Consider the following 72089-nt stretch of genomic DNA (forward strand, 5'->3'; position numbering starts at 1 on the left):
TTTCACAGTTTAAAAGGATGTTTGTATGTGTCTGAAAATACATGGAAGATACCTGTATCCCAACACTGACCCAATACTCTCTATTGCTGTCTTATCCCATAAAAACCTTTTTGAGAGTATATCAAGCTATGTTGAAAAATATGCCAATGATTCTTCAACCAATAAATGTAATAAAAACAGCTGTCTATTTTTCTTTCCAATGATTCTGTGTGTTCATATAAGAAAATGGAACTATTATTTCAATTGCATTTCTTTAAAAACATGAAATACTACAGTCTGCTGACCCTTGCCTTTCATATATAACAAAGATTCTTGAATCTTTTAAGTTAAACCAGCATCTAGAAGCTCTCTCATTTCTTTGAGGTAAGCCTCCTGCTCCTTTCTCACTCATTTCCTTCTTTTCTTATTGGAAATTGTTTGTATTTACATTTCAAATGTTATACCCTTTCCTGTTTCCCCTCTCTCCCATCGACCCTTTCCATGTTTCTGTGAGTTTTGTACGATTACTGCCTGCCTACTCACACCTCAACACTCTGGCATTCCCTACACTAGAGAAACCAGACTTCATAGGACCAAGTCCTTTCATCCTATTCATTCCAGAAAATGCCATGCTCTTCTATATATGAGGCTGAAGCCATGGATACCTCCATGTGTACTCTTTGATTGGTATTTAATCCCTCACTTCCTTCTTCATTCACTGGACAAAAGCTTATTATGATTCACTGCTGTCAGTGCTGTCCTTGCAGTAGGGAAAACAATGGTCAGTGATCCTGGACCTCAGTAAGCTGAATGTTCAGACAAATGCATGAACACATGTAACCAGAGCTTGGTTCCCACTAAAAAAAAACATGCAAATATTTTCCCAATGTTGTGTAATGAACACTTGCCGTGGGGTTCAATGCTGTTTCAAAATACTATTGCCAGTATTACTTGGTGGCCATCTCCATGAGTGAGTGGGTCATCATTTATTTGAGATTATTTATTTAGTGTTGAATATTGAGAGTCTCAGACAAATTTCTTCCAGCAGATCTTTACACACACACATGGTTCTTTATTTGTTTTTTGTTTTCTTTGGTTTGGTTTTATATCAATATATATAGAGCACAAACTTAGCACGCTATCATTTTTGTACAGTACTCAGCATCTCTGGTGTGTGCCTGTCACACCCTCTCTGACCCAGATCTTTTTGAATTTATGGAGCTGAGATGCCATGCATTTTACACATAGTAACCATCTTCCTTCTCTCTCCTCCCAGACCCCAAATCTCCTGCTTCTTACCACTGTTGATAAATACTTTATATACACTGATATATGCAGGACCAGAAAATACCTGTCTTTTTTGCTATTAACTTGGCATCCTCAGGCTCCTTCCATGCAGCATATGTCAAATGCCTGAGTGATATTACACCCCAAGGAGAGCCTAAAGCTGATAACTCTACAAACTAAAACTTTATTTTTTCCAAATATCACTATTTGTTGATGACTCTTAAAAACTTTAACCTCCCTGTAGCCCTCCAGGCACCAGCGGTAAAAGAAAGGATGGGGGCATTGTGGAGTAGGGGTGGTGTCCCTCTTTAGAAAGGTTCATTGGAGCAACTCCCATCTGTGTTCTCTGGAAACCAGAATTTCAGTTCTCAAGTTGGAATAGGCAGCTTGTTCCATTAGCAAACATTTCATGAATACACTAGTAGTTCTGGTCTGTAGACTTGTCATAACAAACAGGAAACAGCAGCAGTGGCACAATCTAGTATAACAGCCAGGCTTCTGTCAGTCACCTGGACAGAGAGACATTCTATGTTGTGGTTCTCTCAGGGAACTGAAGATCAACAGAGACTCAAGATGCAAAAACATTGTTCCTGCTGCTTTATTTGTTTGTCATAGTCTGTATTGCCAGATTTCCCTTGGAAATATATAAGGTGTTTGAAACGTTTGCTGCTACAAATATATTACTGTTGCTGAGTAATCCTGTACATCATTTTCTCCTCAGAGGGATAGAGACTATTCCAATCCTTTATAGCTATTTCCGCTAATGGTGAAATGGGTAATCCAATATGTGATCAGAGGAGATGCTTTGACCATGTTTCCAAAATAAGAAGTTTAAAAACCTGTGAGCTTTAATGGTACTGCAAACTCTTAAAACCACCTCAATAGCAGTTACTTATTCTTACTCTTGTATGTAATAAAATAAAGTTAGTTAAAAAAGGTGAAAACAAGGTGTTTTTGAATGTGTAAGCCTGATGGTGCCTTTGATCAAAATGATAATTATCAAAACTATGATTTCAAGCAAGTTTATAAACTAATGTTTGCAAGATGTGAAGCTCCTATTTTATTATTCCTATTATGTTTGGCTAAAGGCACATGGCATCTAGTTGTAGGGATAAGGAATCACTTATTTTTGGAGAAAGTGTATGAGTGAGTTAGAGAAGTAAAGGACATCATTTCAATCCCCAAGTACATAGAAGTCGGATTGGTAGAACCATCATCATGTTAAACAAGCAGAAATGAGTACTAAGACAGAGCCATTTAGCAATAACATCATTTTTCTCTTATTTGGCTAAACCATATATATCATGCCTAGGGAAATTCTTTTAAAGCAAGGATTTTGCTTTTTAAAAGCATGTATGTATGTATGTATGCATGTATGTATGTATGTATGTATGTATGTATGTATGTATGTGTATGTCTATATGTGTATGAGTACATAAGGACATATGTTTATATATTGTACATATATTTATATTTGTATATTATATATGTATATATTTGTATATATGTGTATGTGGCCACATGTAAATATGTGTGTGTGTGTATATATGTTTATATATGTTTGTACATATATATATATATATATGTGTCTGTACGTGTATATATGTAACATACAAGTGCACTCTATTTTCTAATTTTATGAAACAATTCTGATGTATACATTAGTACTCAAAATTTTAAAAGCTGCTTTATAAATTTTGATTCAGGTTAAATTTCAGTTCAGAAAACAGATTCAATAAAGATAATTAATATTTATGCTATCAAATTTCTCAACTATTTCATAAAAACACAAATATTTACTTTAGTTATGTGACTGTATACGTTTTAGCATGAAACATAACTAATTAGCTTTTCCAGCATGTGATATAATTAGAGGATAATACTAGACCTATGTGAGGGAGAAAATATATCAAAGTACTGCAATATGTGATAGATCAGAGTGATAGATAGATACATACATACATACATACATTCATACATACATACATACATACATGCATATTTACACTGATTAAAGATAACAGATGATATTGTCTACTTTCCTGTCCATCACCGCTAACCACTACCCCTAAGATAAAAAACTGATGCAGTAGCAGAGTAAGCTAGGATGTAGACAAATGGAACACTCCCTCACTGCTGGTGTTATTAGTACCTGTAGAGCCACTTTGGATAGCAATATGGACGTTCAGAGAAAATTGCAAATAGCTTTACCTGAAGACCCAGCTTTACCACTCACTTCAACACATATACTCAACCTTGATCCACATACAAAAAGGACATGAGGTTGAACAGGTTCACAACAGCCTTACTTACAATAGTCGAATGCTGGGCGCAAGCGTGATTTACCTCAACTCCACTGAGGAATAAATAGAGAAAGTGTGCTATATTTAAACAAAGGAACACTACTAAGGTATTAAAAATGAGGACACCAAGAACTTTGTAGGCAAAGGGATGGTGCTGGAAATTAGTGAAGTAACAGAGATCAAAAAGGACATAACATGGGATGAACTTAGTGACAAATGGATGTTAGCCATAAAGCTCAGAACTCCCATTATTGAGAGCATTTATCACATGAAAGGTAACATGTTAGGAGGCCAGATTGCGAATCCTTGCAAACAACTTAGAAGGGAGAACAAAATAATCATGGAAGGCAGAGGGACGGAGGGACATATTTAGAGGTAGAGAATGATGGACAAAGTGGGGGGAGTTGCAACAATGAAAAGAGACAGGAGAGAATTCCAGAGGAAAAGTGTAATAAATGACAATAAACATCAGTGGTTGGTGGTGAACTTGGGTTTCCCCAGGAAAGTCCCAGGTGCCAGGGATGCAAGAGGTTCTGATAAACCTAATGGGATGATGGCAGTTGAAATACCAAGCAGCAAAGAGATAGAACCATTAGAGACTGCCTCCTGTAGCTAGACATGCCCACCAGTGAAGGAATGGTGCTTCCCACACAATTCAAAATCTTTATCCTATATACATCCAAGGTCTAAAAAAAGACAAATACAAAAACAGAGCAAAAACTGAAGGAAAGGCCCTTCAGAGACACACCACCATAAGAAACATTTCTTCCACAGACTCTAAATCCTGGCCCTATTCCTGATTTCAAATGTGCTTACAGATAAGACCCTAATATGTTTGCCCTCTGAGGGGCTCTGCCATCACCTGACTGTGACAGATGCAGAAACACCTAAGCATTTGAGAGCACCTGACAGCAACAAAAGAAGAGTTAGGGGAATGCCTTAAGTATCTGGAGGGGATTGCAACCCAATTTGAAGAATAACAGTATCAACTAAATATAACCTTCAGAGCCTCAGGAAATTTTCCACATGCTAGAGTATGCTTTGCCCAGTCGAAGACTTCTGCTACACAAATAGCAGAGTATATGGTGAAGACAACTGCCTCATCTGCCATATGTGTGAAGGGAGGCAATTGGTCCTGTGGAGACATCATATCCCAGAGAAGGGGGATGTTAGAGGACTAAAGTGGAAGTGCGCATGTAGATGGGGGAGCACCATATTAGAAAAATGAGGAACAGAATAGCTTAGGGGATTCAAGAAAGAAAGACCAGTTTGGGAAATGACATTTGAAATGTAAGCAAATAAATAGATTATTTTACATATATAATGTATATAATTAATATTTTTAAACAGCAGAGATATTCCCATCTGTCTCCTTAAGGACTGTATATTTCATTATCTGTACTATAGCTTTATTGAAAGTTGAAATCCATAAGTACTGTGAGTTTCTTATTATTGAAATTTCACATAGAAACACCCAATCAATGTTTTATCTTCTGTCCTTATAGCTTTAAATCTTTAGTTTGACAAAAAACATAATTAAATAAAAAAATAGTTTTTATTTCTGTTGCATATGGTTTTCATTCAATGCCTCAAACGTCTCCCAATTTAACTGTACATCTCTGCATTCCCTCCATTGTCATACTCTTCCCACTCTCTTCACATTTGACATTCCTGTTCCTGACAGTGTTCCTCTGCAATCCATAAGTACATTTGTACATCACAAAGTGAGGATAGTCTGGACCACATCCCTTGACTTTTACACTAAACTAATCAAACTGATACAGTGTGGAGAATTAATATTCAGATTAAAGTGAAAATATATCCCATTTTTCTCTTAGGTCCGGATTATCTCATCTATGATGACTTTCACATGATCCATTCATTATCCTGAAAATTACATTTTCCAATCTGTAAAAGCACCACATTTTCTTTATGCATTCATTTGTTAAAAAACAACGTGAATATTTCTAAATATTCAAGAGTCTCTATACTAGCATGAATCAACATTTGGATATATTTTCCTCGCGTTATATCTTTAGGTGCATACATTTCCATGTTCCTGAAGAAACATCATACTGATTTCCAAAGTTGCTGTTGAAGTTTGCATTCCTACCAGAAGAATATCATTGTTCCCCTCTCCCCATAACACAGCAAACATAAGTTGACTCATGTGTTATAAAACTAAAATTTCTGAAAGGGAGGAAAAAAAATATCAGAATAATTTTGATTTGCATTTCTGTATTGTATAAGGATGATAAATATTTCACTTTCGATTCTTAGTCACTTGAGTTTCTTCACTTTTGAATATTTTGCTTAGACATGTAGCCAAATTTAATTATGTTTTCTTGATATATAGTGTTTTAGTTTTTTTTATTATTATTTATAGAAGCCCGATTTTGAACATGTACATGGAAATAATGCTTACTATTTTTGAAAATAGCCACTTTAAACTTATTAAGATCAAATTACATAATGCACATATTCAACTCACAGAATTGTCAGATCTGTTTTAACCAAGCGAAATCATAAGGTCGCTTCATGAAGTATCCCTATATAATAAAATATTTTCTATGTACATAACATTGAGGAATAGAGTTCATATATTTTATTCTTTGAGAATTTCCGCCAATGAATTTTGATGATAATCTTTTCATTTATTTTACCCACTCACTCTATTTCTTTGAATCCTAAATTTGTATATCTTCTACATTAAAGTACTGTTTAATAACTCTATTATAAACCCTTACAAATAATTTTTTTATGTACAGCAGTTTTTAGGCCTTTTCACTGCATTCTTGACTGTTGACTGGCTTGAAGCTTTGCAGGAAACCACAGCTGCTATGTGACATGAGGGCAGCACCTCTTGTATCAAGAAGACGCTTTATGTCTGATCCCATCCACAATTTTGGGGACCTATAGTCTCTTTGCATCTTGTTTCAGGATGGCTTTTTAGCCTTGGGGAAGGGGTATAGCATGTATATCCAACTCATCATGGCTGAAATCAATAAAATGTAGACAAATGTAGACAATATAATGAATGAAAGGAAGGGGTCACACTTGGAAAGTATTAACAGGATCGTCATAACCTCTGGCCATGTTAGGTAATGAAAGGTTTGAATTAATAAAATGAAAGAGAAAATCGGAAACATGGAGAAAACACAGATTATTTATATTTACAGTCCAAAATCTAGAATTTTTTTAAAGCATTCGGATTTACTGTGGGGAGCGGGTATAGCGGCAATCCCAAAATGGAGCCCGGGACTGCTGCCGCGTCTCATTAATAGCACCTGAAATTAAGCCATTCCCCATCGTGAGAGCTGCGCAGGCGCACCATGACGATATATCAGACCATGTGACGTGGACCTAGGAATGGAGGTCACGCAGACAGGACGGTTGAGGTGCTTGAGGGAGGATATAAGGGAGTGGGCTCGGGGGCTGGATGGAGGCATTGTTCCTGCTTGCAGACAAAAGGGTTCCTGAAAAAACTGCTTTGAGAAGAATGTGTGGTGTCTCTCCTTTCCTGCTGGTCGGGGTTGGAAGTGACAGTAAATACTAGATGTATTTATATACCAATATTAAATCAGCTCATTTTGCATAATTTAAAAAGCTATATACTAAACAATTACAAAGAATCAGGTTTTTAATTTCTCCTACCTGAAATATCATAGGACCACATGTATTCAGTTGAAAAGAAATGAATATACATTTAAATAGCATTTAAAGTGTCTAAGACTATTCAATAAAGTAGACAAAAGGATTGAATACATTAAAATTGTATTTTGAATCTGGTATTATCTAACAATGACAGACAAAATAAGGAGAGAGAATGAGACATGGGGACAATGAGGCAAAAGTGAAGGTAATGAGAGAGGGAGAAAGAGTTACAAACGACTGACACAAAGAGAGGAAGAGAGAGAATTACACACTAATTTACACATATACACACATATTCTCAATAAAATACTTGTGAACAGATTCAAGTCAACATTAAAAATAATCTTCTACCAGATAAGCTTTCTTCAAATCCCAACATAAAAGTTTGATTCGTCCTGGGGAAGCTGTAGATATGGAGGATATAGTTCAACATAATAAAGGCAAGGTACAAGAAGCCCAGCACAAGCATCGTGCTAAAGAGAGAAAAATTCAAAGCAGTTCCACTACAAGCAGGAAGAAGACAAGAATATACACTGGTTTCACAACTATGTATTACAGTATGTGTAATTTTAGCTAGAGCAATATGACAACCGAAGAAGATCCAGGGAATACAAATGAAAAATGAAGAAATGAAAGTGTTCTCATTTGCAGATGTCATGATACCATTTTAAAAACTCTAAAAATATGTCAGTCTCTTAAGACTGAAAAATACAGTCATAATATCAGAATATCATACGAACACACAACATTCCTTAGCCTCCTTTATGCCAATCCAAACCATACTGTGAGGAAATATGGGTGAAATTCCCCTCACAATACTCTGAAAATATAAAACGAAATATTGTGGACGAAAGTATTTAAAATGCAAAGACCACTATGAATTAGCTAGACGTGATCCTGAATAGAGACAATTTTTCTTTAAAAGATTAAGTTTCTTAAAGCTGAAAATGCATTCATGAAATAGTAGAATTCAAAGTGAACACTCAAAACACGTTATCTTTTTGTTTTCCAATTTCAAACTATGGGCGAGTCATCAGGGAAATATTCCACTTAAACACTCTTAAAATATATATCAAATACCCTAAATTCGCATTGTTAGAAAGAACACTGTGAGTTAGAAGACATATGAAGTAACCATGATACATCCAGATTATACATAAGAACGTTCCACCTGATGTTCTGAAGGACCTTAAAGCCTTGAATGAATCAAATCTTTTATAGTTTTAAGGATAACTAGATAGTATAATAATGTCAATTTTTGATTAATTAATAAAGTTAAGGCAATAAATATTGATTAGAATATTTTACTACAACAAATCACCCACTTTTATGAAAATCAAAAATTTGACTATACTATTTCTATGGGACATAAGATAATTTAAAACGACAAAGTGCTAACATGTTTAGGGAGATAATTTTAAAGAGAAAAAATGTGGGAGGAAAAATATGAGATTAAAAAAGTAAGTTACATACACAGTGTGATTTTGTTGGCAGAGTGAATATGTCAAAAGTTTGGAGTGACTTGGATTTATTTATTAATTTAAAAGGGTAGGTTACATGCCAGCAGGAGGATGGACTATCGGATCAGATCTCAAGAAAGTGCCAAATGTTCCAGTTAGTATGACTATGTTATAGTAAACATAAAAATGCCAGTGTGGGAAATTGAAGGTTTAATTCACCTCACAAGTTCCAGTTCATAATCAATGGAATCCAAGAAAAGAACACAAGGCAGCAGCATGAAAATAAAGAGGAACTCTGCTTACTAATCTGCTCAGCTACCTTTTCTCTGTAACCTCCTCAGCTTACTAGTGCTGTTACCATCCACAGTGGGCTAAGTCACCTTACATAAACTAACCATCAAGAAAATGCAAAATACTGATGCCCGCAAGCCATTCTTATGGAGTCAGTTGCTCAATAATGCATCATTTAGACAGTCACAATAAGCAATCACAGCAAGCCATAAAAGCAAAATAGAAAACTTAGCCAACGAAAGATAAGAGTACCCCTTCATGAATGGAATTTGAGGTCAAAAGTGAAGTTCTATGTGAGGAAGAAATTAGAAGGAATTATGCCAGAAATCACACTTTATTTAAAATAAAAAGTGAAAAAAAGACAAAGCGACAATTAAAATATTGTTATGTTTGACACATTGAAACCTCTTCTGGATTGCAGGGTAGAGTCAGGACTTGGTTTTTGGCTGGCAGCACAATTGATAGTCCAGTATTTTGGTGGAGGATTTTCCATCAGAAGCCTTAGCTTTACCACAGAGGCTAGATCCCAGTTAAAAATCATAGTCAGTCAACAGTTTGCCAGATCTTGTGCTCCAAAGAAAGGAGCAGTTCATTTAGTGATGATTTGGTGATGACTCTAATTCATTTCAGAGTCATAGATATTACCAGCATATAGAAAACCACAAAACCCATTGTCAAACACCAATATTCTCTGCATTGCCCACAGTCACCATAGTAATATCAGTGTTGAGCTCTACAGTATGATTTTTTTCTCTTTCCTGTTGTTGCAGCTTATAAACCTTGTTTCTTTGACCCACAGAGAAGTTTCAAATAAAATAATGACAAACTTTTGCATTGAAAGCTATTGGTGACTTGTAGTTGTAGTTAAAAATGAGGACCTCAAGCAATCTTCACTCAGTCCTCTTCTTTTAGGATTGGGTTGATTAGCTATTGCTTTTGCTTTTGGTTTCATTTTGGTGATTTTTTGTTTTCTTTTGTTTTCTTTTTCTTTTTGTTCTTTTCTACATGCAGTGATCAAGAGTGGTTAGAAGAATTTCAAGTACAAATTCAGATGGCTGGAAAGAGACCAGTCTTTCTAACAGGTCCACATTGTTTGCTGTACTAGGGATTTTTCTCTTGCCTTTAATGTTGCCCATTTCCACTTTTTGGATCCTTTTATCCTGGCATAATTAATACTACATATATATTATAATTATTTAAATTTCAACTCTGAATCTAAGTGCTCTATCTCCCTCCCAAAACCAGAGACATGGATTGAGTCTTGTTTGCTATCGTTTTGATTCTTAGATCGGGAATCATCCTGCGAACACTGAAGGTCCTATTCCCAAATTGATTCTGTATAGTTCAATAAAGATGCTCTTGGCCAATCAGTTGTGTGGATTTCTACCAACAGGCTAGTAGACACAAGGGTGGAGAAAAGATTTAGGGTGGAGCAAGAGTTACCAGTCATGTGAGATCTAGTATGGAGTGGCCATTGGTGTAGCAGGCAGGATGTTAAAAACACAGTAAGATGAGTGCATATTTGGGGTGCTGAGCTATGACTAATGTCAATTGAGAAATTGAGTTAGGGCAGTTTTAGAGGTGTTGAGAAGGGGGTAAAAAGGACAGCTTGCTATTTGGTAGAGGCTTAAAAAAACATGACAATAGAGCTAAAGCACATCAAAAGTTCCTAAGCATATGTGGCTTTCAAGTGCATTGTAAGGGAACTTGAACAGCTCTGGTAGCTTGGAATTCCTGGAGCTTAAAGTGAGGCAGTAGGAACAACCTTCTGCAGAGTATTATGAGAGCAATCCATGACCATAAGGAGCATGTGCAAAGTCATCTTGACCATGAGAGTTAGACTGTCCCACATGTATCTTTTGATTATAACCATTTCTTCTTTGTGATCTTTTAGTGTTCCATTTGCTTAAAACTATTACTGAAAAGGGTAAAATGATTCTAAAGGCTACTCTTCATTGTCAACTATTCATTGGAGATTAATTAAACCCCAACGATAGAGGGAATATGTGAAGAATTTCTGCATAATATAAGGTCAATGTCAAATGAACTTCTTATATGTATCTTTGTGGTAAGATGTTTCAACTTTAACCTAGATCTTTATCAAGAAATGTTCTTTCTATTATTTTTTCAGGCATCTGCAGATACATCCTTTTGAGGAATGAATTCTTCTTACTGGAGATTATAGAGGGGACCTGCATTTCAGTGATAATTAAACGTCACTTCAAGACATCAAAGCAAAATATCAAAGTGAGAATGGAATAAATTTATTAAGACAGTGTTTTGCAAACAACTTCTTTCACAAACATCTTTGGCAGGAGAATTCTGAAATTTTGCATTTCCTATTTGACTTTGCTGGTACTCTGACAGAATCAACTCTCAATTGTTTGGGACTTTACGGGGAATTAAACACTACAAACAGAGATGAATGCATCATATGCTCTGCCGTCTGTGTTAATATGGCTTCAGTGAAGAACAACTATGCTACAGCTATTCTTCTGTTTTTTCAAATATTATCCTCATACAAAGTGTGGAATCTAAGGGTTGCTGGATGGATAGGTCGAGAACACTGGCTGAGAGCTACAAACGCAGAAGTGGGATGGTACATGCTTGGGGCGTAAAAAGCCTGTGTGTAGATCATAAACAACTTCAAAATATTCATTGCTTTAATAATTACTTGGAAGTGGACTTCTGTAAAATGACTTCAGCAGACCAGCATGGTAGAGAAACAGTAACTGATTCCCTGGAGATTTAAATGCACTGGATTGTGAAACATGGACTTAGAGGTAGAGACAAGTCAGTGAATGAAGACTGGATTATCAATCCTCTGTTGTCTCTTAAGTTTCCCTGCCCCATGGTTTGAGGCCTACAGCAAAAGATTTTTTGGAATGAGGAATAGAATGAAAGCCAATTTGTTGAAAATCCCAGTCATAAGAAAATACTGACATCATCAGTGACAAACATCAAGTCTCAGCATGGCTTCAGCATGTCTGAATGTCTGCTGTCAGCATGGGCTTTTACTGCCATCCCTTTAATAAATGCAGAGCTCCAATCTGCTTCAGCCACATCATCATCTCTTCATTCTGTTGCAGGTAGATTAGATCACTGTGTCTGCCTATGCAGTCTTTCTCTACATATAAGGACCCAAGGAACAATTCTCACTCCAGGGAGCTGTTGAAAGTAATCTTGAATTGCATTGGTGTTGTTAGTAGATGTAATGCCTTCAAATCCCAGAAGACCATGTTTGCAAAGGAGTTGATTGAGGAAGTCTTGGGTATTTCAGTATTAGGGGCAGGTTGGATCGATGAACAGGACCGCCTTCCAGACTAGATCTTGCAGTTCACATACACGTGAGCCATGCTGACAGGGTGCAGCTTCCAAGAAAAGAATGTTCAGTTGAAGATATTGGTCTGTTTGAGAATGGCAAACCCAATGTATTCTAAACCATGCATTCTATTTGAATCCCCGTAGAAAACATGGAAGAAAGAAGCCTTTACTTTTTCATTTTTGCACTCACAGTGATACCAAATCCTCATAGACATTAGAACCTGCATACTGAATATTTATCCATATGTCAATGACCAGATAAGACATCTTGCCTTTTGGACTAATAAACTAATGGATTCTAGGACTTTAAAAATAGTCAGTCATTGTTAAATTATGTGTTCCATAGTCTGTGATCATTGTGACTAGTCCGATTTCTCTGTACAGAGAGATTCATCCTTTACTGTCTGTTGGGGAACACCAACTACTACACCAGATATCTAGAGAAGACCTTTTATGGCATTTTGTCTCTAGTAAGAGTTTCAGGTCAGTTACAAATTTCCAATGGCCACATTACCTTAGTCGGATTTTCATATGATGCTTTGATACAGTCCTTCTTTTTTTCTATAGTTCTTGGCAACATAATTAAAATAGCAATTGTAAACTATTAAAGAAATGCACAGTAATCTATTTGCATGAATGCAGCAGAGAGGATTATAGGATAAACAAGAATTGGAAAGCAAGATATCCTTCCTTCCTAGGACCAAGACCAGGAAATCTTAACTATATAAAAATCTGAGACAAGTTGTCTGAAGTTTGTTCTTTTCTTCAATCATGGGGATCCTAGTGAAGGAGCTCAAGTCTGAAGAGTTGGCAAAAATTACCTTCATTTCTGATCCAGGTCAACTGCTGAATACCTCATTCATGGACCTGAAGAAACTCTGTATCCATCCTTCTATAATGTGTATATATCAATGTATCATTCATAGAATGGACACTTTACTGTTGGTTTGAAAGCAACAATTTGTCCCTGGAGAGACACAGATTTCTTCTTTCGCACATTATTTGACAGGCTGATGGTGGGTCTCATAAGTTCATTCCGGGATTTGCTTTACAATAATCATTCAGTTGTCTGGAAGAAACACTTTTTAATGTAGTGAGATCTACTAGAACAATATCAACCATCATCTTCCATTCCCAGTTTAATGCTGAATCATTCTCCACTAATTGTCTGTGGTCTCTGATGACAGCAGCATCTCCACAGACTAGTCTGAATATTGCTCTTAGCACTGCATTTAGGATACATCAATGTGATTTCCTTACCACTTTCATTCCCAGGAGAGTTTTTCAATTCATTTCATCTGATGCGTCTAATCTACATTGTCAGCCAGGATGAGTTTTGAGAGTTTTTCTAAAAAAATAAAGAAAAAATGGAAGAAATGAAAGAAAGGAATCCGGCAAGTATATCTCACCAATTGACTCAGAAATCTAAAGTGTTAGTCAGTGGAAATACTAGTGGAAAGTCTGAGATCATGAAGTCTCAACTAGAAGCACTTCTCTCTCCAAGATATTAGTGTAAGAGAGAAACTGCACTATTGGTATCCAAAGAATGGAGAAGTTTACTCTGAGCAGAGGACACAATACTTGCCTTTTATTTCTTACTTAGGACCTTTTTATAATTGACAAAAAGAATAAATGCAATGAGCTCTCAGTAAAACATCTGTTACCTTCAAAATTCTTGGCATTTTGAATAAAGAAATGAATGATATAAAAACTCTGACTTCCAGGAGCCATAAGAACTGCAAAGTCCAGATGTTTCTGAGAGGCTCGCAGCTCTAGATTCCCATATGCAGAAGGCTCAGAACAAGTCTATCTCTTCAGTGATCCTACTCAACTCCTACAAGGACTCACTGAGCTTTCCGAAGTACCATGTATTTCATCCTTTTTTTATAACAAGACAGAAGACCACCTTCCTTCTTCCCATCTCTGATCTCATCATCCTCTTCCTTCTCACTCCACAATGACTGTTTACTCTCGATTAGAGTTAAATTAGTAAACACTAGAGGTACTGAAGGGATATCTGAAGGGAGTTGCAGTCACGACAACACTTGTGACATCACAGAAGAAGCTAGTCCTCTCCAGGTTTCAATAGATGTTTCAGGGAGGGCCTACTGATTATGTCATTGTGATGTGCCATGGCTTACCTGTTAAACATCTTTCCTTACATTGACCAGATTCAAGGGTGCCCATTCCACGTATGTCTCATGTGCCACAGTAGAAACCTTTATGTACTCCATCTCTCTAAAGGTAGAGACTTCTCCTTGCTTTATTAGCAGTTACAAACTTGGGATGGAGAAAGGTAGTCAGTGGCTTGGCATGGGTAGAAAAGATTTTGGAACATCTAGTGTAGAAGATTCTTCTAGATAATATTTTTATTCTCAGGTTCATTCCTGAGATATAGAGTTCAATTTTCTTGGTTATCTATGTATCACAAAGGCCAGTATTTTCCCTACAGACCTTTAATTAAATGAATATTGTATATCACTTTCTTATTGTACTTTCCTTGACAGGGGACTTCATAAATATTCCTGAATGTGTACTGAAAAATTCTTTTTTCCTATTCCATTATCTGCAACAAAGTGATTTTGGCAACAAAGTGTGCCCAGCTATAGAGTGAGAATAACAGTGTGAGTACTGTGTACTCACTTCAATTAATAAACTCCTAAAAGCTTCTTTTATGTAAAAATTACCAGGCATCAGAAAAGCAAAGGGCAACATGGACTACAGAATTCGGTTCTCTAGTCCCATTTGATATCAAACCTGCACTACCTATCTTCCTGTGTTCCCATGGCCAGAATTAAGGGTTTTGGATGTTTTATCATTATTCGTCCTTAAGTAGCAACCTTAGATACAGGAGGATAGGCAGGGAGAAGAATGACATGTTTATCAGTCAAACCTCAAACTCAATATGTTCATAATACAGGAGGGAGTCTATTTGACATTGTCATTTCTGAATTCTACATTCTTGACCTAGTTTGGCAGATTCTATGTTAATATTCCACTGAACCACCTAGCTGTAGGAGCCACCAAAAGTGTGTATATATAAATACACACAAACACACACATCTGACACCAAAATGATATAAAATTGATGAACCTAAGAACTGCAATCGGCCAGGAATCATATATAGACATTTCCTGAGAGACACTGCTAGAGTATATGAAATACAGAGGTAAATGATAGTGGCAAACCCATGAACTGAAAATGGACTTCTTGTTGGTAAATGTTGAGAAAGGATTACAAGATCTGAATGGGGCTTTAATCCCCACAAGGACAATGCCAATACACGAAACCATTCTGGTACTAAATCAATATTCAAAGACTGCTCATGGGCAGACCAATGTCTCCAACTACAAATGTAGCAGAAGATGGCCTTCGTGACACCAATGAAAAAAGAGGCCCTTGGTCCTCCCTAGATTTGATTCCCAGTTCAATAGACTGTCAAGAGGCAGTAAGGGGGGTTATTGAAAAAGGGGAGGGGGGCAGGTTAGGGCTCTTATGGACAGGAAACTGAGAAAGGAAATTACATTTGAAATGTAAATATAGAAGTATCCAATTAGAAACGCAATAAAAATTCCTAAAGAAATGATAGAGTTAAAAGAAAAGAAAACTGTCAATGAATCACACATATTGACACAGAAATCTAACTGTCAGGGAATGGTAATCAGAGAAATACTAGTGAAAAGACTGAGATGATGATGTCTGAACTAGATGCACATCTCTGTCCCAGATATCTGCGTCAGAAACAAAGTGCACTATAGGAATCCAAATCAAGGAGGAGTTTACCTTGAGATGACATGACGATACAATACTTGTTGTCCCTCCTTCCTCAGGACTATTTTTCCTGGGGAAAAAGAATGAAAGCCATTAGCTCTCAGAAAAACAACTGTAAACTTCCGAATACCTGACTTTTGGAATAAAGAAATTAATGATAAACAACCTCTGACTTCCAGGAACCATAACAAGCAATGAAATCCAGATGCTACCGAGAGGCTCCCACCTCCTGAATCCCATATGGGGAAGGCTCAGATCAAGGCTATGTGTTCAGTGAACCCTCACAACCCCTACACAGCACTCCTTGTGCTTTCCCATGTACCACATATTTCTTCGTTTTTTAAACTAAAACTTCCTAGGCCAACTTCCTTCTCCCCATCTCTGATATCTACATCTTCTTTGATCTTCCTCACAAATAGCTGTTTACACTGAAATAAAGGCCAATTAATAAACCCTAGAGGTACTGAATGAATGTCTGAGAGGCAGTTGCAGTCTGGAAAACACTGTGAAATCACAGGAGAAGCTAGGGATCTCCAGTATACAAGAGATTTTTCAGGGCCAGCCTAATGATGATGTCACTGAGAACTGCCATGGCCTACCTGCTAAAGAGCTTTCTTTATATTGACCAGATTCTAAGGTGACCTTTCCAGGTGTGTCTCCTTTGACACAGTGGACACATTTATGTAGAACATCACTCTAAAGCTAGACAGTTCTCTTTGCTTTATTAGTGGTTACATGCTCTAAATGGAGAAAGTTATTACGGGTTTCGCATGTGTAGAAAAGATCTAGGAACATGGGATGTAGGACAATCTTCTGGATTATAATTTTATTCCCAGTTCCATTCCTGTGACAAACAGTTCAATTTCCTAAGTTCTATCTGTTTCCCAAAGGCCATTGTTTCCCTACAGATATTTAATTGAGTGGATTTTGTATTTCATTTTCTAATTGTTCATTCCTTGATAGGGCACATTATAGATATTCCTGAATATGTACTCAAAAATTCTGTTTTGCAATTCTAGTTTTTTGCAATGATTTTCGCAACAAAGTTGCTCAAGCTAAAGAGTGAATGTAATAGTGTAAATATTGTGTTCCTACTTCAAGTGATAAACTCCCAAATTTTTATTTTATGCAAAAATTACCTGACATCAGTAAATCAAAGGACAGCATGGACTCTAGCATGCGGTTCTGTTGTCCCATTAGGTATCATTTCTGGAATATCTACCTTCCTGTGTTCCAAGGGTGAGACTTCAGGCTTTTGGATATTTTACCATGATTCTTTATTCAGGCCATACAAAAGTTACAGGATGATGGGAAGGGAGAGGAATGCCTTGAGGCCCAGTAAAAGCTCAACTTCGATAGGCGCATAAGAACAGGAGGGAGTATATTTGGTATTGGCATTTGTGGATTCTCCATTCTTGACCTAGGACCTCTGAATCCATGTTAAAATTTCAACTAACTTCATAGATGTATAAGCCATCAAATATATGTACATATATATATAAATAGATATAGATAAATAGATATAGATATATAGAGATAGAGAAGAGATGGAGCTAGAGACAGAGGCAAAGATAGATAGATAAATATATGCATAGATAGATAGATAGATAGATAGATAGATAGATAGATAGATAGATAGATAGTTAGATAGATGGATAGATAGATAAATAGATCAGACACCAAAACTAGATATGATTCAGATTAATAAAGCTAAGAAGTGCATGCTGCCAGTAACAGGTTATAGATCTTCCCTGAGAGACACAACTAGAGCATGTCAGTTACCGAATTGAATGCTAGTGGCAAACCAGAGAATTGTAAACGGACCTCTTGTTGATAAATTTTCAGAAAGGATTACAAGAGCTGAAGAGGCTATCAACCCCATCAGAACAATGAACAAGAACTTTCTGGTACTATACAGATAATCAAAGACTGTACATGGACAGACCTATTGCTCCAACTGCATATGTAGCAGAGGATGGCATTGGTGGACACCAAAGGAAGGAGAGGACCTTGGTCCTCCCTAGGTTTGACTCCCAGTTCAAGGATATGTCAAGGGAGAGTAATGGTGGTTTAAATGTCAAGGAATGGAAACATTTAGGTCTCTTATGGAGAGGAAACTGGGAAAGGAAATAACATTTAAATGTAGATATAGAAATATCCAAAAAATATTAAAATTAGCTTAAATTAAAAAAAATTATGAAAGAGATAAAAGTAAATAAAACTGCAAGGTAATCAGACATATTGATTCAGAAATCTAGAGGGACACTGTTAGGGAATGGTAGTCAGCATAACACTAGTGGAAAGACTGATATGATTAAGTCTGAACTAGAAGCATTTCTCCCTCCCAGATATCAGTGTCAGACACAAACTACAGTGTAGAAATCATGTACACGAAGGAGTTTACTCTGAGCTGAGGATACAATACTTGTCTTTCCCTTCCTCCTCAGGACTTTTTCCTTCTGGAAGAAAAAATAGAAGCCATGTGCTCTCAAAAAAAAAAAAAAATAAAAAAAGCTGTACCCATCCCAACACCTGACTTTTGGAATAATGAAATTAATGATAAAAAAAAACCTCTGACTTTCAGGAACCATAACAAGCAAGGAAATCCAGTTGCTACTAAGAGGCTCCCACTTCCTGAATCCCATATGTGGAAGGCTCATGTGTTCAGTGAACCCTCACAAACCCTACACGGCACTCACTGCACTTTCCCATGTACCACATATTTTTTTCATTTTTTTCAAACTAAAACAGAGAGCCAACTTTCTTCTACTCATTTTTGTTATATACATCCTCTTTGTTCTCTTTCCCAAATGGCTGTTTGCACTGAAATAGAGGCCACTTAGTAATTCCTAGAGGTACTGCAGGAATATATGTGATGCAGTTTTTTGTGACATCACAAAATAAGGGCTCTCCAGGGTACAAGAAATTTTTCAGGGAGGGTCAAATGATGATGTCAGTGAGAACTGCCATGGCCTACCTCCTAAATAGCTTTCCTTACATTGACCAGATTCGAGTTTGCCTTTTCCAGGAATGTCTACTCTGACACATTGGTAACATTTATGTACTACATCTCTCTACAGCTGGAAACTTCTCTTTGCTTCATCAGTGGTTACAGGCTCTACATGGAGAAACTCAGTTAGGGGCTTGTATTGAGTAGAAAAGATCTAGGAACATGGGATGTAGGAGATTCTTTTGGATAATAATTCTATTCCCAGTTCCATTCCTCTGACAAACAGATCAATTTCCTATTTTTTCCCTGTTTCCCACAGGCCATTTTTTCTTTACAGATGTTTAATTGAGTGAATATTGTATTTCATTTTCTAATTGTTCATTCCTTGAAAGGGGTCTTTATAGATATTCCTGAATGTGTACTCAAGTATTCTGTTTTCAAATTCCAGTTTTTTGGCAATGATTTTGGCAACAAACGTGGCTAAGCTATGAAGTGAATTTAACAGTGTAAATATTGTGTACCTACTTAAAATGATAAACTCCCAAATTTGTATTTTATGCAAAGAAATAACTGCCTGAGTAAATCAAAGGACATCGTGGACTATGTAGTCCCATTAAATATGATCTCTGTAATATCAACCTTGTCGTGTTCCAAGGGTGAGATTTCAGGGTTTTGGATGTTTTAAAATGATTCTTTCTTCACGCCAAAGATAAGATACAGGAGGATTGGCAGGGAGGGAAGAACTAGAGGTCCAATGAAACCTCAACTTCATTAGGGTCATAAGAATAGGAGCGAGTCTATTTGGCATTGCCGTTTGTGGATTCTACCTTCTTGACATACCTGCTCAGAATCCATGTTAAAATTGCACGTAATCTCATAGTTGTAGGAACCACCGATATATATATATATATATATATATTTCAGCCACCAAAACTAGATAACTAGATAAGATTGATGAAGCTAAGAAGCACATTCTGTCAGGAACCAGATATAGATCTTCCCTAAGTGACACAAAAAGAGCATGTCAAATACAGAAGTGAATGTGTTGTTGCAAAAATATAAAAATAAAAAAGTTGTCTTATATCCCGCTATCTCTGGCACTGTAGTTTCCCAAGTCTCTGCTAGATATCTTGGTTGAATACATCACCACTCCTCAGCTGCCCAGTGTCTCTTATTGCCACACATGTTTTTACACTCAAAGCCTCACATGAAAGAACACACAACACAATAATCTTTGACCCAATTGATAAGATATAGTAGCCCACATAAGCATACAAAGCCTGGTACGATCCATACCTTAGGGACAATAATAACAACCAGTAAATACACAGAGCAGTATCTTAAATTCACCTGCCATGGCTTCTCACCCTCTCCTCTTCCTGTCTCTCCTTTTTCCTCTAGTCTCTTCTACTTCCTTCAAACTTCATTCCTGCCCATACTTCCTTCTCTTCCAATAATAGGCCTGCTTCTATCCTGTACCTGCCCCTCACCTGTACTTCACAAATTTAATGTGAAAGCTGTTCTGTAGAATTCACCTGAGTTCTGAGTACAGGACAAGGCAGCTGTCCTTGGAGCAGTGGATTAGCATCAAAATACAGATAACTTTAGTGTAAACAACGTTTCACCCTTTTTGTCCAGTTAAACAGACTTTTCATTTATATATATATATCAATTGAGTAAGATTATTACTATTCTACAATTTATAAAGCATTTGATATACTCAAAACCCAGTCTGTCACTATATCAGTTAGAAAGAGCATTTAGTTCTTCATTCCAGCTTCAGAAAGGCTTAAAATCTATATTATGTCTTGGCTAGCTTGTATACTATCTGATAACTATCCAGTAAAATATGTATATTCAGAGTTATACAGCCTGATAAGCAATGAGGCTATAATCAGTCTCCTACCCCGTCAGAAATCTGAGAGTGACCAAATATCTATACACATAGGATGTCTTAGAGGGCTTCTAGAACTGAGAGGTTGTAGAGACAAATCTCCAATAGCACAATCCCCTGTTAGCAACATGTGAGCTTAAGTCTTCAGCCTTCTGACACAAGATCAACTGACAGCCTATTGAAAGGCAGACTTGGAAGGGCTGATTACCCTGTATTGGCAGGGTTTATCCCTCAAATCCTCTGCATAATTTGTCCTTTTCTGGATAGTATTAATCTGCATATGAAACAGGCATTTTTTTCCAGTGACTACCTAGCCCCAAAGTATTGCCTCATTTGGAGGTAGAGATGTTCAAATTCTTCATTAAATTTGCCAAAGGGGAACAGTTAGGAGAAGATATGACTCAACAAAAGATACGTAATAACTTTAAATCTCAAATTTTGTGGATTTCTTACATTTTTGAAAAGCATCTATCTATCTAAGACAATCTGGACTGTTGTCTTTATATCTTAATTTTTTCTTGATAGTACTCTTACAAAGTCAGATGCATGACTTTAATATTTCAATATTAACTCACAGGTTTAATCAACTCAGAAGTGTGTAATGACAAAAATAATAGAACTGGCTCTTGTAATTTTAATTTTATTCCAATTATTTCTATACCCAAACAAAGATAAGATTAAGCTTAGTTACCAAATACGATTATGACTGTATAACTAAATCTAGCTTATTCTTCCCTGCTAAATTTCAACCAATTTTCAATTCTTTATAAAAACATCTTTAGAATAACCACTTCCAGCCCCACCCCACAAATTCCAGGTAATTGAGAAAACGGATCCACCATAACTTCTTCAAGTTCTACATGGGCGTTGAGATATCCTTAGGTGTAGAGGGTAGGAAAAATGAAACAATTGCGATAGCCGATATGTCCTGACTGGACCCAGCTGAAATTCACTGAAACCAGGATTCCAAGTAGGTACACTCTACAAAATACAACTCTCAGGAAAAAGTTTAAGAATCGATATATCTTTTGTTTGATTCTCCTGAATATATATTTGATAGCCGTCTACTGATATCAAACCTGATCAGTATGACTCTGTGAGGTTTCCAGAATCCTAATCACAATTTTTAAAAACACAAGGACAAAATCTTTCTTCCAAAATACTCTGTTTCTTAATCTGAAACCAGAGAAGCTTGTATCTTGCACTCTCTCCCAGAGTAATAATATAAGCATAAAACTCAAAGTCACACCCATCCTGAAGATTAAACAATTTTTAAAAAAGGAATTTAAGTATAAAATGAGCCTGATATAACTCAGTACTTGGTGATATCAGGAAATAAACCCAAAGTTCCCATGGAGCCCATGTTAAGAGAATTTGAACTTGCTATTGTCGTAAATATCAAAAGTAACCACAAATCATCGCTAAGCGTCATCAACGAGCCATATAGTGGGATAATTCATAAAACTAATCGAATACCTTCTATCAATTCTAATATCAATAAGAAAACTTCAAACCAGGACTTTTGCCCAAAATATCTCAGTCTGTTAAGCTCTCTACCTGAAGCCACAGATTTTTCTTTATCGTTAATAACTTCTACAATATATGTCTGCATTCACTTTCCCTGTTGTTACAGACATTTCATCAAAACTCTCTACTTGGTAGTACCTAATTTTTCCCTAAGTTCTGAGCAGTAGATGAAAATCCCCACCTGATTCAGGTAATCTCTCTACTCTCTTCTTTCTTAAATAAAACTTAATCACTTGTTAATAATACCTTAATAGAAGAAGTATCTTGTGTAACTAGGATTTCTACACCAAATTCCCCTGTGGAGCCTATGTTAAAAAGAAAATATGTATCCTGAAAGACTTACTAAACAACTCTCATTAAAAAGCAGCTTTAATCTCTTAACTCTCTGTCACACAGCAGGGGACCAACAGCCTGTCAGCCCTTGCTTCTTCCCCATATTTGTTTTATATTCTGCTCTTAAGTTATCAAGAATTAATATGGCACAGGTGTCCTCTTACTTAGAAAATAAAAAGGTTCTCTCAACTTTTTGATTACTAGTGGATTCTTGCCCATCACCTTGTTTTGCCATCTGTTGTTGTTAAAAAAAAAGAAAACTTGTCTTTTACCATGCTATCACTAGCACCGTAGTGTCCTAATATAATAGGTAGATATCTTGGTGAAAACACATCCCTACTCCCTGTCAGCCCAGTGTCCCTTGCCGCCACACACTTTCCTATACTCAATCCCTCACATAGAAAACACACATCACAAAAATTTTGACCTAATTGCTAAGATATAATTGCGCACTTAAATATACAAAGCCCTTTACCATCCATCCCTTAGGAACATTATAATAACCCGTAAATACACAGACCATAATTGTAACCTCACCTGCCATGACTTCTCACCCTCTCCTCTTCCTATCTCCCCTTTTTCCTCCAGTCTCCTCCTCTTTCTTCAAACATCTCTCTCACCCATTCTTCCTTCTCCTCCAATGACCTCCTTCTTTACATGGTAAAGAAAAGTTCTTTACATAGTACAAGTAAAGAAAACAAATTACTCCCAAAGCCTCCTTCTATCATGTACCTGCCCCACACCTGTACTTTACAAATTCAATGGGGAGGTGGTTTTGGTGAAGTCACCTGAGTTCTGAGTACATGAGTAGGCAGCTGTCCTTGGGGCAGTGGAATTAGCATCAAAATACAGATAACTTCAGGGCAAACCACAGCAAATAGCTTTGATATCCTAGTGAAATCTTTCAAGCCAAGTAAAACTGCAAATGTGATAATGTTCTAGTTTCTTCTCATGCTTGATGCTGAAAAGAGTGATAGTGTATGAGAAGAATTATTACATAGTACACGTAAAATAAACAAATTACTCCCAAGGCCAACAAGGCTCATAAGTAAGCAATTTGTTATAGAGTAACAAAGAGTAAGCAAAGTAGTTTTCTCATTCGGTTTCCATTCACTGTAGGCAGCATTTTGAATTTACAGAGAAATGGTTGATATTGTATCATTTATCTTTAAAAGTACTCTAATAAGAATCTTTTAAAAAGCACAAATCTAAATATGTGTATAAAAATGTCATATCTACTTTAAATGATCAGAATGCACACCTGTGATTGTCAATCCTTATTAAATCCTATCAGAGAGCTGAGGGTACAACTGAGACAGAAATCAGTCCTCAACAGTCCAGCATGTGTGACAGTCACACCATTAGCCTGTGCCACCATTGTTCTTGATCCCTGGCCTTAAAAAGTCCCTGTCTTTTCGAACTTCAAATTGTTCCCTAATTTTTTTTTTACATCAGAGGCAGTAGTTAAAACATGTTAGCCAGCTTAACAAACAATTTTATTTTTCCAAATTCTTTTTAAGGGTGCTGGTCGTCACTAATTATTCTACATTTCCTTTGGTGATGGTGGAAGCATTGGTCTTCCACAGAGGAAACTCCTCAAAGACCTCGACCACTATTATTGCAAATGCCAATGATGTTGCTCCCTGAGTGGTGGTAAGCTCCAGGAGGATTTTTATGTACTTCTGAGAATTAGAGAGATATGAGGGGAACAACCGAGCGAAACGCTGCATGAAGTTCTCAGTACAGTTGGTCCTTGGGGCTATGACTCACCAAAGAGCAATGAGGCTGTTCTAAAGAGTGGGCCATACCCCAGGATTTTTAAAATGTTGTGCCATTCCTCCTTCACAGCACTTGCCAATACTCCATGTCAGAACCAAATTTGAACCATGCTTTTACCCTGGATAGAATTTCAAATACTATACTGAATAGGGAGAGTGGGCAGCCTTACCTTGTCCTTCACTTTAATGAATTGTTTTAAGTTTCTTTATATTTAGCTTGACGGTCATTACAGGTTTCCTCTCCCTTGCTTTTACTATGTTTCTCCATAGGACTTGTCTCCCTTATCACTCACACTCTTTTATCATGAAGTGGGGCTGGAATTGCTTTTTCTGCATCTAATGAGATTATCATGTAATTTTTCCTTCAGTTTCACTTATAGTGGATTATACTGATGGATTTTCAGAATTTGAACCATCCCAACCTCCGACTAGAAATTAAAAATTACACAGCATAACCTACGGAAGTACTCGCCTGCATGCTCTAACAACCCCCCCCCCCGAAAAAAACAAAAACAACATGCAAACAAAAAAAAAATCATTCACCCTACAGAACAGATTTTATACTAACATACACACTCAAACATCCCACCCAAAAAAAACAAAAAACCAAAATACATGCAAGCAAGAAAACCCTGCACCCACAACATCAAAATAGCATGAAGTTAATATCACTGGTCATTAATACCGTTAAGCATTAGTGGCCTCTATTCAACAACAAAAGGACAGAGGTTAAAATAATGGATGTAAAAACAGGATCTGTCATTCTGTTGCATTCAAGAAGCACACTCCAGCAATTGAGATAGACATAACCTTAGACTAAGGTGTTGGAACATATTTTCCAAGAAATAAAACAAGAAACAAGATGGTGTAGCCACTCTGACATCCAGCAATCAGACTTCCAAACAAAAGTAATCAAAAGAGAAGGGGAAGGACACTTCATATTTATTAGAGGAAAAACCCACCAAAATGGCATCTCAATTCTGGATGTCTATATCCCAAAGACAAAAGTAGCAACATTGGTGAGAGAAATATTGCTGAAGCTCAAATATCACATCGAACCTCACACATTAATAGTGGGAGACATCAATGTCCCATCTCACCAAGGGCAGGTCATTGAGACAGAAACTAAAAATAAAACAATAAAAATAGAATATATAACTGCCAGGGGTTTCAATTAATCTGACCTCACTCATATCTACAGAATATTTCACATGAACACAAAAGTACACACTATCTTTTCTGTACCTCATGGAACATTATCCTGAACTGATCATGTTCACCCTCAATAAACAAGTCACAACAGACACAGAAAGACTGTGCTAACCATTGGATCTTCTCAGATCACCATGGATTTAAACTGGACTTCAACAATAACAAAAAGTCTATAAACTCATGGATATTCAATAGCTTGCAACTGAAGAACCACAAGTTCAGAGAAGACTTGAAAAAAAAAGTTCCTAGAATTCAATGATAATGATGGCATATTGTCTCCAAACTTAAGGTACATAAGGAAAGCAGTGTAAGAGGAACGTGCACATGCAGCACAGAGCAATTTTATAAAGAAACTGGAGAGACCCCATACTAGCAGCTTCCCAGCACACATGAAATCTCTAGAATAAAAAGAAGCAAACACATATTAAAGGAGGGCATAGAAAGAAATGATCAGACTCAGGGTGAGAGTGATCCACCAGAAACAAAAAGAATACTAATATTAACAAAAACAAGAGCTAGTTCCTTGGGAAAATCAACCAGACAGACAAACCCTTAAATAGATAATGTAATACGAGGTAAGACAGCATCCAAATAACAAAATCAGAAATGAAGAGGGAGACACATCGATAGACAAATATGAAAGTCACAGAATCCTTAGGTCTCACTTCAAAAACCTGCTTTCTACAAAATTAGAATCTCTGAATTAAATGGATGTTTGTGTAGATGGATAACACTGACCACAGGTAAACTAAGGTAAGATAAACTATGTAAATAGCTGTACAACCCCTAAAAAGACACAAACAGTAATTGAAAGTTTAACCACTGAAAAATTCTCAGGGCCAGTTTCATTGAGCGCAGACTTCTACCAGATTTTCAAAGAATTCTCAACCTACTCCAAAACACAGAAACAGAAGGAAAATCACCAAACAGATTCCACGACACCACTGTCGCCTTGACACCGAAATCACAAAATGACTCAACAAAGAAAGAATTTCAGACGAATTTTCTTTACAGACAATGGTGGAAAAAATACTAGGTAAAATGCTCAAAAACAAAATGAAAAGCAAATCAAACTGCCATTCAGTGCAATCATGTAAGCTTTCTCCTGAGGATGCAGGAGTGGATCAATCTATGAAAGCCCATTAAAGTGATCCACCATATTAACAAACTTAACTGAAAAAAAAATTGTGCCCTCTGCACTTCAAATTAACGTGGGAGCTCCCCTTGGATTTAACTTTTTGGTAGTTGCATATCATAATATATATTTTTTTAATAAAATACATATATATTTTAATAAAGTAACATTAAATTGTTATATCCTAACATCATAATATATAACTAATATTAATATACTATGTTAATATTAACATGTATTTATACATTAAATTATTATATTAATAAGGTAAATATAATTAATATTAATATATTTTTTACTATATTAAATTAATATATATTGATATAATAATGTAACTGATATATTACATTAATATATCAAAAATAATATATTAATTATTAACATATTTAATATGATTTATTAATATTCACTATTACTCAATGGTGTGAAGGAGCAGAATTAAAGAAAGAAGGAAAAAATGAAAGACTATCTCTTAAATGCTGAAAATGCTTTTGACAAAATCCATCGTCGTTCCATATTTAAGGTCTCAGGGAGACCAGGGATGTCAGGCACATACCTAATATAATAAAATACTAAAATAAATACAAAAAATATTACATAAAATGCAATATAGCAAGCCAACAGTTAATATCTAAATAAGGGGTAGGGAAGCAAAAGGCAATTCTACTAAATTGGAGAATGAGAACAGACTGCACACCTCGCAGCATCCTTTCTGTAAAGTCCTTAAATTCCCAGCTAGAGCAATAAGACAACCAAAGGAGGTCAAGGGGATGATATCGCAAAAGGAGAACTCAGTGTATCACCATTCACACATCATATAATAGTGAACATATGTGATCCAAAAGTTTTACCAGAAATGACCTACATATGAAAAACACCTTCAGCCAAGTGGTTGGATGAAAAATTAAATGAAAATAATATGCCATGCAAATGACAGAGAGGCTGAGAAGAAATTATGGAAGACATGCCAATCACAATGGATATATATATATATATATATATACATATATATATATATATTATGAAATATAAATTAACTCTAACCTAGCACATCAGAAGCATATCTGGTGTGAACTCCAAGTCTCTGAAAAGAGACACTGAGGAAGGTAGCAGAAGACAGAAAGACCTCCCATGCTCACAGATGGGTAGGATTAAGAGAGTTAAAGAGGCCATCTTAATTTTGGGTGTAGATTCAAAGTTCCTATCTTGCAGTCAGGATGACATGGTTGCCAAGGTGCATGCAGGAGAAGAGGCAATCTTGCAGTCACATGTGGAGTCAAAGATGACATCATCTTGCTGTTTGGGTGTCACATGGTTGCTCATTGTGCACATGTGACATCATTGGCTGTGGAAGCAGGGTCAACCTGAAACATCTCTGGCTTTCTACCATGCAGATGGTGTTACAATTTCTAAATCACATCAATCACCAAAAATAACCAGGGTAAAAACCTGTGACAGAGGGATGGCAGCCATTACTGGAGAAGGAAATGGCTTTGATGTCCCTAAGAAAAAAACTGCTCATGCCATGGCCATTCAGGCAAAGCAAGCATAATGGGATGAGGAGATCTAGATTTAGAGACTGAATGTTTAATGTTTTCTTGGGAAATTTTAGCCTACTCACGATGGTTCACTGTTATCAGAAAATTTTTAAAGTGGAATAATATGCAGGTATGAGCAATAAGGACATTGTGAAGCTGCAGTTAACTAAGTGGAACAAGTTGAGAAACCTGAAACTCCTCTGGGTGAGATCATTGAAAACCTTGAGAAAAAGGAACATTGGGCATGGATCACTGAAGAAACAGATATCCACAGAAAATACAAGAGACATGACTGAGGAAGAAACAGCTGTATCTACTGGACTATGGAGCAATGGTTAGAGCCCCTACAAGGGGTGATCTCTATTAACAGAAAATTTGATTCAGAAATACTGTTGAGGAAAGCTTGTTGGAATTTCCAAACCCAATGACCCATAAAGAAAACACACAATCTGTTTATTATAATTATAATCTATAAACGTGTATTGGGTAGATCCAACGTTATCATAACTTATACTCCAACAATAAAACCCCTGCTACATGTGCATTCTTCAGGCCACATGGATTGTTTCCATCATTACTTCCTCCTCTTTTTCTTCAGTCCTCTCCCTTCCCCTCTTACCCTCTTCTGCCTCTCTACCTAACCCCACTGTCATACCTCCAGTACCAACTTTCCCCTCCGGCTATCTGTAATAGGCTCTAGCATTTACTGACCGGTTAAAATGGGAAGAAGTTTCATATGTGATCACCAGTGTCCATGATAGAGGGCTAGTTGGTGGGGGGAGACCTCCTTTGAGGAAGCAAATAAATATCAGGATACAAATTGCATTTGCTTGGGAAGAGCAAATCTGTATAATGCTATCAATATCTGTCCAGTGGATTGTGAGAAAATGGGGAATATTCTTCCTAAAGACCCAGCTATACTACAACTGGTCTTATATCTGAAAAGACCTCTGCCATGCAGAGAGTACATGTGCTCCATCATGATCCTAGTGGATTTCTTCATAATGAACAGAAAATAGAAATAAGCCAGATGCCCCTCAACCAAACAGTGGCTACAGATAATTTAGTTCATTTACACTATGAAATACTATACACATATGAAAAATTAGGACCCCAGCTCTGAAAAAAAAAAAAGAAAGAAAAATAAGGACATTGAGAAGCTGCGGTCAAGAAGATGGAGTGAGAAATTATTGTCCTGAATGAAGTAATTGAGACCCAAAATAACATGTATATATTCATTAAAAGAGGGTATTAGCCATTAAGTACAGAATTCACACACTAAGTTCTATGGAACCAAAGAGGATAAACAATAAGAAAGGGCCAAGAAAAATGTTTGAATTTCACTCAGAAGGAGGAACAAAGTAATGAGAAGAGGCAGTTGGAAGGAAAGGATTGGGTGACTGAGGGGATGGGAAGGTAAATAGGGTTTGAGAATCATTTCTTGGGAGAGATGAGCAAGAGGGACAGAGCGCCAAGAGAATAAACTGAAATCAGTGACTGTCCAGGGTTGGTACTATCTCTATGATTTGCCAGCAATCTGGGATGGGTGAGGATACCCTGGCGTCCATGAGGGTGACTTTAGCTGAGACTCGTAACAGTGGGGATACGGACACCGAAATGGTCAATTTCTGTAGCCACAGAGGACCCAAGGTGGAAGGATAAGGAACCAAACACATCCCCAAAATTTTGACCCAGAAATTGCCCCCTCTATAAGATACACACGGAGAGAGATGGAAGAGGAAATGAGGAAATGGCCAAAGGAAAAGTGGCCGGATGTGAGACTTATCCTATGGGCAGACGGCAAACACTGACATTATTAATGGTCCTTTCTTATGTTTGCAGACGGCAGAGTAGCATTATTGTCCTCTGCAAGGCTCCAACGAGCAGCCGACTGATACAGATGCACAGGCACAGGGCTTGATATCAGACAGTGCTCAGTGAGTCTCACTAAAGAGCTGAGGGAAGGACTGAGAGAGGTAGAGGAGCACAATGGTTCTCACATGAGTTCAGTAAACCCGTCGCCTGTCTGTGGATCCTGTTCTCCTACACGGGCTGCGTTTTCAGGACCTAGTGGGAGACGATGAGTCTAGTCCTGCAGAGACTTTATGTGCCAGGAGACGGGGTGTACCCAGAGGGGTCCTCTACTCAATAAGAGTAGAAGGGGAGAGAATAGGAGGAAGAACTGTAAATGGTGGGTGCCTGGAGGAGTCTGGTGACAGGGCAGAATTCAGAATGTTACCTGGTGAATATATACAACCATTCTAACAAGGGGCCAAGGCATGACATCATGGGGGTGGGGCATGACATCATAGGGGTGGGGGAATGACATCATAGTGGTCGAGGCATGATATCCTGAAGCCAAAGAGAAAATAGATGAAACTAGAAAAAAAAAAATCAGCCCAAGAGGGAAATGAGACCTAGAGACACAAACATGGCAGGCGTTTACCTATGCATGGTATCGGCTGTGAGATAAATCATATTCCATCTACAATCCACAAATGCAGAGAGGACAAAGGAAAGGAGAAGGCACCTTGAGAAGAAAAGCATCGACCTATCTGAAAGGAAAAACTGGAACAGGTTCTGTGAGTGAGTGAGTGCGACTGAGGACAGGAGCAGAAGTTCAGAGGGGAAGATGGAGGGATAGCGGGGTGTAGAGAGAACCGGCCAGAAATAGAGGACATACGGGTTAATGCAGAAACTCGATGGAAGCACTGGTTAATTCATGATGTCTAGAGGGCCACGTTCCTGAGGATTTATTCTGACAGAGAATGCAGAACATGAACCTGCAATCCTTTGAAATCGAGCAAGTAGGACCTCAGGGTTGGGTATGGGGCACATTCAGTGGAGTCGATTTCTGAGTAGGTAAAATGGAGATCACTGAACAACAGACCGATGCTGGGTCAGAGATTATAAAGATATAGCAATAGAGGACTTCCTGGTACCTTAAGCCTGCAACTGATGTAAGTGCACACAAAAACCCCTTCCTGCTCTCCAAGGTTCGTTTAGCCCTTTTGACCCTGAGTAAATTATATGCACACAACCATAGCGTGTCCCTGAATACCTTCTAACAGAGCTGTGACACTGAAATCCTTGGAAGACACCAAAATTCACTTGCACGCAGACCAATATTCTGCTGACTAACTGTTTCCTGGGTCCACTTCATCCTTTCACACGTTTTATGCACCTGGACACTCTAGGTAGGAGACAAGAGATGAGTGTGTGTGTGTGTGTGTGTGTGTGTGTGTGTGTGTATGTGTGTGTGTGTGTACATAAGTGTGTTTGTCTGTGTGTGTGTGTCTGTCTGTGTCTGTGTGTGTATCAGTATATTGGTTATCGTCTCTGTGTCTGTGCTTCTGTATATGTGTGTGTGTCTGTGTGTTTGTGTCTGTGTATGTGTGTCTGTGTCTGTGTGTTTGTCTGTTACTGTCAGTCTCTCTGTGTGAATGTCTGTTTGTCTAACTGTCTATGTCTCTTTCTGTGTGTCTCTGTGTATCTGTGTGTGTGTACATATATATGTGTCTGCGTGTGTGTTTGTGTGTTTGTGTATATGTTGTGTGTGTTAGCCATGCATAAGCTAACCATCCTCACACAAAATATCTGGATTGCTTTTCTTTATAGAATGTTGGCGAATCTTTCTCTTGTCCTAAAAGACCACTCTGATTCTCAACTCTCTCTGTGAAGCCATGACAGTTTGAGTGATTTTCATGTGAGAGGAGTCTGTTCTATTGAAAATTGCTTTCCTGGATACAATATCACTTAAAAAAACACATCTCAACATTTATTTTCCTTATAACGTGATCCCTCGAGGGGATTTTTCCATCATCATCATCATCATCATCATCATCATCACCATCATCATCATCATCATCACTATTATTATTATTACAGGACTATTCCATTATATTGTTATCTGTGTTGTTACCAGTGTGCTAAAGTTCATTGATGGCAGAAAGAAAGATTTTGTTTCATGTGGGTCTTGGACAGCCACGATTTAGTTCTTGAAACTGAAAGATTTATTTGCATGCTCCCATGAGTAAATACATGCAAGTACAGAAAGTTCCTTGGTCTTCTACATGAGAGTGACATCCTCACATAGTCCTCAGATCTACATGAGAAACAGAGAATTTAGATGGGCAATGAAAATTAGGGTGATCAAAAACCAAGTTGGGGAGAAATAAGACAGTTTTCCACAATGTTTCAGGCTTTGGGGATTGGTAGACATTACATAACCATCTTATTATTCATAGCAGAAATAGTCAAAATTAATAAAGGCAGAAATTTTAACAACATATTTATGCTGGCTAATTTAAATTCCCATATTTCATCTGTGGAACATTATATATTCTCTTTCAGGTTCTTCTTGAAATTATTTGAAGAAGTGAAAACTGGTATGTGTTTATCTGTGCACATTCATAAAGCATCACCGTTGCTCTAGTGATGAACAGACTGCACAACTGTCAAGAGACAGACTGACTTTCTTGCCAAAGAAAAAAATCTTCACCTTCATGGAGGCAGTTTCATTCTTAGGTGCAGAAGTTTAAAATCCCCTGAGAATGCTTCCTACAGGTACCATTTCCTGTATATTGTAATATCCTAGAAAATGGGTTTCTTTTTGCATTTTATTTCAAGTGTTAAGATCTACAAACAAGTTTTGAGTGCGTGTACTATTTGTAGATGTAGTCTTTTTTCTTTCCTATAGATGGATTCTGGTCTGTGGACTCTCAGGCATTTTCTGATCCATCTCTCACAGCAGGGGCTGCAAATGAGATGAGTCTTAATCAGGAATAAAGGAAAGAAGAAAGGTAAGGTAATAGATGATGCCCTTATGTATTTAACCCCTCTGAGTCTGAGATGGCTGTTGTCATCAACCTGTATATCTAAACTTTAACTTTGAAACAAAGTACACTCACATGAGTTTAAGCCTTTGTACTTTTCATTGTGTAAATATATGCAATAAAGAGAGCTTTCAAAGTAATAAAGTTGTGTGATGTGTGTTACTCATTTAACAGATGCCCTTGTATAACTTAAAAGAATATATAAATGGTTTTCCTTCATGTTGAAGGTAATGAAGACAGTGTCTCTTCTAACAGTATATGTAGTAATTTTGACAACTATTAAATTAAATATGTTCATATCTTGACAAAACATCAACCACAATTGCTTATGGGATACTTCCTATACTTTCTCAGTGTTTTTTCCTAAATATTGACTTTAAAATGCAGTTACCAGAATTGATATTGAGGAGGATGGCGGGAGAGAGGAAACTGAATTAGAGGGGAGGTTGGGAAGGGAGTGGCCTTTGCAGGAATTAGGTATAGGGAAAGCAGGGAAATGAGAATGGAAGATAACCTCATACTAATACTGTCCAAACTCTTCCACAAAATTGAAACAGATGGAGCACAACCACATTCCTTATATGAATCCACAATTACTCTTATACCTAGCCCACACAAAGACTCAGCACAGAAAGAGGACTTCAGACCAATTTCCCTTAGGGATATTGATGAAAAAATTCTCAATAAAATTCTTGCAATCCGAATATTACAACACATCAAAAAAATCATCCATCATGATCAAGTAGACTTGAACCAAGGGATGGAAGGATGGTTTAATATAGGAAAATTCATAAATGTAATCCATCATGTAAACAAACTCAAAGATAAGGAGCGCAAGGTCATTTCATTAGATGGTGAGAAAGCATTTGACAAAATTCAACAGCCCATGTGATTAAAAGTCCTGGCAAAATCACGAACTGAAGGCTCATATCAAAATATAGTGTAAGAAATATACAGGAAACCTGTAGCTAACATCAAACTAAATGGAAAGAAACTTGAAGCAATCCCACTAAAATCAGGGACTAGACAAGGCTGCCCACTCTCTCCCTACTCATTCAAAACAGGACTCCATGTTATAGTCAGAGAAACCAGACCACAAGGGGGTCAAACTGACACAAATTGGAAGGGAAGATATCAAAATATCACCATTTGCAGATGATATGATAGTATATACTTAAGTGACCCAAAAGTACCACCAGAGAACTTCTTAACCTGATAAATAACTTCATCAAAGTGTCAGGGTATAAAATTAACTCAAACATACCAGTAGCCTTCCTCACCTCAATGGATAAACAGGCTGAGAAAGAAAATATTGAAATCACACACTTCACAATAGTCCCAAATAATATAAAATATCTTGGTTTAAGTTTATTCAAGCAAGTGAATGATCTGTATGACAAAAGATCAAGTATCTGAAGAAAGAAATTGAATACTATCTCAGAAGATAGAAAGAGCTTACATGCTCATGGATTGACAGGATTAATATAGTAAAGATGACCATTTTGCCAATCAATTTAATTTTACACATTCTATGCAATCTCCATCAAAATTCCTACTCACTTCTTTAATAGAGATAAAAAGAGAAATTTCCAAATTTATTTAGAATAAGAAAAAACTAGAAGAGCTTAAACTATCCTCCACAAGAAAAGAACTTCTGGGGGAATCATCACCCTTGAACTCAAGCAGTATTACAGAGCAATAGTGATAAATACTGCATGGTATTGGTAAAGACACAGATGGATAGACCAGTGGAATAGAAGTGAAGACACAGAAATGAACCCACACACCTATCATTTTATATTTGGAAAAGTAGATAAAAACCATTCAAAGGCAGAAACATAGCATTTTCCAAAAATAATTCTGGTTCAACTGGAAATCAGCATGAAGAAGAATGCAAATTATCTCATTTTTATGACCATGTACAAAGCCTAAGTCAAAGTGAATCAAGGACCTACACATCAAACCAGAGGGAGAGGAGAAGAAGAAGAAGAAGAAGAAGAAGAAGAAGAAGAAGAAGAAGAAGAAGAAGAAGAAGAAGAAGAAGAAGAAGAAGGAGGAGGAGCAGGAGGAGGAGGAGGAAGAGGAGGAAGAGGAGGAGGAGGAGGAGGAGGAGGAGGAGGAGGAGGAGGAGGAGAAGAAGAAGAAGAAGAAGAAGGAGAAGGAGAAGGAGAAGGAGAAGGAGAAGGAGAAGGAGAAGGAGAAGGAGAAGGAGAAGGAGAAGGAGAAGGAGAAGGAGAAGAAGAAGAAGAAGAAGAAGAAGAAGAAGAAGAAGAAGAAGAAGAAGAAGAAGAAGAAGAAGAAGAAGAAGAAGAAGAAGAAGGAGAAGAGGAGGAGGAAGGAGAACAGGAAGAAGAAGAGATTGAGGAGGAGGAAGAAGAGCAGGAAGAAGCAGAAGAGGAAGAAGAAGGAGGAGGAACAGGAGGAAGACAAGGAGGAGGAGACGGAGGAAAAGGAGACGAAGATGAAGAAGAAGGAGGAGAGGAAGAAGAAGAAGACGAAGAAGAAGAAGAAGAAGAAGAAGAAGAAGAAGAAGAAGAAGAAGAAGAAGAAGAAGAAGAAGAAGAAGAAGAAGAAGAAGAAGAAGAAGAAGAGGAAGAAGGAATTTAAACAGAAAGAGAACTAAACTTCCATTCTTCCCCATTCCCTCTCTTCCTCAGCTGTTGTTTAGGCAGTTGTGTTAGTGAGACGTTAACAGTGTAATTTCTGGTGTTACTTTGAGACACCAACTCATAGTAAATTTTAGTCTCTTAAAATCTACTTTCATGAAGTAAGACACCCATGGCTACATCATTCTCTCTTCTCCAGCACTTCACTTAGTTCTTTTGAATAGGCAGTGTCAATATTATATAGGGTCTGTTCAGATAGATGTAAGCATTTTGAGTTCTGGAGGGCCACAATTGTATCATGCTCAGTGGACAGCACCTCACAGATCTCCTTACCTATTAATAAGCCCTTGAAAGAACCCAAGGCCTGCATATGACCTTACCTCTAATTTGGAAGTTATCTCCATTGGATAATCGTGTGAAAATGAAAACTTAGTTTTCTCCAAGGGAATATCACTGGGTACACAAACTAATTTTAAGGGTAGACTGCGTATAAAGCACTAAGGGAACTGAACATCATCTTTGGAGGATCCTTGTCTCATAATGGGTCAGGACTTTTTCTTCAGAATGTCTTTTTCATTTTGTTTTATGTTTATTTATCTATTAATTTTTGCTCTGTATGTTTTGTGTATATATTTTTCCTGGTTTTATGTTTCCATGGAATTCCAGAGTGTGTGAATGGAAGTCTGGGTCTCTGTGTCTGTATCTGATTCTTGACCCTTGTTTTGGCTCTTTTCTATATGCTTGTTTTGTTCTACTCCAATTCATTAACTTTCATTTTATTTTTATCCCTTAGATGATGGTTTGTTTTGAGAGTCAGAAGGATGTAGATACAGATGATAGGAGAGGAATAGAAGGGGGGAATAGAGGGTAGAGTAATCATAATTCAAATATATTGCATGAAAAAGTCTAATTTTAAGAAAAGAATTTTAAAAACATACTTTCTGGGGCCTGTCTGCCCCCTTTTCTCAAAATCCTTACTAGTTTCATATAAAAAGTTAATGAAAATATTTTAAATCTTTTCCAAGGCAAAGAAAATTGTTTGTTTACATCTGATCTGGAACTGCCACTATGGGAGTGAAGCTTCTGTAGAGTTGCAATAATGCAGTAGGAGAGTCTATAAATGCTTTCAGAGAAATCAATACACTGAGGTTCAGCGGGAGTTTCACATGATTGATGTTACAAATTTTCAATGGGAAGATATACATTTTCGATACTTCAGTTTTCATGAAATTCTTCAAGATCAAATTACAAGTAGTATGGAATACAATCATAAAATAGGTTTGCTCCTTTGAAAATTTCAAAATTACCCCAAATAATACTTAAATATCATTAATAAATCAGAACATTTTGTATCCTAAACCCATATAAACATGACAATTATGAAATAGAAGTAGATGCGTATTTGTGGATAAAAGCTGTTTCTGGAGAGGCACTATTTTATGTCTGGGATAATTTCACTTCATTGGTAGATGGGTTAAATCAAAGTCTGATAATGAAGACCTTGCTGTAAAAGACCATTCTCTCACTAAGGGACTCTAAAACCCTGTTGTATAGAGTGCTAGCATTTCAATGTATCTCTTAATGACACTCCATTGGTTAGATGTGCCATATTTCCTGTATTCATTCCTCTGTGGAAGATCATCTGGGTTCTTTCAGCTTCTGGCTATTATAAATAAGGCTACTATGAACATAGTGGTGCTCATGTCTTTGTTATATATTGGGGCATCTTTTGGGTATATGCGCAAGATAGGTGTAGCTGTGTCTTCAGATAACTCAATGTCCAATTTTCTGAGGAACCTCTACACTGATTTCCAGAATGGTTATATCAGTCTGCAATCCCACCAACAATGGAGGAGTGTTCCTCTTTCTCCACATCCTCTCCAGCATTTGCTCTCACCTGAGTTTTTGATCTTAGACATTCTCACTGGTGTGAGGTGGAATATCAGGGTTGTTTTGATTTGCATTTCCCTTATACTATAGTTGTTGAATATTTCTTTAGGTATTTCTCTGCCAATTGATATTCTTCAGCTGTGAATTCTCTGTTTTGCTTTGAACCCCATTTTTCAAATGGTTATTTGTCTCCCTGTAGTCTCACTTCATGTGTTCTTTGTATATTTTGGATATAAGCTGTCTATCAGTTGTAGGATTGGTAAAGATCTTTTTCCAATCTATTGGTTTCCATTTTATCCTAACAACAGTGTCCTGTACCTTACAGAAGTTTTTCAGTTTTTTTAAGATCACATTTGTTGATTCTTCATCTTAGAACATGAGCCTTTGGTGTTTTGTTCAGAAAATTTTCTCCAGTGAGCATGTGTTTGACATGTTTCCACACTTTGTCTTCTATTTGTTGGAGTGTATCTGGTTTGAAGTGGAGGTCCTTGATCCAGTTGTACTTATGCTTTCTACAGGGCAGTAAGAATGGATTGATCTGCAATCTTTTACATACTGACCCACAGTTGAACCAGCACCACATGCTGAAAATGCTGTCTTTTTTTCCATTGGATGGTTTTGACTTCTTTCTCAAAAATTAAGTGACCATGTTTGTAGGGGTTCATTTCTGGGTCTTCAATTCTATTCGACTGGTTTATTTGCCTGCCTCTGTCACAACGCCATACAGTTTTTTTTTTTTTTTTTATCACTGTTGCCCTGTAATACTGCTTGAGTTTAGGGATAGTGATTCCCATGGAAGTCCTTTTATTGTTGAGGACAGTTTTAGCTATTCTGTGTTTTTTTTTATTACAGATGAATTAATGAATGTTCTGTCTAAATCTTTGACGAATTGGATTGGAATTTTGATGGGGATTGGAATGAATATGTAGGTTGCGTTTAATATAATGGCCATTTTTACTGTATTAATCCTGCCAGTCCATGAACATGGGAGATCTTTCCATCTTCTGAAATCTCCTTCACTTTCTTCAGAGACTTGAGGTTCTGCTCATATGCTCATATTTTTTACTTACTTGGATAATGTCACCCCAAGACATTTTATATTATTTGGGGCTATTGTGAACGGTGTCATATCCCTACTTTCTTTCTCTGCTTGTTTAGCTTTGTGCAGAGTTATTTTTATACTCAGCCACTTTGCTGAAATGTTTATCAGGCTTAGTAATTCTCTTGTGGAATGTTTGAGGTCACTAAGTATACAATCATATCAACTACAAACAGTGCTATTTTAACTTCTTCTTTTCCAATCTATATCCCTTTGACCTCCTTCAGTGTCTGCTTGCTCTGACTAAGATGTCTAGAACTATATTGAATAAGTTGTGAGAGAGTGGGCACCCTTGTTCAGTCCCTGATTTCAGTGTGATTGCTTTAAGTTTCTCTCCACTTAGTTTAATGTTAGTTACGGATTTGCTGTATATGTTTAGGTGTGGGCCTTAAATTCCTGTGCTTTCCAGGACTTTTTTCATGAAGTGATGTTGAATTTTGTCAAAATCTTTCTCAGCATCTAATGAAAGGATCATGTGGTTTTTATCTTGGAGTTTATATAGTGAATTATGGTGTTTGTTTTCTGTATATTAAAGTATCCCTGCAAGCCTGGGATGAATCCTACTTAAACATAGTAGATGATTGTTTAATGTGTTGTATGAATAGGTTTGCAAGAATTTCATTGAGTATTTTTGTGTTGATATTGATAAGAGAAATTGGTCTGAGTTATCTTTCTTTGTTGAGTCTTTCTTTGTTTTAGTTATAAGAGTAATTGTGACTTCATGAAAGCAATTTGGTAGTACTCCATCTGTTTCAATTTTATGGAATAGTTTGGACAGTATAGTTATGAATTTTTCAATGAATTTTGGATGGATTTCTGCACTAAACCCATCTAATCCTGGACTCTTTTTGGGTGGGAGAGTTTTGATGATTGCTTGTATTCCTTTGGGAGTTATGGGTTGTTTAAATGGTTTATCTTTTCCTGATTTAGGTTTGGTATCTTGTATTTGTCTGGAAAATTGTCTTTTTTTTCCAGATTTTCAAGTTTTTTGAACCTAGGCTTTTGTAGTACAGCAATTTTTTTTTAATTTCCTCTGATTCTGCTGTTCTGTCTCCCTTTTTAATATTTGATTTTGTTAATTTGGACACACTCTCTGTATCCTCTGCTTAGTCTAGCTTTGGGTTAATATATCCTGTTGATTTTTTCAGAGAATCAGGTATTGGTTCTGTTGATTCTTTGTATGGTCCCTTTTTTTCTACTTGGTTGATTACAGCCCTGAATTTGATTATTTTCTGCCTTCTACTACTCCTGCATGTATTTGCTTCTTTTTGTTCTAGAGCTTTTAGGTGTGCTGTCAAGCTGCTGATGTATGCTCTCTCCTGTTTCTTTCTGCAGGCACTCAGAGCTATGAGTTTTCCTCTTAGCACAGCTTTCATTGTGTTCCAAGAGTTTGGGTGTGTTGTACCTTCATTTTCAGTGAATTCTAAGAAGTCTTTAATTGCTTCCTTTATTTCTTCCTTGACCAAGTTATCATTGAGTAAAAAAATTGTTCAACTTCCATGTATATGTGGGCGTTCTTTCCTAATTTTTATTGAAGAACAGCCTTAGCCCATGGTGGTCTGATAGGATGCGTTGGATTATTTCTATCTTTCTGTATGCTTTGAGGCCTGCTTTTTGACTGATTATATGATTAATGTTGGAGAAAGTGCCAGGAGGCTGTGAGAAGAAGGTTTATCTTTCTGTTTTAGGATAGAATGTTCTGTAAATATCTGTTAAGTCCATTTGGTTTATACCTTCTGCTAGTCTGTCTATATCTCTGTTTAATTTCTGATTCTGTGATCTGTCCAGTGATGAGAATGGGGTGTTGTAATCTTATACTATTATTTTTTTGCGGTGCAATATGTGCTTTGATCTTTAGTAAGGTTTCTTATGTGTATGTAGGAGCCCTTGTAATTGGAGCATAGACATTTATGATTTTGAGTTCATCTTGGTGGATTTTTCCCTTGACGAATATGAAGTGTCCTTCCTTATGCTTTTTGATGACTTTTGGTTGAAAGTCGATTTTATATATTCTTCAGACCATTTGCTTGGAAAATTGTTTTCCAGCCTTTTACTCTGAGGTAGTGTCTGTCTATGTCTCTGAAGTGTGTTTCCTGTAGTGCAAAATGCTGGGTCCTCATTACATATTGTGTGTCAATCTGTGTATTTTTAGTGAGGAATGAGTCTATTGATGTTGGAGATATTAAGGAATAGTGATGGTCACATTGTTCTTTTCATAATTGGAGGTTAGTTTATGTTTGTGTGCTTCTCTTCTCTATGTGTTGTTGTGAAAAGATTAATTTCTTGCTTTATCTATGGTTTTACTTGAATCCTTGTGTTCGGTCTTGCCAGTTAGTGTCCTTTGTAAGACTAGATATGTAGAAAGGTATTGTGTAAATTTCGTTTTGTCATGGGATATCTTGGATTCTCCGTCTTTGTTAATTGAGAGTTTTGATGGATACAGTACCCTGGGATGGTGTTTTTATTCTCTTAGTGTCTGTATGACATCTGTCTATGATCTTCTGACTTTCATAGTATCTGGAAAGAATTCTGATTTAATTATGATAGCTTTGTCTTTATATATTTTGACCTTTTTCCTTACAGTTTTTAACATTTTTATTTGTTTTGTGCATTTGGTGTTTTGACTATTATGTGATGGGAGGATATCCTTTTCTGGTCCAATCTATTTGGAGTTCTGTAGGCTTTGTGTATGTTTATGGGCATCTCTTTCTTTAGATTAGGGAAGTTTTACTCTATAATTTTGTTGAAGATATCACTGTCCCTTGATGTTGACAGTCTTCACTTTCTTCTATACCTGTTAAGACTAGGTTTGATCTTCTCATTGTGTCCTGGATATCCTTTATGTTTTGAGCTAGGTCTTTTCTGTTTTACATTATGTTTGACAGTTGTGTGATTCTTCTGCTCCTTAGATTATGTCTTCTATGTCTTTTATCCTGTTGGTGATTCTCACTTCTATGACTCCTGGTCTCTGTCCTAGGTTTTCCATTTCCAGGGTTATCTTCCTTGTGCTTACTTTATTGTTTCTATTTCCATTTTTAACTCCTGGGTGGTTTTGTTTATTTCCTTCTCCTGTTATGCTGTTTTTCAAGTAGTTCTTTAAGGTAGTTTTGTGTTCCCTCTTTCTTGCATTATATTTGTTTACTTCAGTTTTTTCTATTGTCCTGCATTTTCTTAAGGGAGTTATTAGTCTTAACATCCTCCATCGTCATGATAAATGTGAAATTAAATTTAGATCTTCCTTTTCTGGTGTGTTTAGATATCCAGTGTTTGTTTTGATGGGAGAATTGGGTTCTGTTGAGCCCAAGTAGTCTTGGTTTCTGTTGTTTGTGTTCCTGTGCTTTCTTGTGGCCATCAGGTGGTCTCTGGAATTAGCTTGTCTTGCTCTTTCTGACAGTGGCTTGACCGTCCTGTAGGCTCGTGTGTCAGGGCTGCTGTAGACCTGTTTTCCTGTTTTCTTTTACCCAGTTAAAGGAACAGAGTATTCTGCTCTCAGGCACGTAGTTGCTCCTGTCCACTTACTTTCAGCTGTCCCTGTGGGCGGGAACCAGAAGGAAATTCCCATACTTCTCCTAGGTCCCTCTGTGGGGGGAGGGGGCACAGATGGTACAAGGTGTTTTCCTTTTGAGTCAGGAATCTGGGCAGAGAGTAGTCTCCTCTGATTTCCCAGGAGTGTCTGCTTATCTGAGGCTCTAGTTACCCCACCATCATGATTTGGGTACAGGGAGCTGTTTGACAAGATCAGTTCCGATCCAGGCACAGTCTGGAACATGGTGCTCCAGTAGATTTACTCCTCCTATATTCCAGAGTCACTATGCAATTTTGTCTTGGGCCAGAGATGTGGGCAATTGTGGGCAGAAGTGGTAGTCTGTGTGCATTGTATGCTCAGTATTGCCCACACTCCTGGGTGATCAGCTCTCTCTCCCACAGTTTCTAGGAGAAGGGAGCTTTGTGCTGGAATCAGCAAGGTTCAGGAGCCAGCTAGAAACTGGAAATGCCTGATCCCAGAGGAGTTCTGCCTTTGCATGTCCTGAGTCAACCAGTGAGCTCGCTTCAAGCAGAAAAGTTGGAATCACCTCTTCTCTTAGGCCTGAACTCACTTGTTGGGCTGACTTTCAGCTTTCCATAAGGGCTGCAACCAGAAGTGTCTTGACCCTACTGCTCCTAGGTTCCTATGCACAGGAGGCCCAGATGGAGCTAGGTGTTTTTTTCTTGAGTCAGGAATTTGAGCAGAGTTCTCATGGGTTTCTGCCCCTCTGACAGTGTAATACTTCCCCACCCCTCATGACATTTGGGTGTAGAATACTGTTTAGAGAAGTTCAGATTCAGCTGCAGTTTGGACTGCAGGGCTCCTGCAGATTGACTGCTCCTATATTCATGTGTCCAGTGGCACTATGCAGTTTCCTCTTGGGCTAGGGATCTGAGCACATGTGGGAAGAAGTAGCAGGGTCTCCTCGCTGGGGTCTCAGTATTGCACACTCTTCTGGGTGTTCAGCTCTTGTCCCACAGACTTTCCAAAGGATTTCAAATGTTCACTCCCTATCTTACAGGTCCTCAGTCTTTCCAGTTCTCCTCCAAATTTTGTTGGAGAAGACGCCTCTGGTTAAGGGGAGGTACAACAGGCCCAATCAGAAAAAAAAAGGGGGGCTGGAAATCTTCTTCTCTTAAAGGTAATCTCATTGATTTCTCATATTCCACAAGTGGAATAAGTCCTGCCCCTTCTCCAGAAGAGACTTTAATACCTTTGCCAGCTGCCAAAGCAGGGCAGAGAGCTCTGTCCATTCACAAAGACAGTCAAAGATGTGCCCTATCTCCACCAACGTGCTTATGAAATCTGCTTCGGGTAAAATGAGTTTGAAACCTGATTCTGCTGACAAAGCGGATTGCAGAACTACCCTGTTAAGCCAAGAGGACATTCAAAGTCCTCCACTATTAAAAATGCGCTTAAATCATCACTTATGATCCAAGGCGTACAAAATACAGTTACAAATACCCAAGTGAACCTCATAACACACATACCAGCCCAAGAAGAGACAAAATTTTCTGCATGTACACCATTAGATCAAGGACCATTGACAGTTTCAGAAGGGGCTCTTGAGAGTTCCACACCCACGCAAGATGTGGTAGAAATTTCTGAATCCACCGATGGAACTCCTGTGCCTTCTGCACATAAAAAATATGTTCTAGCAGCCTCACCATATCCCCCAGTACTTCAAATGTCCCTACATAATAGAGAATTATTCAAATATCCTCTACCACTGAAGGGACCCTCCTGACATCCCATTAGGCCCACAAAAGCCAAGTTTATAAAAACACACTGTCAATGAGCCATGCAGACTCCATATTTATACAATGTGCAGAGAAGATATTTTATATCCCCTACCTCCTCAGGGGACTCTAAGTCGTTCTGTACTGAAAGCAGAGGCTCCAAAATTTTCCACATATACATCAGAGATGCTAGAACTTCCCAAAACTGAGCAGTATTCTCTGAGTATTACTCTATCTCAAAAAGAGACTGTGGGACAAGAAACTTCTACAAAAGGAGGTCTACCCATAGCCACATCTTTAGAAATGTCTTGTGGATGTGACACATATACAAAAGATATTCTAGGACAGATTCCATCTGTAGAGAAGGTTATGGACCCAACCATATGTGAACCATGAAATGCGAACACCAGAGTCTGTAGCATCCTCAACAACTGAGGAAAGGGATTCCTTGTATTCCATTAGTGTAAAAGAATGAATACGACCTCCACAAATTCCACAGTAGGCTATAGGAACTTCCTTATCTCCTCAAAATCAGCCATCTTCCCCAACTACAGAAGATGCTACACACTCTTCCAAATATTCAGAAAAGATTGCCATTCCTTCTTTATACCCACAAGCAGACCCAGAACATCTGCCAAATACCTCAAAAGCTCTGGATTTTACCTCATCTTCTGAAGGGGCTTTAGAGCCTGTTTTGCCTCTCAAGCAGGCTAGGAAACCTGACACTTCTATAGGAAAGTCGGTTTCCACTTCTCCAGCAGAAGAAAAATTCTCTTGGAACTTCCACAGTTACAAAACAATATCTAGAATATGTCTATGATGCTCAGGGAGAGGTCACATTTTCAGAGGTAGCTCTAATACATACCCTCCATTCTTATATCACAGTAAGGATTCTACACGTATACACGGTACATTAAGACCTTCCTCATCTGAGAAGGATGTCTTAGGATCTACTGTATCTGAACAGCATATTTTAGAACTATCCCCATATACCTAAGTAGATTTATTTAACATGTCCACTCTGGGGATAAAGAGGCGACATTCTCCCTCTACCAAAGTGGACCACAGGCATCCAGTTTCTATAAAAAAAAAGGTTAAGATTTGATCCTTCTGATGTAGTCTTGAGAAATTTCCTCTAAAGAAGATAGTTTCAAACATCCCCCTTCTGCCAAAAGGGATCTTGTGCCATCTTCTGCAGCCAAAGAGACAGCAAAAGCTACATCTTCTCCTCAGGTGAGTCCTAACCTTATCCATCTGTCCAAAGGGCCATGGAATTTCCAAAAAATATGAAGGAAGTTTGCAAAGATGCCATTCCTTGAAAGGACTTGCTGGACATTCCATATTGTCCCAAGATGCTCAAGTAACTCCTCCTTCTACAAAAAATGCATGTTCACCGTCTACCCTAGGGTTTAAGAGAATTTCTTCACCCCTCTCTAGGGCTCCAGAAAGTGTCTCCATGCTCAAAGTGGTTTGTCATTGTGCAAATTAGACTTCAAACATATAAAACCTTTTTTTTTATATTACCAAAGGTCTGAGGGAAAGTCCACATCGAAAAAAAATCATTTAGACCTTGTGCCATTAGTTTAAGTATATCAGAAAAATTCCATGTCTTTTAAAGCACCTAAAAATCTATCTTGCTCTAGCACTCGTCCTAGAAAACAATTACCTTTAGTCATACAATCCCTAGGATCATTGAAATACAAAAAGGGTGTCTAGAAACTTTACCATCTGCCAAAAGGTCTTTAGGATGTTCACCAACTTCTCCAAGAGCTCGGTTAACCCATAGAAGAACAAAAGAACTAAAGCCATCTGCTCAGGGTGTTTTCCAAAAACCACTTATTTCTTCTTTACTTTTATACCAAGACAAGAGGCCAGCTTCCTCATCCCCATATCTGATCCCTTCTTCCTATTTGTTCTCTCTCCCAAATCGCTCTGTACTCTGAATTAGATGCTAATTACTAAACCATAGACATATGGAAGGAGGTAGTTGCTGTCAAAACAAAACTTGTGATATCACAGAAGAAGCTACGGCTCTCCAGGACACAATTGAATTTTCAAGGAGGGCCTAATGATGATGGAACTGCGATAGCCTACCTGCTCAAGAGCTTCCTTGCATTGACCAGATTTGGTTGTGCACTTTCCAGTAGTGTCTCCTGTGACACAGTAGAAACATTTACATGCTACATCTCTGTACAGCTAGAGCCTTCTCTCTGCTTTATTAGTGATTACATGCTCTGAATCAAGAAAGTTAGTCAGGGGCTTGTCATGGGTAGAAAAGATCTAGGAACACAGAAGGAAAGATATTCTTCTGGAGATTAATTTTATTCTCCGGTCAAATCCTGTGACATAAAGTTCAATTCCCTAGGTTTTCCCTGTTTTGCTGGTGCCAGTATTTTCCCTACAGAACTTTAATTGAGTGAATATTGTTTTATATTTTCTGATTGTAAATTCATTTACAGGGGACATTATATATGTTCCTGCATGTGTACTCAAAATTTCATTTTTCAAATTCCATTTTTTGCAATGAATTTGGTATCAAACGTGGCTCAGCTATAGAGTGAATATAAGAGTGGAAATATTGTGTACCTACTTCTAATGATCAACTCCCAAATCCATATTTTATCCATTAATTACAAGACATCAGTAAAGCAAAGGACAACATGGAGTATAGAATGTGGTTCTGAAGTTCTATTAGATATCAGTCCTCTAATATCTACCTTCTTGTGTTCCCAGGGATAGGCTTGTGGGTTTTGGATGTTTTACCATGATTCTTTCTTCAGGCCACACATCAGTTTCTGAGTGATGGGCAGTGATAGGAATGGCTTGTGGTCCAATGAAACCTCAAATTCAATAGGTTATAAAAAACAGGAGGGAGTCTATTTGCAATTGTCACTTGTGGATCCTATAGTCTTCACCTTGTTATGCAGAATCCATCCAAATATTAAACCAAAATTCCTAGTTGTAGGATCCACCAAAATTGTATATATATATATATATATATATATATATATATATATATATATATATATATATAAATGTATATATATGTATATATGTATATATGTATATATGTATATATGTATATATGTGTGTGTATGTATTCACTTATATATATATATGTATGTATGTATTCACTTATATATATATATATGTATGTATGTATTCACTTATATATATGTATGTATGTATATATATATGTGTATATATATACATATACATATATATATATATATATATATATATATATCAGGCACAAAAACTAGATAAGATTGAAGAAGATAAAATTGCATTCTGCCAATAAATGGTTTTAGATCTTTCATGAGAGACACAGCTAGAGCATGTCAAATACAGAAGTGATTGCTAGTGGCAAACCAGAGAACTGAATACAGACCCCTTGTTTGTAGATGTTGAGAAAGGATTACAAGAGCTGAATGGGCTTTCAACCCCCATAAGAACAACAAGTTCAATTAACCAGGGCTTTCTGGTATTAAACCAATATTCCATGACTGTTTATGTACAGACCTGTGGCTCCAACTGCATATGTGGCATAGTATGGCGATGTTGATCATCAATGGAAGGAGAAGCCCTTGGTTCTCCCTAGTTAAAGGGAATGTCAAAGCACAGTAAAGGTTATAGATAAGGATAAGGGGACCAGCTAGGAATATTAAGGACAGGAAACTGGGAAAGGAAATAACATTTGAAATGTAAATATAGAAATATCCAATTAAAAAAGGTATATACGGGGCTGGGGATTTAGATCAGTGGTAGAGCGCTTACCTAGGAAGCGCAAGGCCCTGGGTTCGGTCCCCAGCTCCGAAAAAAAGAACCAAAAAAAAAAGGTATAAAATTTGCTAAAAAAAAAAGGAAAAAAAAACAAAAGATAATTAGCAGCTAATCAGACCTATTGAGTCAGTAATCCAAAGGGTTCCTGTCAGGGATTTATAGTCAGAATAATACTAGTGGAAAGATTGAGATGATGAAGATTAAATTTGGAGCACTTCTCTCTCCCAAATACCAGTATCAGACACTTACTCTTCTATAAGTATCCAAATAATTGAGGAGTTTACTCTGAGCTGAGGTAAGTATACTTATTTTTCACTTCTTCCTTAGGACCATTTTCTTCTGGGCAATAAGAACAAAAATCCATGAGCTCTAAGGAAAAGAACAGTGTCCTTCCAAACACCTGGCTTTTGGGAGAAAGAAATTAATGATATAAACTCTCTGACTTCCAGGAACCATTAGAAGCAGGGAAGTCCAGATTCTTCTGAGAGGCTCCCAGCTCCTGATCCCATGTGTGGAAGGATCAGATCAATTCTATCTCTTCAACTTACATATTCCACTCCTACCAAGGCTTCAGTGAGATTTCTCAGGGATGATGTATTTCTTCCTTCTTTTATACCAAGACAGAAGACCAGCTTCGTTCTCCCCATCTCTGATTTCTTCATCGTCTTTGTTCTCCCTCCCTAATGACTGTTTCCCCTGAATTTGAGGCCAATTAGTAAAACCTATAGGTACTGAAGTAATATCTGAGAGGCATTTGCAGTCAGGACAACACTTATTACATCACAGAAGAAGCTAGTGCTCTCAAGGATACAAGAGATTTTTCAGGGAGAGCCTAATGATATTGTCACTGAGAACTGCCATGGCCTGACTCTAAACAGCTTTCCTTACATTAACCAGTTCTGAGGGTGCCAATTTAGGTATGTCTCCTGTGACACAGTGGAAACTTTCGTTCTCCATCTCTCTAAAGCTAGTGACATCTGAATGGAGAAAATGAGTCAGGGGCATGGCATGGATAGAAATTATTTAGGAACTTGGAGTGGAGGAGATTCTTCTGGATAATATTTTTATTCCCAGGTCAATTCCTGTGACATACAGTTCAATTTTCTAGGTTTTCTTAATTTTATAAAGGCCAGTACTTTACCTACACACCTTTCGTTGAATGAATATTGTATTTCACTTTCCTATTGTACATTCCTTCATAGGGGACATTATAAATATTCCTGAATATGTACTCAAAAATTCTGTTTTCAAATTCCATTCTCTGCTATGATTTTGGAAACAAAGTGGGCCCATCTATAGACGGAGAATAACAGTGTAAATATGGTGTACCTACTTCAATTATAAATTCCCAAATCCTTATGTTATTCAAAAATTACCAACATCAATAAAGCAAAGGACCACATGGAGTATACAATTCTTTTCTCTATTCACATTTGATATCTGTACTACATTATCTACTTCCTGTGTTCCCATGGCCAGACTTGAAGGTTTTAGATGTGTTGCCATGATTCTTCCTTAATGTCATATATAAGAAACAGGAGCATGGGCAGGGGGAAGAAAGACTTGAGGAACAGTGAAACCTCAACTATATACCTTCATAAGTACAGGAGGGAGTCTCTTTGATATACTCATTTGCAAACTCTACATTCTTGACCTAGTTGTGCAGAATCCATGTAATCATTCCACCTAACCTAATAGGTGTAGGAAGCACCTAAAGTATATATATATATATATATATATATATATATATATATATATATATATTCAACCACCAAAACTGGATAACATTGATGAAGCTAAGAAATGCATTCTGCCAGGAAACAGATATAGATATTTCCTGAGATACAAAGCTAGAGCATGTCAAATACAAATGTGAATGTCAATGGCAAACCAGTAAACTGGAAATGGAGTTCCAGTTGGTAGATTCTGAGAAAGGATAATAAGAGCTGAAAAGGCTTTCAACCCTTAAGAACAAAAATGCCAATGAACCAGATCTTTCTGGTACGAGACCAATATTCAAAGGTGGAAAATGGAAAGACCTAAGGCTCCAACTGCATTTGTAGTAGAGGATGGCCTTGTTGGGCACCAAAGGAAGGTTAAGCCCTTGGTCCTCCCTTGGTTTGACTTGCATTTAAAGGGAATGTGAAGGGACAGTAATGGGATGGTTTATAGAAGAAGTGGAGAGGGACCTGTTAGGGATCGTACGGGAGGAAATTCTAAAAGGAAACAGTATTTTAAATATAAATATATAAATATACATTTTAAAAAAAGAAATAAAATTTGTAAAAAATAAAAGATATAAGAAATAAAAGAAAAGAAAACTACCAGCTAGTTACAGCTATAGACTCAGAAATCTAATGAGTCACTATCAGGTAATGACAGTCATAGAAATAATAGTTGAAGGACTGAGATGATGATGTTTAAAATAGAAGCTCTTCTCTATCCCAGATATCAGGGTCAGGCACAAACTGCACTATAGGAATCTAAAGCATGGAGGAGTTTACACAGAGCTAGGGTTATAAAACTTATCCTTCCCGTGTTCTTTAAGTCCCTTTTCTTCTTGTCAAAAAGAATAAAGGCCATGCACTCTCAGGAAAACAACTGTGCCCTTTCCATCCCTTGGCTTTTGGAATAAAGAAATGAATGATATAAACTCTCTGACTTCCAGGAACCATAAGAACAGGTAAGTCCAGATGATTTTGAGAGGCTCCCATGTCCTCATTCCCATATGTGGAAAGCTGAGATGAAGGCTGTCTCTTCAGGGAACCCACTAAACACCTACCCCGGACTCACTGAGCTCTCAAATGGACCAGGTAATTCTTCCTTTTTGATACCAAAACAGAAGGGAAGCTTTCTTTGAACATCTCTGATTTCTTCATCCTCTTTGTTCTCCCTTCAAAAATGTCTGTTTATTCTGAATTAAAGGCCAATTAGTAAGCTCTAGGGGTACTGAAGAAATATCTGAGAGGCAGATGCTATCAGGACAACACTTGTGACCTCACAAAAGTTGCTAGGGCTCTCTAGGTTACAAGAGATTTTTCAGAGAGGGCCTAATGATAATGTCTCTTAGAACGCCCATGGCCTACATGCTGAACAGCTTTCCTTACATTGACCAGTTTCAAGAGTGCCTTTTCCAGGAGAGTCTCTTGTGTCACAGTGGAAACATTTACGTACTCCATCTCTCTATAAAGTTAGATACTTCTCTTTTCTTCATTAGTGGTTACATGCTCTGAATGGTGAAAGTTAGTCAGGGGCATGTCACGGGTAGAAAAGATTTAGGAAGATGGAGTGGAGGTGATTCTTCTAGATAATATTTATACTCCCAGGATTATTCCTGTGACATACAGTTCAATTTTCTAGGTTTTCTCTGTTTCGCAACGGGCAGTATTTTCCCTATAGACCTTTAATTTATTGAATATTGTATTACAAATGTGATCATATTCTAGTTTTCTTCTCTTGCTTAGTGATGAAAAAAGTGATACCCAGTACTGTATTAGAACAAACATTATATAGTACACCTAAAGAAAACAAATTGCTCCCAAGGTCAACGTAACTTCATAAGTAAGCAATTTGAATTCACAGAGAAATGGTAAAGTATTGTATTATTTATCCTTAAAAGGATACTTGTAAGAATCTTTTAGAAACAGAAATCTAAACATCTGTATAAAAATGTTATATCTGCTTTAAATGATCAGAATGCACATCTGTGATTGGCAAACCTTATTAAATCCTATCAGGAAGCTGAGGGTAAAACTGGTTCAGAAAGCAGTCATCAACAGTCCAGCATTTGTGACAGTCACACCATTAGCCTGTGCCGCCATAGTTCTTGATCCCTGACCTTAAAAGATCCCAGCCTTTCCGAACTACAAATTGTTCCATACATTGTTTTTTATATCAGAGTCAGTAGGGAAAAGATCTTAGCCAGCTTCACAAACAATTTTATTTTTCCAAAAGCTTTTAATGGGTTGTGGTCCTCGCTAATCATTCTACATTTCCTCGGGCAATGATAGAAGCAATGATCTACCCCAGAGGCAATTGCTAAAAGACCTGTATCACTCTTATTGCAAATGCCAATGGCACTGCCCTCTGAGTGGTAGAAAGCTCCATGAGGATTTTCATGCACTTCTTAGATTAAGAGAGGATGAGTGCAATAACTGAGCACCACTCTGCCTGAAATCCTCGTGGGGTTCATGACTCACCAAGGTTCAACGAGACTGTGCTGAAGAGTGGGCCATACCCCAGGATTTCTAAAGCTCTGTGCCATTCCTCCTTCACAGGCCTTGGCAATACTCCATTTCAGAACCAAATTTGAACTATGCTTTTACCCTAGATATAATTTCAAATACTATACTAATCAGGGAGAGTGTGCAGCCTTACATTGTCCTTGACTTTAATGGAATTGCTTTACATTTCTTTCCATTTAGGTTGATGCTGGGTACCGGCCTGCTGTCCATTGCCTCTATTATGTTTCTGCATAGGACTCGTATCCCTGATTGCTCTCACCCTTTTAACATGAAGGTGGGTTGGAATATTTTTGCAAGCTTTTTAAATATCTAATGAGATTATCATGTGATTTTTCTGTTTCAGTTTCATTATATAGTGAATTATATTGATGGATTTTCAGAAATTGAAACATCTCTGCCTCCCCCTAGAAATTAATAATTACACAGCATAACCTACAGAAAGGATCTCACATTCACATGCATACTCCAATAGCTCCCCAAAAACACAAAAAAATACAAACAAAAAAAAATCATGCACCCTACTGAACAGATGTAATACTCACATACATACTCAAACATCCTAATCGAAAACACAAAAACCAAAAAACATGCAAGCAAAAAAAAAAAAAAAAAAAAAAAAAAAAAAAAAAAAAAACCCTGCTCCCGCAACATCTCATTAATACCTTTAAGCATTAATGTCCTCTACTCAACAGTAAAAGGACACAGGCTAACACAATGGATTTAAAATCAGGATCTATCCTTCTGTTGCACTCAAGAAACACAATCCAGCAACCAAGATAGACACAACCTCAGACCAAGGGGTTGGAAAAGATTTCCAACCTAATGGACACAAGAAACAAGATGGTGTAGCCATTCTAACATCCAGCAAATCAGACTTTCTACCAAAAGTAATCAAAAGAGACGGGGAAGGATACTTCATATGCATCAGAGGAAAAATCCACCAAAATGACATCTCAATTCTGGATGTCTATAGGCCAAAGACAAAAAGCAGAAATATTGGTGAGAGAAATATTCCTAAAGCGTAAATATCACATCGAACCTCACACATTAATAGTGGGTGACATCAATGTCCCATCTCACCAAAGGCAGGCCATTGAGACAGAAATTAAAAAAATAAATAAATAAATGATTTAACAAACACGGGGTTCAATAAAATTGACCTCACTGATATCTACAGAATAGTTCACACAAACACAAAAGTACACACTCTCTTTTCAGTACCTCATGGAACCTTATCCTAAAATGAACATGTTCTCCCACTCTAAAGAAGCCACAATGGATACAGAAATACTGCACTAACCATTGGATCTTCTCAGATCACCATGGATTAAAACTGGACTTCAACAATAAGAAAAAGTGTATAAACTCATTGAAATTCAATAGCTGGCAACTTAAGATCCACCAGTTCAGGGAAGAGATGAAAAACAAAAAGTGCTCCTAGAATTTAATGAAAATGAAGGCACAACTTCTCCAAACTTACCTGCATATGCAGCACAGGGTGCTTTTATAAAGAAACCGGAGAGACCCCACACTAGCAACTTCCCAGCACACCCTAGATCTCTAAAATAAAAAGAAGCAAATACATATTAAAGGAGGAGACAGCAAGAAATGATCAGACTCAGGGTGAGAGTGATCCATCAGAAACAAAGAGAATACAAAGATCAAAAAAAAAAAAAAAAAAACAAAAACAAAACAAAAAAAAAAAAACAAGAGCTGGTTCCTTTGGAACATCAATCCTACAGACAAATCCTCAGACAGACAATGTAGTAGGAGGAGAGAGCATCCATCCAAATAACAAATTCAGAAATGAACAGGGAGCCGTATCAATGTACAATGATGAAAGTCACATAATCATTAGTTCTCACTTTAAAGTGGATGATTGTGTAGACTGATTGCACTGACCACAGGTAAATTTAGGTAAGATAAACTCTGTAAATGGCTCTACAACACCTAATGAGACACAAACAGTAATTAAGTTTCCCTACTGAAAGAGCCCAAGGGCCAGATTGTTTGAGTGCAGACTCCTACCAGGTTTTCAAAGAATTCTCAACCTTCACCAAAAAAACAGAAACAGGAGGAAAATGCCAAAATGATTCCATGACACCAGTGTCGCCCTGACACATAAATCACAAACGACACAACAAAGAAAGAATTTCAGAAGAATTTCCCTTACCAACATTGGTGGAAAAAATACTAGGTAAAATGCTCGAAAATAAAATCCAAGGTCATATCAAAACCGCCATTCAGTGCCATCATGTAGGCTACCTCCTGAGGCTGCAGGAGTGGATCAATCTATGAAAACCAATCAAAGTGATCCACTATATAAGCAAACTGAACTGAAAAAAAAATATTCTGCCCTCAGCATTTCACATTAACGTGCGAGCTCCACCTGGAGTTAACTTTGTGGATGTTGCATACCATGCAGTATATATATATACACATATATATTTATATTGTATATAAATACATATATATATATATTTATACACATATATAAAATATTATTATAATAAATTAATATATTAAAGTGATATGTACAATCATTATAATAATATAATTAATAATATACTATATTAACATATTAAAGAATATTATTATTAAAATAAATAATATAGTCATATTTTATTAATACATTATATTATTATATATTTATATCATAATAAAATATAATTGATACTAATATATTATGTTAGTATATTAAATTATTATATAGTAATAAACTATACCTCTCTTACCCTCTTCTGACTCTCTACCTAACCACACCCTCAGTACTCCAGTATCAACTTTCCCCTCTGGCTCACTGTCATAGGCTTTAACATTTAAAGAACAGTTAAAAGGGACAGAAGGTTCATATGCGATCTCCTTAATCCATGAAAGAGGACTAGCCAGGGGCAACCTCCTTTGAGGAAGCAGATAAATATCAGGATACAAATAACATTTGCTGGGGGAAGATCAAATTCGAATAATGACTTTGCATATCTATCCAGTGTATTCTGAGAAAATGGGGAATATTCTTTCTAAAGACCCAGCTATACTACTCCTGGCCTTATATCTGAAAAAACCTCTGCCATACCGCAAGGACATGTGCTCCATAACGTTCTAACTGCTTTCTTCATAATGAGCAGAAAATAGAAATAGCCCAGAAGCCCCTCAACCAAAGAATGGCTACAGAAAATGTGGTTCATTTACACTATGGAATACTACACAGTTATGAAAAATAAGGACATTGTGAAGATGCGGTGGAGTAGATGGAATGAGAAAGTATTGTTCTGAATGAGGTAACTGAGTCCCAAAATAACATGTACATACTCACTTAAAAGAGGGTATTAGCCATAAAGTACAGAATTCAAACACTAAGATCTAAGGAACCAAAGAGGCTAAACAAGAAGAAAGACCCAAGAAAAATTATTGAATTTCACTCAGAAGGAGGAATAAAATAATGAGAGGAGGCAGATGGAAGGAAAGGAATGGGTGGCTGAGGGGATGGGACGGGAAATGGGGTTTGAGAATCATTTCTTGAGAGAGACGAGCAAGAGGGACATAGGGCCAAGAGAATAAAGAGAAATCAGTGACTGTCCAGGGTGGGTGCTATCTCTAAGATTTGCCTGCAATCTGGGATTGGTGAGGCTACCCTAGCGTGTATGAGGGTGACTTTAGTTGAGACTCGGAGCAGTGGGGATACAAATACTGAAATGGTCACTTTCCATAGCCACAGAGGACCAAAAGTGGAAGGATAAGGACACAAAGCCACCCCCAAAATTTTGACACAGAAATTGCCCTCTCTATAAGAGACACAGGTACAGAGATGGAAGAGAAATGAGGGAATGGACAAAGGATAAGTAGCCGGATGTGAGACTTATCCTACGGGCAAACCTCAAACACTGACATGTTTGCAGACGGGAAGATAGCATTATTGTTCTCTGCAAGGCTCCACCGAGCAGCCGACTGACACAGAAGCAGAGGTGCACGGCCAAAGATCGGATAGAGCTCAGAGAGTCTAACCAAAGAGCTGAGGAAAGGACTGAAAGAGGCAGAGGAGCACAGTGGTCTTCACGAGGGTTCACTAAACCCGTCGCCTGTCTTTGGATCCTGTTCTCCTACTCGAGCTTCGTTTTCAGGACCTGGTGGGAGATGATGAATCTAACCCTGCAAAGACTTGATGTGCCAGGGGAGAGGGTGCACCCAGAAGGGCACTCCACTCTCTCAGAGAAGATGGGGAGAGGATAGAAAGAGGGACTGTAAATGGTGGGAGCCTGGAGGAGTGTGGTGACAGTGCAGCATTCAGAATGTTACCTGGTGAATATATACAACCATTCTTGCAAGGGGCACAGGCATGACATCACGGGGATGGTGGCGTGACATCATGGGTGTGGCTCATGACATCGTGTAGGTGGGGCATGACATCATGGGAGTGGGGCATATCCTCATGGGGATGGGGTCATGATATCATGAAGCTTCATGGAAAATAGTTGAAACTAGAAAAAAAAACAAAAACAAAAACAAAAACAAAAAAAAAAAAAAAACAGCCCGAGAGCGAGCTGAGACCTAGAGACACAAACATGGCGCGTGTTTACCTATGGATGGTATCAGGTGTGAGGCAAATCATATTCTATCTACAATCCACAAATGGAGAGAGGACAAAGGAAAGGAGAAGGCCGGTGAGAGGGAAAGCATCAACCTCTCTGAAAGGAAAACTGTAACAGATTCTGTGATTGAAGTGCGGACGACTGAGACAGGAGCTGAAGGTTGGTGGGGAAGATGGAGGAATAGCGCTGTGCAGAGAGAACCGGCCAGAATTAGGGGACATATGGGTTAATGCAGAAACTCAATGGATGCACTTGTTAGTTCATGGCGTCTAGAGAACAACCTCCCGAGTATTTAATCTGATAGAGAACGCAGAGTCCGAACCTTCAATCTTTTGAAATCAAGCAAGTGGAACCTCAGGTTTTGGGATGGGACACATTCAGTGGAGTCGGTTTCTGAGGAGGTCAAATGGAGATCCCTGAATAACAGACCGATGCTGGGACAGAGATTATAAAAGCTCAAGCAAATGAGCCCTTCTGGTACCTTAAGCCTCCATCGATGTAAATCCACCCGAAAACCCCTTCCCGCTCTTCAAGGTTTGTGTAGCCCTTGTTCAACCTGAGTAAAATATATGCACACAGCGCGTCCCTGAACACCTTCTAACAGAGTTGTGACACTGAATACTTTGGAGCAACCCCCAACTCACTTTCAGGCAGACCAAGATTCTGTTGACCGAATAGTTCCAGAGGCCACTTCATCCTTTTGCACCTGGACACTCTAAGAAGCATACATCAGAGATGTGTGTGTGTGTGTGTGTGTGTGTGTGTGTCTATTTGTCTGTGTGTGTGTCTGTGTATCTGTGTGTCTGTCTGTGTATCTATGTGTCTGTCTGTGTGTCTTTGTGTGTGTATTTTTATGTGTGTGAGTGTTTGTGTGTGTTTGCATCTGTGTGTGTCTATCTCTGTGTATGTGTGTGTATGTGTGTTTATGTGTGTGTATGTGTGTTCCTGTGTTGTGTCTCTGTGTGTGTATTTTTATGCGTGTGAGTGTTTGTATGTGTGTATGTCTCTGTGTGTGTATGTGTGTGTATGTGTGTTTATGTGTGTGTATGTGTGTGTATCTGTGTGTGTGTATCTGTCTGTTTGTCTGTCTGTGTCTCTCTTGGTGTGTCTGTGTGTATGTGTGTGTGTCTGTATGTCTGTGTGTGTGTGGATATGTGTGTTTATGTGTGTGTGTGTGTGTATGTGTGTGTGTGTGTGTGTGTGTGTGTGTGTGTTAGTCATGCACAAGCTAACCATCCTCACACAGACTGTCTGGTTTCCTTTTCTTTTTGGAAAGTTGGCAAATCTTTCTCCTGTCCTAAGAAAAGACCACCCTGATTCTCAAATCTCTCTGTGAAGTCATGACAGGTTGAGTGATTTTCAAGTATGAGGAGTCTGTCCTAGTGAAAATAGCTTTCATGGGTAAAATAACCCTTGAAAAACATGTCTCAATATTTACTTTACTTAGTCTGTGATCCCTTGAGGGGATTATTCTATTATTATTATTATTATTATTATTATTATTATTATTATTATTATTATTAAAATAATCATCATTATATTATTATTATTATTATTATTATTATTATTATTACTATTCCAGGATCATTACATTATTTTATTGTCTGTGCTGTTACCAGTGTGCTAATGTTCACTGATGGCAGGAAGATTATTTTCCATGGGTGTCCCATTCGACGGCCATGTTTTAGTTCTTGAAACTGAAAGTTTCATTTACATGTTCCCAAGAGCAAATACATGCAAGTACAGAAAGTTCCTTGGTCTTCTACATGAGAGTCACACCCTCAAATAGTCTTCTGATCTATTTGAGGAACAGAATTTAGATAGGCAATGAGAAGGTTGGTGACCAAAGACCCAAGTTATGGAGAAATAAGACAGTTTTCACAATATTACAGGTTTTGGGGGTTGGTAGACATTACATAACCATCTTTTCATTCATAGCAGGAAGAGTCAAAATTATTAAAATATTGTAGGCAGAAAATTTTAACAACATATTAATGCTGGCTAATTTAAACATTATATATTCTCTTTCAGGTTCTTCTTGAAATTATTTGAAGATGTGAAAACCGGTATGTGTTTATCTGTACACATTCATATAGCATGGCCGTCACTCTAGTGAAGGACAGACTGCACGACTGTCAAGAGACAGACTGACTTTCTTGCCAAAGGAATAAATCTTCATGTTCACGGAGGCAGTTTCGATCTTAGGTGCAGATGTTTAAAATCCCCTGAATGCTTCCTACAGCTACCGTTTCCAATATGTGGTTATAACCTCGGATGTGGTTTGTTCTTTGAATTTTTTTTTAAAAACTACAAGAAAGTTTCGATTGCATATACTATTTGGAGATGTTGTCTTTTATCTTTTCTATCGATGTACTCTGGGTTGTAGACCGTTAGGCATTTTATGATCTATCTCTCACAGCAGGGATTGCCGATGAGTTGAGGCTTCATCAGGAATAAAGGAAAGAAGACAGGTAAGGTAATAGAGAACTCCCTGATGTATTTATCCCCTGTGAATCTGAGATGGCTGTTGTCATCAACCCGTATATATAAACTTTAACTTTACAACAAAGTACACTCACATGAGTTTAAACCTTTGTACTTTTCATTGTGTAAATATTTGCAATAAAGAGAGTTTTCAAAGTAATAAAGTTGTGTGATGTGTGTAACACTTTTAATAGATTCTCTTGTATAACTTAAAAGAATATATAAATGGTTTTCCTTCATGTTGAATATAATGTAGACAGTGTCTCTTCTAACAATATATGTTGTAATTTTGGCCTCTATAAAATTAAATATGTTCATGTCTTGCCTAAACTTCCACCACAAGTACTTATGGAATACTTCCTATACTTACTTAGTGTTTTTTTCCTAAATATTGACTTTAAAATGCATTCAGCAGAATAGATATTGATTCGGATGGAGGGAGGGAGGAAACTGAATAGAAGGGGAGGTAGAGAAGGGAGTATGTAGGAGGAATTAAGTATAGTGAGTTTGGAAGAATTAGGTATAGTGATTGCAGGGAAAAGGGAATGGAAATCACAAGTGTGGGGTGCACATCTCTAGAAATTGCCAGAGAATGGTAAAAGGCAAATCCCCAGGGTGTCTATTGGGGTGACTCTAGAAATAGAGATACAGAACCTTAATTTGCCATTTCTGTAGCCAGGCATGACTCCCAATGATGTGACACGGAAGAAAACACACCCACAAAACGTTCAAACCAAAATGAACACAGCCTACAAGATCTTCTGAGACAAATATAGATACAACAGACATGGAAGGAACGTCCAACCAATGGTTAGCATAGATTGAGAACTACCTCGTGGTCAAGCACCGATCCCTGACACTATTAAAGATACTCTATCGTGATTGTAGACAGATTCTTAGCATAACTGTCCTCTGAGTGACTCCACCCAACAGCTGAGAGAAACAAGTGTAAAGATTCATGACCAAACACTAGCTGGAGCTTGGGGAATCTTAAAAAAAAAAAAAAAAAAAAAAACAAAGAAAAACAGGTGAAGAATTTAGGCCCAGATGATATGAGGGACTCCACAGGAAGAACTATAGAGTCAACTCACAGTGATTCTTGTGATCTGCCACAGACTGAACCACCAATCAGAGAGTGAAAGTGGACAGAACCTGAGCCCCCATGACATAGGTAGCAAGTGTGTAGCTTGGTCTTTTTACAGGTGCCATCGAAAATGAGTGTTGCCATCCCATGAAGACGGAGCACCGATTTTTGGATGTAAAGTGTAAAGACAGGCAGCTTAGGCACTATATTTACAAAAAAATGGCGTTTGCTGAATATGAAGAAATGATTCGGTGATTAATAGCACTGTCTGTACTTGCAGAGGACCCAGGGCCAATCCCCAGCTCCCATGTTACAGCTTACAGGTGGCTGTAATTTCAGCATCACGGAATCTCATATGCTCTTCAACCTCCTGGGCAGAAGGCATGCATATGTCTCACATGTAGACAAGCAGGTAATACACTTACATAAGTACAACAAAAAGTACTAAGCTGTTCCTTGTTGAAATCATTTGATTTACGTGAATATTCAAAGTGATAATCACAGTCAAATAAACATTGTATTGATCCATAATAATCAAAGCCAGAAAAAGTTAGCAATCACCTGAGTCACTTTAAATCTATTTATTTAAAAAAATTGTAATAAAAATTTGCAGTAATAAAATTTAAATTTTATTAATATACATATAATATACCTTAGTATACTCATACATAGCTGAAAAATTATACTTTCCACATATTTGTTTAACTTTTATAAAGTTTACAGTTTGTGGTTAGTTTTTGTTGGATATTGTAGGTGTTTATTTTCAGGTATTAGCTCATAGACTCTCTAAACTCATGCAGAATATATTACAGGAACTGAGGTCCTCTTCTGTTGAATCCAGGAATGCTGCTATCTGTTTTTCTTGTTGTCTGATCATTTTTCTCTATGTATATATGAACAAGGATATTCATGTTCTGGAATTCTTCCAGTTTTGTCAAGCTGATACCTGATAGCTGATAGCTGATAACTGGAGAATATATAATTTTTGAAGATCATTTTAGGAACTATTTCTGATATCTGCACTATCAATGTTGTAGACTTTCTAATACATGTTCAAATGAATGGCTATTCAGGGAGTAAACATGCCTTAGTTACTGTTGTTTTGTCTTTTTAAAAGAAGAAATGTTAAAGGGATGGGGGTTGAGGTAAGGGACTCTGAGGGGGAAAATAGGAAGGAGGGCAGCATTTGAGACATAAAGAAATAAATAAAATGAATAAATACAAAAAATAAGCAGAAGTCAAAATATACAGAAAAAAATCAGATTTAATTGATAGGAAACAATACTCTTTTGTATCGTACCCCACTCCTGAAGTTTATATTACATAATCCATCTAATAACTAATTCTCAAAAATTAGATAATTGAAAAAAAACATATTACAAGTACCACAGTAGGTTGACCAAATCCTAAAAGCAATGTTTGTACTACTGTACACTTTCTATATTCTATGCCCATATCCAATCAAGAAATCCATTGACATTCAATTATTACATACTGTACGTTATTCTATTCTGTGATAATTCATTACTATTTTTATCTTCTATGACCAGACCTTTGAAGAGAAATAATTACTTTGGTAGAATGTCTCTGATTTTGGATTTGCCTAGCGTTTTTTCTTTTTTAGGTTGAGATTGTATGTACTTGATGCAGATACCAAAAATTGTTTCCTGCTTTTTTTGTCTCAGTTCAGCACTAGGTGGACACCTGGCATCTTAATATCGCCCCATTAGGGAGCAATGAAATTATTTTAAATTATTTTCCTTTGATAGTTAAAAAATATTTTAATGTATTTTTCTATTGGATTTCCTTTTAAAGTAATAGAAGTTTTAGAAGAATTACTTAAATACTATGAAAAGACTGTGTGTCTCTTCAAAATTTTAGGCTTTGTTTTCAGTTTCTCAGTCATTTTTTTTCCAAAACTTTGGCCTTAATGGTCCTTCCTACCTCTAAATAGACTCAAAACAAGACTTCTGAGGAAAATATAATCATTGTCTTAATGTTTGGGTGACTCATGACTCAAACAATACTCTAGTTTTAGTATCACTGTAATTTATATTTTAAAATCTTCCATATTGTCGGCACACCAAAATGGAATTCTATTTTTCTTTCATTATACACATAAAGACCCAAGATTCTAATTTTATTTTATTGGGGAATAACAACCAGTATCTAATTTTCTAACACTAGCTGACCTTTTATATTAGTCTTCTGTCACTTGTAAACTCACTTACTTTCCTTTATAATGTGTGCATGCATGCAGATGTTTTTGTGTGTGTGTGTGTGTGTGTGTGTGTGTGTGTGTTTGTGTTTATCTGAAACTATGATGTTGATTTTGAGAATCACCTGGCTGAAATTCTTTTCCAACACCCTGTTAGAAATCATAAAAGGGAAGAATGATTACTCCTCTTCCAAAATCATAGGCGCTGGGTGCCCAAATCTGACATGTGGACTGACCAAATGGTACACAAAGCAGAGTCTAACAATTCACTCCCCTGAGAACTACTTAGGAGTTCCAGTCCAGTGAAATGAATTTACATGTACTTAGGAAAATGGAATTGTAGCAAAATGAGCTGAGATCACTTGGAAGTATTTCTTGGAAGATCTCCAAATAGCTAAGAAAGGATACAGAGAACTTTCAAGGACCCTGAGACATTAGCATGTGGTTTAAACTCTGCCCAGATCAAAATATTTAAGTACTGGACTAATCTACTAAACTTGTTTAATAGTAATCGTACTTTACCACTGTTTGCAATTAAGAATGGTGGTGAATGTAGAGAACACTCTAAAACAAAGTTATGTTTCTAAAAGTTTGTTTCAAGACAGCCAGAAAGAGCACAGTGGTTTTGTTTTCTTTCTTTCACAGACTATGCACCTTTTTGAAAAAGCACTTTGTGATCCTCAATTACCTATTTGTTATCACAACTTTCTTCAGACCCAGAGTTTTTCTCAATGCAGCCTTGACTTCTTGTTTATTTAGGCTTTAGATGATGGTGTTCAGCATGAATGTCACTGCTGTATAGACCAAGAGATTATCAACTCCTGATAGGTGATTAGATTTGGGCCTCAAGTAGTTTTGTCCCAAACCTACAGGGCATCCCATTCTCCATGAAATAATTGCCAAATGGACACACAGACCACGACTCATTTGGGTTGCATAGTGAAGCTGGGCCATACGCTGGGCAAAGGCATGGGTGCCAATATGCATCACTCAGTTATACCAAAAAGTGTGAAGAAAAACATCTGTGTGGTACATCCCTCCTGAGAGAGTCGTAAGTACAAGGCTCTCCACACCTTAGGTGTGACAAAGCCCATGTAACCAATTTCCAGGATACATAAGTTCACCAGAAAGAAGTACATGGGGGTGTGTAGAGATGGACTGGTGAAGATAGCTAAGGCAATGAGAGAAGAATGTGGGTGAACAGAAGGAAGCATTCTCCAGGGACCTCAGAGAACTTGGCATTTGCAAAGCATTTGACAGTCAAGCCCTTCTCCTGCCACAAAGAGCAATTGACATAATTGACACTCATCTCCAGAAACACAGAACAGTATGCAATTTTTAGGATTATTGTAGATGAGAGATATTAATTTTTTAGTATTTTAAAGCCCCAGTTACTTCAGAGTCAAAGTCAGTCTGCAGTTACAAAAATCAAAGCTTAGAAAAGATTTTTTTCTCACATAATTTCATATCTTATACTTTCTCTCTTAACACCAGGGAATTTTTCAAAGTGTGCTAAGCATTGAGCCAAGTGTCCAAATATTTACAAAAGAATTTGGAAACATGTAGTCCTGGACTAATGATGCTCAGGCGGAAGATTTACCTTCGGTTTAAGTTCAGTTTCACAGGCTGTATAAGCAATCATTCAAACGAAGGAAAAGAAAACCTTGAGTGTATCTCGATTTTTACACATTCTTATCATTAACTAGTTATCAATGTTATACAGAAAAACTGATCCACCCACTCATCTCTATGCTTTCCTGATGCCACAGGTATAGTCTCTCCAACCACCCTGTGTGTGTGTGTGTGTGTTTGTGTGTGTGTGTGTGTTTGTGTGTGTGTGTGTGTGTGTGTTGGGCCCAGATTTTTCTCTGTTTGCCATTATGAATATTCAAACCCACACAATAAAGTTATCATTTCCTCAAGACTCATCATTTTTTAAGATGAATTAAAATCAAATAATCATTGGATAAATAAATAGTTACTGGTTTACATACATAAATTTAAAGGCAGTGAACATCTAGATGTCTGCACAATAATGATGTGGACAGAAACAAATCTTAAGAAGTGTAAAATGAGCCATGAAAGAGAAGAAGGATCAACCAAACAACACCATAATTCTTCATGATGCATCGTTCAATATGGCAGCTGTTATCTGTAACTTAATAGTTCCAGTCTCTTTTTTTTTTTTGGTTCTTTTTTTTTGGAGCTGGGGACCGAACCCAGGGCCTTGTGCTTCCTAGGCAAGCGCTCTACCACTGAGCTAAATCCCCAACCCTTCCAGTCTTTTTATAGAACATGTTTTCTTAGAGAGAGTATGATTGCGTAGGCTTTAAATTACTGTTTTCTTAATATTGTTCATGATATTCTATCAATCAGACCATTGATTTATATTTAAAAAAAGAGAAAAAAGAGGTGGTGTCTTGATATGTATTCCAGGCTAACCTGAAATTCCTAGTTCCTCTCCCTCGGTCTCTTAAATGTGGGTATTGTAAGAGCAAGACATGGTGCCTTGCTTGATAGAAATTTCTTCCTATTCTTTCATCTCAACATCTTAAAATTCTACCAAATTGCCTGTATTTCTGTACACATAGTATCTATGCAGTTCATTCCTCTTTGCTCACTTTTGCATCAGGCAGCTGCTGTATTCTTGCTTGGTTACTTACATGGAAAACTGTTCAGTTCCAGCACAGCCTTGTCTGTTTTCAGATAACATCCTTCTCTTCTGTCTACAGTTAAACTCTGTATTTCACACTGTAACTGATAAAGTAGTTGTTAGCACTGTGGTGGTGACTACATTTCACCTTGTTCAAATTGTAGCCTTATATGGATATTGAATATGGTCTGCAAAGTTCTTATCATTATTTTTACCATACTTAACAATCCGTGAGCTCTCATGCAATGAGAATTTCCAGTGTTTAGCTTATTTTGGCTCCTTAGAGATTCTGTCGGTCCCATCCCATTATATCTTCTGAAGTTCAATCTCATGTCTCTCAAGCATTGAAGATGTGTCAAACTCATTTTTCTCCCAGTTGATATCTTTTCTCTTCAAATGACATAACCTTACCTGTTTTTTTGGGGTGTGTATGTCTTTGCTGAAGTTTGGCTTTTCTTGCCAAAAAATACTTTCTCCTTACAAGGGTAGAATAGGAGATACCACCTGCCTATTAGCTTCTCTCTCTATTCACTTGATATAATGGGATTTCAGAGATTTGTGAGTAGATCAGTCACATGGTTGATCCACAAATCAAACGTGAGTTTCAGTATATCCAAATTATATATACACATGTTACCTATGTTTACAAATACCATATAAGACACACACACACACACACACACACACACACACACATGCACATGCACTCACATGTATGCCACATACACATGTGTGCCTATATATTCATGCAAAACACAGACACAGAGAAACAAAATAGAGAAAGAGCACATGGAGATTGTACATGAATTAAAATGTTAGTATAAACAAAAATGCAGGGTAACAGTATTTGTTTACATCCCATTTCACCATTAGATCACTTGAAGCGACTAAGAAAAAATATATTCCCCATTGGATTGCTTCTATGTGAAATAAGTTAATTTCCCAAATCACTTAAGTTGATCTGGAGTTGAATGCTTGTCAGCTACATGAGTCAAGAGCATGTGTGCATGTCTACCAACACACATTTCAGATTTAACTTTGTGTACACTCTGTTTTGGGGAACTTCTCATCATCATACATAATTTTCGTTTCTATTCAATAATTCATCACTAGATTAATTTTCTATTGGGGATAATGAAAAAGATAGCTCCCCAAACATCAACAACAAAAGAGCAAAACAATACGTACTTTCTCATGGGGGCAGGAGACATAATCACGTATACTAGCTTATTAGATCTATTACATTAGATCTGCACCCATTCATGCAAAAGTTATAAAAATCTAAGTGTAGAGAACATGAGACAGACTTAAAGCTCTGACAATTATTAAGCAGTAGGTTTGTTGTAGATAGTTGACCTCTCAGTGGACTTTGCTCTTGTAGAAAAATTACTGGAATGCAGAGGATTCTATTGTGATGGATTTCACACTTATTTTGATGTTTTGTAAATATGTCTCAATTTTCAATTAAAACAAACAAATTAACAAAAACAAATAAACAACCTTCCCACAGCTAACACAGAAAATGAATACTTTTATAATTTGAAATATTTTTAAAGAAACTTCCTTTTCTTTTTTTCTGTGTGTATAATAGGGCAACATATTTATTGTTCAGAGGCATAAAGTACAGACTACTGAGAAGCTAAGATGAAATAGTTATAAACCTGTCACATTATCAAAATATTCCATTTGCATAGCAGCATGGAAAGGTCGGTATACATTGTGACCCATTTTTTTCAATTATTTTTATTTATATAATACTTAATAATAATTCTTTGGTTTCCGGGCAAACATCCCCCTCCCCCCTCCCCTTCCTTATGGGTGTTCCCCTACCAACCCTCCCCCCATTGCCACACTCCCCCAAACAGTCTAGTTCACAGGGGGTTCAGTCTTAGCAGGACCCAGGGCTTCCCCTTCCACTGGTGCTCTTACTAGGATATTCATTGCTACCTAAGAGGTCAGAGTCCAGGGTCAGTGCATGTATAGTCTTTAGGTAGTGGCTTAGTCCCTGGAAGCTCTGGTTGCTTGGCATTGTTGTACATATGGGGTCTCGAGCCCCTTCAAGCTCTTCCAGTTCTTTCTCTGATTCCTTCAACGGGGGTCCTATTCTCAGTTCAGTGGTTTGCTGCAGGCATTCACCTGTATTTTTTGTATTCTGGCTGTGTCTCTCAGGAGCGATGTACATCAGGCTCCTGTCGGTCTGCACTTCTTTGCTTCATCCATCTTGTCTAATTGGGTGTCTGTATATGTATGGGACACATGTGGGGCAGGCTCTGAATGGGAGTTCCTTCAGTCTCTGTTTTAATCTTTGCCTCTCCCTTCCCTGCCAATGGTATTCTTGTTCCCCTTTTAGAGAAGGAGTGAAGCATTCACATTTTGATCATCTGTCTTGAGTTTCATTTGTTCTAGGCATCTAGGGTAATTCAAGCATTTGGGCTAATAGCCACTTATCAGTGACTGCATACCATGTATGTCTTTCTGTGATTGGGTTAGCTCACTCAGGATGATATTTTCCAGTTCCAACCATTTACCTACGAATTTCATAAAGCCGTTGTTTTTGATAGCTGAGTAATATTCCATTGTGTAGATGTACCACATTTTCTGTATCCATTCCTCTGTTGAAGGGCATCTGGGTTCTTTCCAGCTTCTGGCTATTATAAATAAGGCTGCGATGAACATAGTAGAGCACATGTCTTTTTTATATATTGGGGCATCTTTTGGGTATATGCCCGAGAGAGGTATAGCTGGATCCTCAGGCAGTTCAATGTTCAATTTTCTGAGGAACCTCCAGATTGATTTCCAGAATGGTTGTACCAGTCTGCAATCCCACCAACAATGGAGGAGTGTTCCTCTTTCTCCGCATCCTCGCCAGCATCTGCTGTCACCTGAGTTTTTGATCTTAGCTATTCTCACTGGTGTGAGGTGAAATCTCAGGGTTGTTTTGATTTGCATTTTCCTTATGACTAAAGATGTTGAACATTTCTTTAGGTGTTTCTCAGCCATTCGGCATTCCTCAGCTGTGAATTCTTTGTTTAGCTCTGACCCCATTTTTTAATAGGGTTATTTGTCTCCCTGCGGTCTAACTTCTTGAGTTCTTAGTATATTTTGGATATAAGGCCTCTATCTGTTGTAGGATTGGTAAAGATCTTTCCCAATCTGTTGGTTGCCGTTTTGTCCTAACCACAGTGTCCTTTGCCTTACAGAAGCTTTGCAGTTTTATGAGATCCCATTTGTCGATTCTTGATCTTAGAGCATAAGCCACTGGTGTTTTGTTCAGGAAATTTTTTCCAGTGCCCATGTGTTCCAGATGCTTCCCTAGCTTTTCTTCTATTAGTTTGAGTGTGTCTGGTTTGATATGGAGGTCCTTGATCCACTTGGACTTAAGCTTTGTACAGGGTGATAAGCATGGATCGATCTGCATTCTTCTACATGTTGCCCTCCAGTTGAACCAGCACCATTTGCTGAAAATGCTATCTTTTTTCCATTTGATCTTTTGGCTCCTTTGTCAAAAATCAAGTGACCATAGGTGTGTGGGTTCATTTCTGGGTCTTCAATTCTATTCCATTGGTCTATCTGTCTGTCTCTGTACCAATACCATGCAGTTTTTATCACTAATGCTCTGTAATACTGCTTGAGTTCAGGGATAGTGATTCCCCCTGAAGTCCTTTTATTGTTGAGGATAGCTTTAGCTATCCTGGGTTTTTTGTTATTCCAGATGAATTTGCAAATTGTTCTGTCTACCTCTTTGAAGAATTTGATTGGTATTTTAATGGGGATTGAATTGATTCTGTAGATTGCTTTTGGTAAAATGTCCATTTTTACTATATTAATCCTGCCAATCCATTAGCATGGGAGATCTTTCCATCTTCTGAGGTCTTCTTAAATTTCTTTCCTCAGTGTCTTGAAGTTCTTATTGTACAGATCTTTTACTTGCTTGATTAAAGTCACACCGAGGTACTTTATATTATTTGGGTCCATTATGAAGGGTGTCGTTTCCCTATTTCTTCCTCGGCTTCTTTCTCTTTTGTATAGAGGAAGTCAACTGATTTATTTGAGTTAATTTTATACCCAGCCACTTTGCTGAAGTTGTTTATCAGCTTTAGTAGTTCTCTGGTGGATCTTTTGGTATCACTTAAATATACTATCATGTCATCTGCAAATAGTGATATTTTGACCTCTTCTTTTCCGATCTGTATCCCCTTGATCACCTTTTGTTGCCTGATTGCTCTGGCTAGAACTTCAAGAACTATATTGAATAAGTAGGCAGAGAGTGGGCAGCCTTGTCTAGTCCCTGATTTTAGTGGGATTGCTTTAAGTTTCTCTCCATTTAGTTTAATGTTAGAAACTGGTTTGATGTCTATGGCTTTTACTATGTTTAGGTATGGGCCTTGAATTCCTATTCTTTCCAGGACTTTTATCATGAAGGGGTGTTAAATTTTGTCAAATGCTTTCTCAGCATGTAATGAAATAATCATGTGGTTCTGTTCTTTCAGTTTGTTTATATAATGGATCACCTTGATGGTTTTCCGTATATTAATCCATCCCTGCATGCCTGCGATGAAGCCTACTTGATCAAAGTGGATGATTGTTTTGATGTGCTCTTGAATTCGGTTTGCCAGAATTTTATTGAATATTTTGCGTCGATATTCATAAGGGAAATTGGTCTGAAGTTCTCTCTTTTTGTTGTGTCTTTGTGTGGTTTAGGTATAAGAGTAATTGTGGCTTCATAGAAGGAATTCGGTAGGGCTCCATCTGTTTCAATTTTGTGGAATAGTTTGGATAATATTGGTATGAGGTCTTCGATGAAGATTTGATAGAATTCTGCACTAAACCTGTCTGGACCTGGAATCTTTTTGGTTGGGAGACCTTTAATGACTGCTTCTATTTCCTTAGGAGTTATTGGGTTGTTTAACTGGTTTATCTGTTCCTGATTTAACTTCGATACCTGGTATCTGTCTAGGAAATTGTCCATTTCCTGAAGATTTTCAAGTTTTGTTGAATACAGGTTTTTATAGTAAGATCTGATGATTTTTTGAATTTCCTCTGAATCTGTATTTATGTCTCCCTTTTCATTTCTGATTTTGTTAATTTGGACACACTCTCTGTGTCCTCTCGTTAGTCTGGATAAGGGTTTATCTATCATGTTGATTTTCTCAAAGAACCAACTTTTGGTTCTGTTGTTTCTTTCTATGGTCCTTTTTGTTCCTACTTGGTTGACTTCACCTCTGAGTTTGATTATTTCCTGCCTCCTACTCCTCCTGGGTGTATTTGCTTCTTTTTGTTGTAGGGCTTTTAGGTGTGCTGTCAAGCTGCTGACATATGCTCTTTCCTGTTTCTTTCTGCAGACACTCAGTGCTATGAGTTTTCCTCTTAGCACAGCTTTAATTATGTCCCATAAGTTTGGGTATGTTGTACCTTCATTTTCATTAATTTTTAAAAGGTTTTAATTTCTTTCTTTATTTCTTCCTTGAACAGGTTATCATTGAGTAGAACATTGTTCAATTTCCAAGTATATGTGGGCATTGTTCGATTGTTATTGAAGACCAGATTTAGGCCGTGGTGGTCTGATAGCACGCATGGGATTATTTCTATCTTTCTGTACCTGTTGAGGCCCGTTTTTTGACCAATTATATGGTCAGTTTTGGAGAAAGTACCATGAGGTGCTGAGAAGAAGGTATATCCTTTTGCTTTAGGATAGAATGGTCTATAAATATCCGTTAAGTCCGTTTGGCTCATAACTTCTCTTAGTCTGTCGACATCACTGTTTAATTTCTGTTTCCATGATCTGTCCATTGATGAGAGTGGGGTGTTGAAATCTCCACTATTATTGTGTGAGGTGCATTGTGTGTTTTGAGCTTAATAAGGGTTCTTTTACATAAGTAGGTGCCCTTGTATTTGGGGCATAGATATTTAGGATTGAGAGTTCATCTTGGTGGATTTTTCCTTTGATGAATATGAAGTGTCCTTCCTTATCTTTTTTGATGACTTTTAGCTGGAAATTGATTTTATTTGATATTAGAATGGCTACTCCAGCTTACTTCTTCTGACCATTTACTTGGAAAGTTGTTTTCCAGCCTTTCACTCTGAGGTAATGTCTGTCTTTGTCTCTGAGGTGTGTTTCATGTAGGCAGCAGAATGCAGGGTCCTCGTTGCGTATCCAGTTTGTTAATCTATGTCTTTTTATTGGGGAGTTGAGGCCATTGATATTGAGAGATACTAAGGAATAGTGATTATTGCTTCCCGTTATATTCATATTTGGGTGTGAGGTTATGTTTTTGTGCTTTTTTTCTCTTTGTTTTGTTGCCAAGATGATTAGTTTCTTGCTTCTTCTAGTGTATAGCTTGCCTCCTTATGTATGGCATTACCATTTATTTTCCTTTTTGTGCTGGATTTGTAGAAAGATATTGTGTAAACTTGGTTTTGCATGGAATATCTTGGTTTCTCCATCTATGTTAATTGAGAGTTTTGCAGGATACAGTAACCTGGGCTGGCATTTGTATACTCTTAGTGGCCGTATGGCATCTGTCCAGGATCTTCTGGCTTTCATAGTTCTGGCGAGAAGTCTGGTGTGATTTTGATAGGTCTGCCTTTATATGTTACTTGACCTTTTTCCCTTACTGCTTTTAATATTCTTTCTTTATTTTGTGCGTTTTGTATTTTGACAATTATGTGATGGGAGGTGTTTCTTTTCTCGTCCAATCTATTTTGAGTTCTGTAGGCTTCTTGAATGTCTATGGGTATCTCTTTTTTTAGGTTAGGGAAGTTTTCATCTATGATTTTGTTGAAGATATTTACTGGTCCTTTGAGCTGGGAGTCTTCACTCTCTTCTATACCTATTATCCTTAGGTTTGATCTTCTCATTGAGTCCTGGATTTCCTGTATGATTTGGACCAGTAGCTTTTTCCGCT

The 72089-nt window shown here is 37.4% G+C and overlaps 1 long non-coding RNA gene across 1 annotated transcript; it reads right to left on the reverse strand.

Annotated features, from left to right (window-relative positions):
- Nucleotides 1-9979: 9979 nt before the first annotated feature.
- On the reverse strand, nucleotides 9980-48682 carry LOC147998011 (uncharacterized). Its single transcript, XR_015647312.1, has 3 exons — nucleotides 48464-48682; nucleotides 16083-16140; nucleotides 9980-13646 (listed from the first exon to the last, which is right to left on the reverse strand). It is a non-coding gene; the product is annotated as an uncharacterized LOC147998011 (long non-coding RNA).
- Nucleotides 48683-72089: the final 23407 nt, after the last annotated feature.

Source organism: Rattus norvegicus, chromosome Y (genome assembly GCF_021556685.1).
Source record: "Rattus norvegicus strain SHRSP/BbbUtx chromosome Y, alternate assembly SHRSP_T2T, whole genome shotgun sequence".
In the NCBI taxonomy this organism is placed as follows: Eukaryota; Metazoa; Chordata; class Mammalia; order Rodentia; family Muridae; genus Rattus; species Rattus norvegicus.